We start from the raw sequence: 60,948 nt of genomic DNA on the forward strand, positions 1-60,948 counted from the left end.
CCCATATGCCAAGTGGTCAAAAAGTTTAAAAAATTAAAAATAAAAATAAGTAAATAAATTGGGCCAAGATATTTTTTAAAAAACTATTGAAACAACAACAGCAAAGCACTCCATAGAACTGACTCAGTTAGCACTTATAACCTCCATATGAAGAAAGATCACATCTGAGTTTATGTTACACGGCTTCACAGCGGGGTTGGTCACCAGAAAGACTAAGAGATAATGGTCAGCCCCAATCACCAACCCTTTTAAGAAGTAGTGGGTGGAGCAGGGCTGGGAATTAAGGCCCTGCAAAAACTCTTGAAAGAAGAGATTTGATGAGCTTCCAGGTTGGCAAAATGCAACTCCACAGGGACAGACGCTCCTGAACTCAGGACCCTTTTAGACTTCACCAATGGACCTCTTCATCTGGTCATTCCTCTGTTTCTTTTGTAACAAAATGGTGCATGCATGTGTGCTAAGTTGCTTTAGTCATTTCCAACACTTTGCAACCCTGTGGACTGCAGCCCACCAGGCTAATTCTGTCCATGGGATTCTCCAGGGAAGAATACTAGAGTGAATTGTCATTTCCTTCTGCAGGGGATCTTCCTGACCCAAGGATAAAACCGGTGTCTCTTAAGTCTCCTGCATTGGCAGACTGGTTCTTTTCCACTAGCACCACCTGGAAAACCCAAGTATATGTTTACTGGAGTTTGGTGAGTCATTGTAGCATATAGTTAAGCCTGAGGAGGGGATTATGGAAACCCCGGATTTGTAGCCAAGTCAGACAAAAGTTGTAGGTATGCTGGGGACCCACCAACTGTGACTGGTGTCTGAAATAGAGATGGTCTAGCTGGACTGAGCCCTTAACCTGTGAAGTTTGTGCAAACTCTGGGCAGAGTCATAACTGAGTTAAGTTGTGGGACATCCAGTAGATTTCACCTGAAAATTGAGTTGCATTGCTTTTTAATTTTTTTCAGTATTTATTTTTATTATTTATTTGGCTATGCCAGATCTCAGCTGTGTCATGTGAGAGCTTTAGTTGTAGCATGAGAACTCTTAGCTGTGTCATGTGGAATCTAGTTCCCTGACCAGGGATTGATCCCCAGGCCCCCACATTGGGAGCATGGAGTCTTTGCCCCTCAACACCAGGGAAGTCCCTGAGTTGTTCTGTTATGGGGAGAAAAATCACACACATCCAAAGTGATCTATTTTGACATAAAGAACAGACTTACAGACACAGGGTGGGCAGGGTGGGGGTTGGTGGAGGAAGGAGAGGGTGAGATGTATGGAGAGAATAATATGGAAACTTACATTACCATATGTAAAATAGATAGCCAATGGAAATTTGCTGTGTGACTCAGAGAACTCAAATGGGGAGTCTATAACAACCTAGAGGGGTGAGATGGGGAGGGACATGGGAGGGAGGTTTAAGAGAGAGGGGACATCTGTATCCCTATGGCTGACTCATGCTGATATTTGGTAGAAAACAACAAAATTCTGTAAAGCAATTATCCTTCAATTAAGATAAATAAATAGAATCAGATTAAAAAGTGATCTGAGATGGGAGAGGAACAGTGATTTCCCAGATAGTAGGTACTATTATCTCATGTCCATTATTCAGAAGAGGAAAAGAAGACACAGATCTCACACAACAGGGCCAGGCCCTCCCTGCTAATATGTCCCACAACGGAGGCTTGAATCCAGGCAATGTGGCCGCGTCACTTTCTCTTGTAAACAGGATAACCCTACTGCCTCTCATTAAGCTAATGATCATAGGGATTTATATTGATAGTGACAACCAAAGGTAAGTACTTATAAAGGAGAAGGAAATGGCAACCCACTCCAGTATTCTTGCCTGGAAAATTCCATGGACAGAGGAGCCTGGCGGGCTACAGTCCATGGGGTTGTGAATGGGCACAACTTAGCGACTAAAGCACCACCACAAAGAGCTATAAGAATACTTAACAGAAGGACATGACCTAATCTGGAGTGAATGGACAGGGAGTTAGAAAAGGTTACACTGAAGAGAAATATTTTAAACTGAAACCTGAAAGATGAGTAGGGTTTAGTTCCATGAAAGTCTTTTTTTCCCCTTCTTTTTTGAGAAGAGTGTGTGAGTAGTGGAAAGAACCTTCTAGGAAAAGGGTAAATGAAGAGCACAGTGGTGCCTTTGAGGAAGTCACTGCAGCTGGAACTCAGACAGAGGCCGAGTGTGGTGTGAGCTGAGCGGGGGGCCTGGTAGCCCAGGTCAGCCTGGACATGGGGCCCCACGAAGGGATTTGGACTTGATCCTTCACCTCCACGGGGTCTTAAGCCAGGAGTCACATGAACAATTTGTGGGTTTTAAAAGGGGTGTTGAATACAGCCAAGTAGGCACAATACTAAAATTTCATTAAGAAAGGAAAACTTTTAGTAAAAATTACCCTAAATAATTACCTTTATTAAAATTTTCCTGAGAGGCTACCAATGTATCATCAAGATTTACATTTCACATGGAATCAGAATAACAGAATAAAGAGCACAGCCTTAAAAGAATTCCTATCAGACTTTCATCCCATCTATTCAAATCTCTCACTGCATGATTCAAGGCAAGTTATGCCACTGTTATGGGTCTCAGTTTCCTCATCGGTGAAACGGGAATAGTATTTACATGTAGGCTTTGGTTAATGCCATTTCTCTACCAACAGCAGCCCTCTAAGACTTAAGAAATTTAGTTAAATTTGGTCCAACTCTTCAGCCTGTGACCATTAAAATCCCTTTCTATAACTTCCTGTAGTGTCCCATGGCCATAGTAATCTCTACTTTGATATCTCTACACCCATCAGGCAACTTCAGCATATCAATCTGGAGGGAAGCCCCAGTCCCTTGCAGGTTCACCAAGTTTTCTGACCCAGACATTGCATCAGTTTCACAAATGTATTTGAGATTTAGAGGGAAGGGCTAATAGAGCACACTGAGCCCCAGGGTTTCCCACGTCACTGGTTCCACCTCCTATCTCCCTCTTGTCTTTGTCTCCCTTTTTCTCTGGTTCAACAACAACCTAAAAAACCACCCCTCTACTTGTTCAGAGGAGTTCTGTCCCACCTACATCCTCCCACTGTCTCACCTTGCCAGTCACTTGAGTATTATTCTAGAAAGACAGATTCTTAAGAGAATTTCTGGTAAATGACATTTTTTTCATGAACTACATGAAAAATTTTTAAATGACTAAGTATAGATGGTGGGCTTCCCTGCTGGGTCAGATGGTAAAAAGTCTTCCTGCAATGCAGGAGACCTGGGTTGGAAAGATCCTTTGGAGAAGGGAATGGCTACCCACTCCAGTATCCTTGCCTGGAGAATTCCACTGACAGAGGGTCACAAAGTCAGACACGACTGAGAGCCTTCAAACAAGCTTACTTTACATAGACAGTAGCTGCTGTTATCAATATCTTTATTATGATTATTCATTGGTGCAGATATTCTGTTTCTTAATATACAAAAAAAAAAAAACATGCCTTTAACTCTTTATTTAGGGTCTGGAACCATCAGAGTCTCTCTGATCTAGGATGACTGCATTAGTTAGCTTCTTTGCTTAAACAAGGAACCTCAGGAATTCCCTGGTGGTCCAGTGGTTAGGACTCTGTGCTTCCACTGCAGGGGGCACAGGGTTCGATCCCTGCTTGGGGAACTAAGACTCCACAAGCTGTGCAACTCGACCGAAAAAAAAGAAAGAAACTCAATTGATAATAGCTTTCAAAACAATGGTTTATTTTTTCATTGACATTTCATGGGGACTCCAGGTCCACCGCAGCTGTGTTTTTGGCAGAGGGTAGGCAATGGCCCTGCTCCACGTGTCTTCACATTCGGGAACCCAGATTAAAGAAGCAGCCCCTTACATCAGAAATGCCAGTCTCACAGCAGAAGGGAAAGAAGTTCAGAATAAAACACACAAGGGCTCTCAAGCCTTCTGCTCAAACATGACGTAGAGGATGCCCACTCACATCCTATTGGCTGAAGAATTCCCGTTGCTAAGCTCAATGTCAATGAGATAAAGTGGAGACTGAACACACAAGTGGATAATGGCCAGACCTACGCAATAAAACCCTGACCTCCAGCCTCGGCAGCAACCGGCCCAGGAAGCCAAACCACAACATCTGTAGCAGTCAGCTCCACATGGTCAGCGCTTGGTCAATGACTGCCAGATTTTTTTGCCCCTGCTTCCAACTCAGGATTGACCAGAGAAGCCAAATATCCTCCCAAACTAATCACACAACATTCCCCGTTTCCAGCGAGCTTGCCTCCAGGGTCTCCGTGCCAACAACCTCAATCAGTATACCTGAAGCCTTCCTTTTCTTTCACTGTAAAATAGCTCTCCTGCTCCCTTGCCTGCATTTGACTCTCTGCCAAAGGCAAGTGATGGAGGCTGACTGCCTTGCTATGTAACAGCCTCTGAATAAATAGCCTCTGTTTGTTCTCCTTTGGGTGGTCTTTGCTTGTTTCCACAAAGTACACCCCTCCTATGGTGGCAGGGAGGATGGGGAGGGCTCCTGCAAATCACATGGCAATGAGTGAGGATGAATGAATCATCTTCTTTAAGGAAAAGGGAGAGTAATTAGAGAGGGGACAATGGCACAGGCTACCTTAGTCCACCCTCTGGATCATGGAGAGTTGCTCTCATCCTCCGCACAGGTGCGCAATTCCATCCAATCACACTCAAAAGTCCAGGTTCTCCTAATTGTCTCTATTCCATATCTGGGTAGGTCTAGTCTCTGTTCAGAGGCATGGACTAAACCACAAGTTACAAACACAAGACATAGTAGTATCTCAGAAATATGATAACAGTAAGAAACACCATTCAGAAAGAAAGGGAGATACGTATTGGTCACTTACCGATAACAATGTTAACCTCCGGGGCAAAGTGTTGCAAAGGCCTCCTTCTCAGTGGAGAGTAAGTGCTCCTGGATCCAGCACTAGTTCTACTTCCTACAAGTCCTCTCCATGGCTCTTGCCTCTGCCCTCCCAGAGGACCTTCTTTTGTTATTATCCTCCCTGACCTCGTCTGCAGAGGCCACTGGACAGTATCCCCTCCTTTGTGGCTGAGCTCTGCTAAGGACACTTGCTGAAATGGTGAAGACTTTATTCAGGACCACTTCAACTGTTGCTGAGACTCCTGATGTCGAGACTCCTGAAATAGGGGAGAGAAATTGGGCTCAGTTTGCAGATAGCAAGCACAAGTAGGGATTTACGGTCAATAAGCAGAATGAGGGGGTCAGTGGGTGGAAAATTACTAAGAGGAAGACATCAAGGCGAGAGGTACTTGCGAAAACAAGGTAACGTGGTTCTTGCTGAAGGCAAGCCAGGGTGATCAGATATCAAGGGTGGGAGAGGAGGGACTGTTTGACCCAGATATTGAGGGTGATTCCTCCCAGAAATGGGAGGAATTCTCGCGAGAGTGGAGGTGGGAAGGGGAACTAGTCAAAAAGAGGGCTGCTGAGGGTCTTTGTCAGCATCCTTCTCAGCCTGCTTTCTGCCTGTAGATATTCAGGGACCCAAAGGTTTGCTTTTATGTCTTGAACAGTCTTTTCTTTTTTTCTTCTAATTCAAGCTGGTAGCTCTTCTGACGATCTCTTGATCTCTCTCTCTCTCCCCACTCACATCGCACATACACAAAATACTCTTGGCTTTATACCTATTTGATTCCAGTTAGAGCCCTGTGCCACACCCACGGTTTTTTTTCAAGACACTCCTCCACACCTTCCCTTACAGGTAGTTCAAGATTGTTGGTCTTTTATGAGATAGGCCTGCCCTTCTCTCTTTTCTCTGATCCACTCTGTCCAGTTGAGACAATTTCTTTGCAGGAGGGGGATGCCATAATATATTTAGAGATTTTAACAAGGGATGTGGTCATCATGACCTTTGACCAAGATTAAGTTGTAATTGACTGCTGTTACTCCCAGAACTCAGAGTATTTCTGCTGCTGCTGTTAGGTCACTTCAGTCGTGTCCGACTCTGTGCGACCCCATAGACGGCAGCCTACCAGGCTCCCCCGTCCCTAGGATTCTCCAGGCAAGAACACTGGAGTGGGTTGCCATTTCCTTCTCCAATGCATGAAAGTGAAGTCGCTCAGTCGTGTCCGACTCTTAGCGACCCCCATGGACTGCAGCCTACCAGGCTCCTCTGTCCATGGGATTTTCTAGGCAAGAGTACTGGAGTGGGGTGCCATTGCCTTCTCCGCAAAGCATTTCTAAATTTTATCTTTTACTGGTTGATGGAAGAAATGGTTATATATTTCAACCCTGCAAATCTCAACACTTCTAAATTCTCTTTTCCCTCTCATCCCAGCTTACATAATTCTTTTCTGAGTTCACTACTTTACAGTTACTTGCCTAATCTAATCTATCTAATAGTAATTATGGCACTTCAGGGACATTCTGTTTTACAACATCCTAACCGAAAGTCATGGGTACATTCAGTGTATTTCTGTCTTCAAATGATTGTGGATGGACAATACACCAAATAATCACCATTCCATAACATATTGGGTAGGCCAATAAGTTCGTTCAGGTTTTTCCATATGATGTGACAGAAAAGCCCAAAAGAACATTTTGGCCAATCCAGTAGATTGCCATTCTCCCCCATCTTTAATTAAAGTTTTCTTGCCATACACTGACCAAAAGCCAATGCCACTTCTTGTAAGATTTTCGTTAGGACAGCTTTGCTATAATAACAAATGATCCATCAAATCTCTGTGATGTATCAAATAAAGGCTTTTTTTGGGCACTAGTGTTACACGTAGGCTGCAGGTAGGTCGTGTGTCTGCTCCACAGGACTTCTCATTCTCAGATTCGGGCTAGGGAAGCAGCCCTTATAAAGGATATGTCATCCTCAGTGGCAAAGGGAAGTAAATGGGTGGCATAGGTAAGACTGAGTTGTAAATATAAATGCCAACTATTTATATCTGAGCACATCTGCTCAGATATGATTGGCCAAAGGAAGCCACATGGCCAAACCCAATACCAATGGGACAAGGAAGAATACTTCTTTTTTTTTTAATTAATTAATTTTTTTTTGGCTGCATGGGGCCTTTGTTGCTTTGTGTGGGCTTTCTCTAGCTGCAGACTGGGGGCTACTCTTTGTTGTGGGGCTCCAGCTTCTCATTGCCGTGGCTTCTCTTATTGTGGAGCATGGGCTCTTGGCTCTTGGATTTCAGTAGTTGTGGTTCAGGGGCTTAGTTGCTTCTCCATGTGTGGAATTTTCTGGGACCAGGGATCGAACCCGTATCCCCTGTATTGGCAGGCGGATTCTTACCCACTGTGACACCAGGGAAGCCTGGAAGAATACTTCTTAACCAGTGGGAACTGCAGGGTAAAAATGTACAATCTTCTCATAAGGAAAGGAGACTAAGTAATTGGAGAAATATTAAATAATAAAATTGACCACATTGGTAAAGAATAGAATTTTTGAGAACTGTGCCTTTTCTCAAAGCAAAAGAATTAATGAAAGAGTTATAAAAAAAAATCATCACTAACATTGTGATAAGAAGAATGCTTATGTATTTACTTATTTGGCTACACCAGCTCTTAGTCGCGGCATATGAGATCTAGTTCCCTAACCAGAGATCGAACATGGGCCCTCTGCAGCAGGAGGACAGAACCTCAGCCACTGGGCTACCAGGGAAGTCCTTCCTTTTGCTCTTGATTGCTTTGTTTTCTCTCCTTCTCTAGTCATCCATAAAGTGTAATATGTTGTATGGAATAAAAGAAAAACTGTTCCCCATCAACTCTGCGCAGTTTGCATTCCTAAGACAACCAGACCAGGCAGACACTCAGTGGCAATGGAAAGGTAAGATTATAGAGTCCACATTTCAGGGACATAAGCCTATTCCTTCTTCCTGCAACTGATTAACTTTCATCAGCAGACTAGGCCAGTTCCTGGAAGGGCATGCACAGAGCAAGCCCATGGCCACCCTTCCAAAATAAGAGTTCTCAAAGTACAAACGTAGCCTACCTACACATCAGCAGCCACATGCCCATCGCCCTCTATGTTAGTCTTTTCCTAGGGTCCAATCTGGGGGGCAGACTCAGCTTTCTTGAACAGGGCAGCTGTTCGTTTATATGGGCCTTTGTGCCAAAGAAGGAAGAAAGGTGTCTTCTCAAGGTGGACCAATTAGAAAAAGCGCCATTAAAAAAAAAAAAAGTCCCTCATTCCCATCTGGCGAATTAGTAAAAGATGCCCCTGTGGGAGAGCCCATGGCTTCACTGAAGAAAGTACCTTTGTGGGATGAAAAAAAATGCACCCCTGGCTCCCGGCAAATGCAGCGCTCAGCCAGGGTTCCGGCTTGGCAAGTGCAACGTGGCTTTGACGGCAGCCCCCACTCACCTCCTGGACCAGGCGCCTTTGTTCAAGCGCACAAGAACACAATTATGAGTGACAGCCCTGCATTTGACATTAAGCATGGGATGCAAAACCCTCATGTAAAACTTGTCCAAATGAATATTTTCCCCCAATAAATTTCATTCTCAGCTGCTGCAGACCAGCGTTGAGTGGTTTAATTAAACTCCCCACTGACATGAGCTGGTCACTTGCATCCATTCTCTATTGAGAAAGGAGCCTTAGGTAACTTAGTGGTGTGGGCACAATAAGACCTTTCTCTTCCATGGAGGTAATATGTCATGTTTAGTGCCCTCTAATGGAGTTATTTATGCGCTTCCTTAATGCAGAAACAAGCTGGTGAGCTGGGGAGTTTAGGTTTTCCTTTTTTCCCCTCTCTTTCATTATCGTTTTGCATTTTCTTCCCCTTTCTGGTTCGATCCTCCACATTCAGCTCTTCCCCCTTTTCTTGCCAATTGCCAGGAACAGTATACTTGAAAATGTTCACAGGATTTTCTCCAGACACCTGCTGTCAAGGACCACGTGTAGGCTCGTCCAGTAAACTGCCTCTCATTAGAGAGATTTGCCATATGCTATTATAAAGAAGTCATTCTTCAGCCACTTTGCTTCACACAGCATCATTCTCAGTGCTGCAAATGTACAGATTATTTCATGTTTCACAGCACTCACAAATGGAGTTTTAACAACAAATGATCAACAAACTCAGACTATTTACTTTTGGGAGAAGCCAGTGTCAAAGCATTGCAGCAGCCTGAACTGTAACGTGAGTTCTAATTTTTCACATTTGAACAGTATCCACTCTAGCGATGTGTGTGCTCAAAGTGCAGAAAGAGTGGCTGGTGACTTGTTTTTCTTAAAATATACCTCCGCACAGTAGAAGCAGTCATGAATAATCTAGGGCCACTCATCAGGAGCCACACAGAGTACGTAAAATGGAAAATAAAAGTAAATAAATCAATGTTTTAAAAAGCTGCTTGGTTCTCAGATTTATCAGTGTAATGTGAACATTTTTTTTTTAAATAATATCTTTTGGGGGAAAACTTTGTTAACATTCAAGAAATTCATCTATTCACCAAGCAGATGAGAATCACTGTGCCTGGTTATTTCAGTGTCGCCAAACTGAGTTTCTAAAGCTTTAATAAGATCGTTATGTATTCGTGCTGCACTGTGATCCTCTTGAGGATTCAAAGAGCAAGTTATGTAGAGATGTGTGCTCCCCAGGCCTCGTCCTTCTCAACTTTATTTGGTGTGAAGATAAAAAAAAAAAGAAGGATGTTTTCAATTATTAGTAACAGAGATCTCAAACCAGACTAGGCAGAATACTACAGAATAGAAATTAGTTCACATATTAAAAGGCCCAGAAGTCGGGAGGGTTGTGAGATTGGTTAAGTCAGTGGCTAATGAGATTATCAGTTCACTCCATCTCTCCACTGTTGTTGGCTTTATTCTCAAGCTGGTTGCAAGATGATTTCAGCAGTTTCAGAGCTTGCGTCCTCAAATTACAGATGACAGACTTTTCTGTCCTGTGGATCTCTCCTAGGAGTAAGAAAATGTGTCCAAGAGGCTCCCCTGGGAGCTTCTATATCTCATTTCTGAGTCACCACTGGCCAAAGGAATGGGTTACCCTTCAGTGGACTAGACTCACTGTTGGAGCTGGGGAGGCATCAGTTATCCCCAAACATGTAGCTCCATGGTATCCGGGTAATACTTTCACAAAATTGCACTTTGATAGAAAAGAAGGAAGAACATGGATGCTGAATAAGGAACCGATACAATCCTCTCCGATAGCTAACTCTGCAAATAGCTTAATTAATCTTAGTAAAAGTGCCTCCAACACTACAACTGAAATCTTGATTATAAAAACAAAAAGCTCTATCTTCTCAAGAGATTGTCTAGTTTCTTCATGAGGTTTAATATTAAGAAGAAAAAGAAAAAAGAAAAATCCTATACATTCTTGGGGATGTACTTTTGGAACCCATCAACCTCAAAACTAAGAAATTTCTCACTATCTTTACAGTAGATATTTTGGCTCCTTTTAATTGCTAGGTACTCACCATAGAGAAAACTAAGTGGATTTATGGTCAATATGAAGACACTGAGAGTCTAAAAAATTGTGAATCTTCTCAAAAAATAAGGGAAACATTTCCAGCTTATTATTATACATGATTTTTTCGGACCCTATATTTACAAATCCACAAACTTTTGGATCAATATGCAAGTATTCTACAAGTTTTTAAAATAGTCTGGGGACTTTCCTGGTGGTCCAGTGGTTAAGACTCTGTGCTCCCAATGCAGGGGGCCCGGGTTCAATCCCTGGTCAGGGAATTAGATCCCACATGCTGCAACTAAAGATCCCACATACTGTAACAAACATCAAAGACCCTGAGTGCTACAACTAAGACCCAGCACAGCCAAGTAAATAAATAAATATTTTAAAAAAATAGTCTAACATCTTGCTTCTCAAAATATATCCCTTGGACCAGTAGCATCAGTCATCTGGGAGCCTGTTTGAAATGCAAAAATCTCAGGCCCATCCCCAATCCTACAGAATCCACATTTTAACAAGATTCCCGGGAGATTCGTAAGCACATTAAAGTTTGAGAAGCACTAACCCCGGGCTGGGCCTGGAGTGGAAGTTACAGTATGTCGCTCTACTAGGGTAAAAGGGGTTTTGTTCAGAGAATTTCCTTCAAGGATCTTTTATTCCTAAAGGAGATTAAAGTACTATATGTAGATGGGGGCCCAGATTTGAAGGCTTGAGACAAACCCTCCCTTAGAGGGAAAAATGCAAGAGAGTCCAAAAAGGAGATAGAGGTGTTGAAAAGGGCAGAAGAAAAACAAGAATATTTACGGATATCAAGGGAAGAGAATGCTTCAAGACAGACTGCACTGAAAATTATAGAGAAGTCAAGAAGGGGACATTGAGAACTGATGATGAGATGATTATTTGTGACTATAAGAATGCAATACTGTAGAGTGGCGGGACAGGAATTGGACGTTATGGAGACAAACTAGGAAAAGTAATAGCAATGAAGAGGTAGTTGCTTAGCTCCAGAGTCAGGTTGTCCAGGTTTGAATATGGATTTCAACCTTTAAAAACGGCAACTTTGGGCATATTGTTTAATCCTTCTGTCCATTGCAATAAAATAAGGATGATAGGGACTTCTCTGGTGGGTCCGAGGTTAAGAACCCACCTTCCACTGCAGGGGGTTCCGGTTCGATTTCTGCTCTGGGAACTAAAATCCCACATGCTGTCAAGGGGCAACTGTCTGTGCTACAACTACTGAACCCGGGCTCTGGAGCCCTCATGCCATAGTTAGAGAGAAGCCTGTGTGCTGCAACCAAGATCCTGCATGCACAACTAACACCCAGTACAGCCCAAAATAAAAACAGAGCAAAAATGTTTTTAAATACTTGTGTGTGAAAGTCGCTCTGGCATGTTCGACTCTTTGTGACCCCATGGACTGCAGCACGTCAGGCTTCCCTGTCCTTCACCATCTCCCATAGCTTGCTTAGACTCATGGCCATTGAGTCAGTGATGCCATCCAACCTCCTCACCCTCTGTCGTCCCCTTCTCCTCCTGCCTTCAATCTTTCCCAGCATCAGGGTGCTTGCCAGGCTCCTCCGTCCATGGAATTCTCCAGGCAAGAATACTAGAGTGGGTAGCCGTTCCCTATTCCAGGGGATCTTCCCAACCCAGGGATCGAACCCAGGTCTCCCACACTGCAGACGGATTCTTTACCCTCTGAGTCACCAGAGAAGCCCAAGAATACTGCGCTACCAGGGAGGCCCGTTTAAAAAAAATAAGGATAATGTAAAAATGTCTACATCTTAAGTTGCTATAAAGACAGAGTAAAGACCTTGTCACAGAGTAAGTGTTCAATAAATATTAGCTATTACTAAAATTATGAAAAAAAATAAAGTTTGAGAAGTCCTACTATAAGGTATATACAGCCACTCTCTAGGCTCCTGGTGCCTAGAGGACACAAACACAGAATATGAAATCTAGCAACTACAATGTACTATAATCCACATCATTTCAGCTTTCAACTTGAGGGACCAAGAAATGAATATCATGGACTCAGACAATAAACTCTTGTTCATTCGTAATCTCTGTTTCATTAATCCAAGTATCAAGATTCCATTTAAACTCATGGACTTATAAACAGGCCAGAAAAAATGTCTGATCCTTTCTTCTGATCATATGAAAGTCTAGACATTTGGACATGGGTTTAATGGTATACTGTGGGAAGACTCAAGATCAGAACTGGCTCGGAGTCATTTATATAAACGCTGGCACTATTTCCACCAAAATATGGACTCAGGGCAATATGGAGGCCAACGCATGGCTGGTGCCCAGTAAATAGCCCCCTGTTAATTTTTTAAAATGATAATAAGGCTAAAGTTACAGACTGAAGTTTGTTCCTATGGTTTGATCATTTGGACAAGTACAGTATGTTCAGTTCAGAGGCTTATCTACCCCACAGTTAGCACACTCCCCTTCTTGGCATTTCTCTCATTTCCTCGAAAAGCCTTTTCTAGAGAAACTTTAGATCAGAAGCCAAAGAAAATGCAGCTCAATTTGCCCTGTTCCCCATGGAGCTCCCAATGACTGAAGGCTTTCATTCCCTTCTCTCCCACATTAATCCTGGCTGTGCCTTAGCCACCCGGTGTTGCCCTAGGTTTCACGGTGAGAAAGCAGTGGATTTGCTGGGCTGGTCTAGACGAAGTTAGCAGGCTGTTGCTTCATTTTCATGGGCATTTGTTTTGCTTTTCCTTTATAACATTTTTTAAAAATAATTGTATTTGTGTACTTATTTTGGGGCTGTGCTGGGTCTTCATTGCTGCATGGATTTTCCTCTAATTGCGGAGAGCGGGGGTTACCCTTTAGCTGTGGTGCGCAGGCTTCTCGTTGCCATTGCTTCTTTTGGGGAGCATGGGCTCCAGGGCACAGGGCTCAGTAATTGTGACTCATGAGCTCTAGAGCTCAGGCTCAGTAGTTGTGGCACATGGGCTCAGTTGCTCTGCAGTGCATAGAATCTTCCCCCATCAGGAATTGAACCCATGTCTCCTGCATTGGCAGGTGGATTCTTTACCACTGAGCTACTAGAAAGCCCTGCTTTTCTTTTTTTGATGCTCTAATTGTTTTGTTTTACTGCACCCTCTTGATGAAAAATATAACAAAATGTGCATAAAGATATGGTCAAGTCTACAAATGTAAGGTCCACAAACATATCATCCCCCACATCTCACCCTCTTCCGCCCCTTTGCCCTTCATCTGTTCTTTGTCAATGTTTCCTCCCACATCATGCCATTTTAGAATATTTCACTTCTCTCCTATCTTCAGGCCTATCCCTACTGCAAGTCCTCTGAACATATGACCCTCTCTGCTGCTTCACAGAGACATCTGAGGCTGCTAGGTGAGAATTCTTTGGGTTCTGACCACCCACTCCAATTTCTACACATCCTTATTTCACTTCCTTCCTCCAGTCTCTTTGTATCCTATTTTTGGACTCTTCCTTCTACCTCTATTCTTGACCCTTTCTGTAGTAGGCTGTATGACAGTCACCTAAAAAGAAATTTCATGTCCTACTCTGTGGAAGTGTACATGTTATCTTATTTGAAAAAAAAAGGGGGGTTCTTTAAAGATCTAATTAGGTTAGGGTCTTGAGACAAGGAGATCATTCTGGATGATCCAAGGTGCCCCGAAATTCAATAACAAGTGTCCTTGTAGGATGTGTAACAAACAGAAGAGGAGAAGACACAAACGCATAGAGGAGATAGTGATGTGAAGATGCTGCTGCTGCTGCTGCTAAGTCGTTTCAGTCGTGTCCAACTCTGTGCAACCCCATGGATGGCAGCCCACCAGACTCCCCCGTCCCTGGGATTCTCCAGGCAAGAATACTGGAGTGGGTTGCCATTTCCTTCTCCAATGCATGAAAGTGAAAGTGAAGTCGCTCAGTCATGTCCGACTCTTCACGATCCCATGGACTGCAGCCCACCAGGCTCCTCTGTCCATGGGATTTTCCAGGCAAGAGTGCTGGAGTGGGGTGCCATTGTCTGCTGGTAAAGACTAAAGGGATGAGGCCACAGTCAAGGAGTGCCAAGGAAAGCCAGCCATCTCCAGAAGCTACAAGACGCAAGGTAGGGGGACTTCTCTGGTGCTACAGTGGATAAGAATCCACCTGCCACCGCAGGGGACATGGGTTTGATCCCTGGTTCAGGAAGATCCTTCGATGCTATGGAGCAACTAAGCCCATGTGCCACAACTACTGAGCCTACTCTCTAGAGCTCACAAGCCACAACTATGGAGTCCAGGCACCTACAGTCTGTGTTCTGCAACAAGAAAAAGCCACCAAAACGAGAAGCCCACCCAGGGCACATCCAAAAGGAAGAGACAGGAAGTACGAAAAGGGTAAAGTCAAGAGGGATTGTTATGACGATTCCTTGCAGGTTGGCCTGCTCCTGTATCTTCGGAGTGTCTGTTTAATAAAAAATTTGTCTACTTAAGCTGTAACTTGTCCACTGTTTTAAACCCTTTTAGTCCATTGTTCCAAATTTTTGTTGCACTGAGACAAGAACCAAGGGAGAGAAATAAACTGACCTGACACTTAACCAGGAAAATAATTTCCCCCTCATGGGCCCAGATTGGGCAGCTTTGCTAGCAGTGCCTTTCAGATTGGAGGGTGTTTTCATGCAGAGTTCCTCATCTCTGACAGACTGAGACAGGCCTGAGACCTGGGTGGGACCCTTTCCTGCAGTACTGCAAACCTTGCCCCTAGACACACCACTCTTTGAGATACAAAATTCAAAGAAACCATATGGGACTAAAAATAAATGTGTGCATGCACTGGGGCAGTCCTGTACCAAAAGATACAAAATGACAAAAAATAAAATAAAAAACCATTTCTGCCATTTTTGAAGAGCTAGGAGCAAAAAACTGGGTGTCAGGAGCAAAAGTAGGGTACTGCACATGCCCCCCTGAACTGAACATCACAAAAGAGGTGGGCAAACCACCTAAGCCACCTCTCCAGACCAACCTCTGGTCACACGCCACCCCATATAAGGAATGAGCTCACTGCCCCTACCCTGCTGGAGAGTGAGCAAGGGAACACATTACTTATTTTCACTCTCTCCTGCAGCTGGCACAGGGGCCCCAATAAAACCTTGCTTGAATCATTCATCTGGCCTCTAGTGAATTTCTATGGATTGGGGATGGCCAAGGACCCTAGTCAGTATTAAGACCACTGAATGCTTGGTGCTCACTGGGGGGTTCCATATGGTCCCTAAGACTCGGGGAATACAAGGAGGATGCAAGCATGAAGCTAATTCTCCTGCTGAGCCATGAGTAAAAGCAACCTGGTTTGGTTCATAGTTTCCTTTTCAGCTGCATTTACAGGAGTGTGGCCAGACAGCCTAGCAGTGGCATTAGTCCCTGTCACTTTAGAGATTGCTTGGCCTCATTATAATTATTTGCCTAGACAGGGAAGGAAATGGCCATGATACTGAATTTAAAAAGTTTGGCATTGGGTTAGCAGAGGCTGGAATTAGAAATGTTTGGGCAGAATATCCATCTGAGGGCCTCAGTGGGAGGCTGGCCAAGAGCAGAGGTAGCAGAACTTAGAGATCACCGGGTACTTCAGTCACTGAGGAAGACGCCTATTCTTTGTCTCAAAATGCACACTTCCTGCTGCCCCAGTGGAGGCTCTTGTGATGGAACAAGGTGTACCATTTGTGTTGGCAAAGGCAAACACCCAGGATCGACCAACAGATAAACAAAAATGATCTTCCTCTTGTGTTAAGTTAAGGCACTATTTGCCATCCCCCACCAAAACTCTTGCCTGGAAAATCCCATGGATGGAGGAGCCTGGTGGGCTGCAGTCCATGGGGTCGCTAAGAGTCGGACACGACTGAGTGACTTCACTTTCACTTTTCACTTGCATGCATTGGAGAAGGAAATGGCAACCCAGTCCAGTGTTCTTGCCTGGAGAATCCCAGGGACGGGGGAGCCTGGTGGGCTGCCATCTATGGGGTCGCGCAGAGTCGGACATGACTGAAGCGACTTAGCAGCAGTAGCAGCAGCAGCAACCAAAACTCCAGAATCATTCTAAACTCTTATTTTCTCTCTTCACCTCCCATATCACATTGATGACCCAGTTCTGTTGATTCTAGCTCTGTAACATGTCCCACATATGGCCCTTCCTCTTTTTATTTTTGCCACCTGGCACGTGAGATCTTCCCCTACCAGGGATCGAACCAGTGCCCCCTGTAGTGGAAGCATGGAGCCCTAACCACTGGACCTCCAGGGAGTCTGATATCTTTATCCTCCATTTTATGGCTTTAGTTCAAGCCGTCATGACTTTGTACCAGACTCTTTGTACCATTTCTCTCCTCAAGTCTTGCTTTCTTCCATTCATTATCCGCTTTGCTATGAAACTGATCACATCAGCCCCACACCTAAAACTCTTTGGGGATTCCTATCTGTGAGACAAACCCTGTGCTGAAATATGGCAGATGAATCCCAATACAATCTAGCTTCTGCCTATCTCTCATCTCACGCCTTTCCCCTCCTACTGTACCACCAAGGACTCCAAGATTGAAACATCTCCAAACTCCCAACTGTGTAAACTGTACACAATTCAATCATAGCCTTGATAGACTTTATTATATTTAAGAGTTTCCATGTTTATTCCCCCATTCCCCCAGCACTACATTACTAAATCATTAAAGAAAGAATCTCTCTTCTTTCAGTACCTTGCACAGTGCTGAACACAGAGGAAGCACTCAAAAGAAAAAAAAAAAAAGGAAACCACTTGCTAAATATGTCAATGAATGAATGGATAAAAATGTGAATCCTCTTTACTGTCTTAGAGCCATGCGGGGCATGCTGGAATGAACCTGGCACCTCTTTCTAATGCCCCAAATTTACACAATGGGAAGTCATTTTAAACATTTTACATTAAAGTAAGCAAGGACTTGTTATGAATCATAGTATAAACGTTGCATTAATATTGGAGGTAAAGTATTCAAAGAAAATTTGAATATGATTTGGACCAGTTTGGGCTGGACTTCCTCAGGGCAGATGAATTCAGAGTTCATGGTCGGTACCACTGAGGGAACTTTGGTGTAAAATTTCAGAAGTCATGTTAGAGGATTGTATGCATTGTAAGTAATGAAATGGAACTCATGATATAGATAATACTACCAAGTTCAGAAAGTCAGTGATGACAATTCAGAGAACCAAGTTTGTTTAGGGGGACTCCAGTATTGCCTGCATTCTTGCTTCTAAGCTGTAGATAATCATCATACAAACTAAGGAAAAAGTTGAGCCCTAAAGTTTCTGAAAAGCCTAAGTTGAAACAGATTAAGTAAAATTTTAAAATAGTTGAGCATGTCTGTATGACACAAACTACTTTTAAGAAACTGGGAATCTGTAAAAGAGAAGGGCATCACCTCAGCCAGAAAGACGAAGGTCTGGATTTGTATCCAAAATAGACTCCAATAGACTCCAAGACAGTTCTTACACCAGGCTTCCCTGGTGGCTCAGATGGTAAACAATCTGCCTGCAATGCAGGTGACTTGGGTTTGATCCCTGGGTCAGAAAGATCCCCTAGAGAAGGGAATGGCTACCAACTTCAGTATTCTTGCCTGGAGAATTCATGGACAGAGGAGCCTGGCAGGCTACAGTCCATGGGGGTCTTAAAGAGTCTGACAGACTGAGTGACTAACACTTTCACTTTTCACTTTTTTCATGAATATATATATATATATATACACACACACATACATATAAACATATTCACCATAGAATTCTTTTAACTATAAAATTCTATGGCATTTAATGTATAGCTCAAATTGCAACCATATGATCCCCTAACTTTTCCTAAATACTAACATTTTTATATTCCTGATTTCAGACCAAGTTCAGAACGTCAGTGATGACAATTCAGAGAACCAAGTTTGTTTTCAGGGACTCCATCATTGCCTGCATTCTTGCTTCTAAGCTGTAGATAATCATCATACGAACTAAGGAAAAAGTCGAGCCCTAAAGTTTCTGAAAAGCCTAAGTTGAAACAGATTAAGTAAAATTTTAAAATAGTTGAGCATGTCTGTATGACACAAAATACTTTTAAGAAAAAAAATTGTTAAGGTTCATCTATTGCAGAATCTTTTTTTAAAGTTCTTTTTGCTATAAGAAAAAATTAATCCAAACAAGTTTAGCTCCATGAGATCAATTGTATATTCTCTCCCTGCTAGCTTAGAATCCATTCAGAGATCAATTTATACATGAGTGGATGTGTGTATATATTTTCTGTGTGTGTCAGTATTTATGAATATCTAGCAAGTAACATTGCTGCTTTATGACACTTCTTCAACCATGAGTAAATAACTAAGTGGCCGCAAGAGTTCAAAAACAAAACCAATCCAAAAACAGAGGGTGGAGGCAGCTGAAAAATTTTAAGTTGCTCAGAAGACTATCTTGAGTTGATGCAAGAGGAAAATCTGAGAACATTTTCTTAAAAAGAAAAAAATGAAAGGAAACAGAGCATGCAACTTCAGCACTCAACTTGTGCCTAATCTCTTTGTGTGGGATTTTTTCATTCCAACACGTACCTCCCAGGACAAGCACAACAGCAGTCCCTAAATCGTGTTCATCTTCTGAAGATGATATGTAATAAACACAGCCTTCCTTAAGGAGACATGTGGGTCAGGGCAAAACACAGTCTGTATCTCCCATCTTGCAGATCTGAAATGTTTATACAGATAATATCTAGAGGAAATGGACACTGATGCCCACCTTGCTGAAGAAAAGAAAGGATGCAGATGGAACCAAAGAACACGTGACTTGGGGAATCTGGAAGGAATAAAGGGACCCTCTATCACTGCTGCATGCTGTATAGATTTTATGTGTGGTTTATTCCCCTTTTCACTGGGTAGCAAGCGCCTACTTTGCCCACTGAGAAAATTCTGGTGCCAGGCCCTCACGGCATCAATATATGAGCCCACCAAACGTCAAGTTCCTGTCAGAGCAATGTACAAAACATATTTTGTGGCAAATATGGCATGTGAAGGGCCCCTCAGATTTCTCTTTCTATTCCATTCAACGTGTTGGGTGACACAATCTCGTAGAATCAGGGTACTTTTCCTGGCAATCCAGTGGTTAAGACTCCACACTGCCAATGCAGGGGGCATGGGTTTCATTCCTGGTCAAGGAACTAAGATCCCACATGCCACACAGCGTGGCCAAAAATGAAAATAATTTTAAAAGTGCTGTTGTTGCGACCCCATGGACTGTAGCCCGCCAGGCTCCTTTGTCCATAGGATTCTCCAGGCAAGAATCCTGGAGTGGGTTGCCATTCTCTTCTCCAGGGGATCTTCCCAACCCAGGAGTCAAACCCTAGTCTCCTGCATTGCAGGCAGATTCTTTACCGTCTGAGCCACCAGGGAAACCTTCTTTTTATCTTTGTTAATGCTTTTCCAAGTATTTCAGAGCCAAAAAGAAGGGAACAAAACTTTGACTACTGTGCTTTCCCTTAGAGGAGAGACAAAGCACTGATAGAAACCTCTATTCCCAGCCACTAGGTGTTTAGAGCAGCCCTTCTGTAATCACTGGAAATCCTCTCTATGTGGTCTGAATTTGAAGCTTTAAGGTGTAAGTGCTGGAGAAAACGCAGCTCTTTTCTCAATAAAATGACCTGTTATTCTGTGGAAAGAAAGGAGGTGTTTCTCTGAGACCACCATTACACCTGCTATGCGTTACTGAAATACAAGCCATCCCACCTGCCCCACCCCCACCCCTCCACTACTCACACCTGGGCACTGGCTAGTGAAAGCACATTAGCTTGGGTGTGGGGGAAGGGTTAAAACAAAACCATCTTCGTTCCTGAATAAATACTTCTTGCCAATATCTATGGTTTACTGTGGATAATTGAATTTGGGTCTAATTCTATGCTCAAAGTATCCAAACACTTTCACTTTAATTGACACACACCAAAAACAAAAATTTTTTTTAAGATATTTGGCAAGGCATTTTGTTTTTAACATTAGTGCAATGCAGCCTAACAGTGTTCTTACTGTAGTCCTGCCCGAAAGTGATCACTTCTCTGTACTTTTCCTATGACAAATTTATTTTCCCTATATGCTTTTGTTGGCTAGCAGCTCTGGCATGACTTGACTGACAATGAGCCAGAAGATCTGAGTTTGAGGAAAATGCACAGCTCTCAAGGTTTGGCACATGGTAGATAAGTGCAGAGCAAATGCGCCGCATTCAAGCAGAGCCTGTGCATTGGCCTCATCAGCCCACCAAGGACAACACAGGCATCAGTTAGAAAATAATATAATACTCCTTAACCTTCAGGACAGGAATCCAGTAAAATAAAATTTAAAAAAATTAGCTTTTCAATGTTAAAACAATTGGACAATTGCTAAAGCTTCCATCAGCCTTATTAACTAAGCAACAGGTCATTATGTCACATGTTTTACTGACTTCACATGATTGCTGTCCTATCCGAGAGGTCACAAAGGTACCTTCTGAGGATTTGCCTTCTTTCTGTGAAGTAGGAGGGGATCAGCTCAGAATGAGGATCCAAGTGGCAAGGGATGAAAGAGCATCCTACACCATCAATTATGAAGGTATTTTAATAGCAAATTCATCAAAGAATTTATGTAACAAATGTAATCTGCAGTGGCAATCTGATTAAGCAGAGAATTAGCATTTGAAATTCATCTTTTAATCTAATTATATATCTCTAGTGTTTAATTATAAGCAATGCACAAAAGACTTCAGTACTACACAATCAATGATATCAAAGATATATTACCTAGACAAAAGATCCAAAGATTTTCAGTTCAATTGACAGAAGTGTGCATGGGCATGCACACCTATACTCATGAAATGTTTCTTTTTGTTTTTTGTTTGTTTGTTGTTTTTATTCCCATTCTAATGAAAAGTTGCCTTCATCAGAATCCAAATAGTTTCATGTAATAGGTGAATGTGATTAAGTATATCACTAAATCAGTAAGGAAGGCAATGATTTATAAAACATTTCTGGACCACAGCTGTCTGAGAACTGCTAAATGCTAAAAGTTCTTCCTATAAAAACAAAAATACACACCAAATTTTAACAAAATTTCAGAGCATTCATAGGCCTCCATGTTGCATCAGTTAGCTATTACTGACTGCATAACACACCAACCTAAAAGTAATAGCTTAAGACCACACAATTTACCTGAAACTTCTTTGATGACAGTTTAGGCTGGATTCAGCTGAGTGATTTCTCTAGTCTTACATGGGTTCCCCTCTACCACTCTGGTGAGCCGTAGGTCAATGATGGGTGTCACTTATGCTTCTGGGTGCTGGCTCTTAGAGGCAAGGACACCTCGGCCCCATTTCATACAGTTTATCATCCTCAAGCAAGCTGCTTGGACTTATTCTCATAGTGGAGACAGGTGTCCAAGAGAGTTGAAATAATGAAGGCCTAATTTCATAACTGTTGCTACTGCTTCATTCTTTTGATCAAAGCAAGTCACAAAGCCATCCCAGATTCAGGGGATTGAAGATGTTATAAAATCATATTGCAAAGGGTATCATTACAAAAAGGGATAGAGAATTGAGACCAATTTTTTCATCAATTTATCACACCAATCATGAATATAGGTTAATGATTTTCTTCACCGAAAATGAAATAATAGGGGTTAAAAGAAAAAAGCAAGAGAATATTTTTACTGTGACATACGAGGGCACAAACTAACAACTGACATTCCAAAAAAAGAAGTCCAGAGCCAATAGAAGACCATTTCCCTAGGGACAAGCAAGAAACCAGCAATGCTTTTCCTTCTGAAAGATAATATTTTAGAAAATAAATACACTCCACATGGCTTTAAGTTCTCATTTTGGCATCAAAATAGGATACCATGGATTTTGCATATATTTAGTAGGGTAAAGTTAGCAATATCGATGGACTAGAGGAGGACAGTGATATAGTTCAGTTCAGTCACTTCTGTCGTCCCCTTCTCCTCCTGCCTTCAATCTTTCCCAGCATCAGGGTCTCTTCTCATGACTCAGTCCCTTGCATCAGGTGGCCAAAGTATTGGAGTTTCAGCTTCAACATCAGTCCTTCCAATGAATATTCAGGACTGATCTCCTTTAGGATGGACTGGTTGGATCTCCTTGCAGTCCAGGGACTCTCAAGAGTCTTCTCCAACACCACAGTTCAAAAGCATCCATTCTTCAGCGCTCAGCTTTCTTTATAGTACAACTCTCACATCCATACATGACTACTGGAAAAACCATAGCTTTGACTAGACAGACGTTTGTTGGCAAAATAATGTCTCTGATTTTTAATATGCTGTCTAGGTTGGTCATAACTGTTCTTCCAAGGAGCAAGTGTCTTCTGAATTCATAGCTACAGTCACCCTCTGCAGTGATTTTGGAGCCCAAAACAATAGTTTGTTACTGTTTCCATTGTTTCCCCATCTATTTGCCATGAAGTGATGGGACCAGATGCCATGACCTTATTTTTCTGAATGTTGAGTTTTAAGCCAACTTTTTCACTCTGCTCTTTCACTATCATCAAGAGGCTTTTGTGTTCTTCTTCACTTTCTGCCATAAGGGTGGTGTCATCTGCATATCTGAGGTTATTGATATTTCTCCTGGCAATCTTGATTCCAGCTTGTGCTTCATCCAGCCCAGAGTTTCTCATGATGTACTCTGCATAGAAGTTAAATAAGCAGGGTGACAATACACAGCCTTGACAAACTCCTTTTCCTATTTGGAACCAGTCTGTTGTTCCATGTCCAGTTCTAAATGTTGCTTCTTGACCTGCATATAGATTTCTCAGGAGGCAGGTCAAGTGGTCTGGTATTCTATCTCTTTCAGAATTTTCCACAGTTTACTGTGATCAAGACAGGCAAAGGGTTTGGCATAGTCAATAAAGCAGAAGTAGATGCTTTTCTGGAACTCTCTTGCTTTTTCGATGATCCAACAGATGTGGGCAATGTGATCTCTGGTTCATCGGCCTTTTCTAAATCCAGCTTGAACATCTGGAAGTTCACAGTTCACGTACTCTTGAAGCCTAGTTTGGAGAATTTTGAGCATTACTTTGCTAGCGTGTGAGATGAGTGCAATTGTGCGGTAGTTTGAACATTCTTTGGCATTGCCTTTCTTTGGGATTGGAATGAAAACTGACCTTTTCCAGTCCTGTGGCCACTGCTGAGTTTTCCAAAGTTGCTGGCATATTGAGTGCAGCACTTTCACAGCATCATCTTTCAGGATTTGGAATAGCTCAACTGGAATTCCATCACCTCCACTAGCTTTGTTCGTAGTGATGCTCTTTCTAAGGCCCACTTGACTTCACATTCCAGGATGTCTGGCTGTAGGTGAGTGATCACACCATCGTGATTATCTGGGTTGTGAAGCTCTTTTTTGTACAGTTCTTCTGTGTATTCTTGCCATCTCTTCTTAATATCTTCTGCTTCTGTTAGGTCCACACCATTTCTGTCCTTTATCGAGCCCATCTTTGCATGAAATGTTCCTTTGGTATCTCTGATTTTCTTGAAGAGATCTCTAGTCTTTCCCATTCTGCTGTTTTCCTCTATTTCTTTGCATTGATTGCTGAAGAAGGCTTTCTTATCTCTTTTTGCTATTCTTTGGAACTCTGCATTCAGATGTTTATATCTTTCCTTTTCTCCTTTGCTTTTCACTTCTCTTCTTTTCACAGCTATTTGTAAAGCCTCCCCAGACAGCCATTTTGCTTTTTTGCATTTCTTTTCCATGGGGATGGTCTTGATCCCTGTCTCCTGTACAATGTCATGAGCCTCATTCCATAGTTCATCAGGCACTCTATCTATCAGATCTAGGCCCTTAAATATATTTCTCACTTCCACTGTACTATCATAAGGGATTTGATTTAGGTCATATCTGAATGGTCTAGTGGTTTTCCCTACTTTCTTCAATTTCAGTCTGAATGTGGCAATAAGGACTTCATGGTCTGAGCCACAGTCAGCTCCTGGTCTTGTTTTTGCTGACTGTATAGAGCTTCTCTATGTTTGGCTGCAAAGAATATAATCAATCTGATTTTGGTGTTGACCATCTGGTGATGTCCATGTATAGAGTCTTCTCTTGTGTTGTTGGAAGAGGGTGTTTGCTATGACCAGTGCATTTTCTTGGCAAAACTCTATTAGTCTTTGCCCTGCTTCATTCCATATTCCAAGGCCAAATTTGCCTGTTACTCCAGGTGTTTCTTGACTTCCTACTTTTGCATTCCAGTCCCCTATAATGAAAAGGACATCTTTTTGGGGTGTTAGTTCTAAAAGGTCTTGTAGGTCTTCATAGAACTGTTCAACTTCAGCTTCTTCAGCATTACTGGTTGGGGCATAGACTTGGATTACTGTGATATTGAATGGTTTGCCTTGGAGACAAACAGAGATCATTCTGTCGTTTTTGAGATTGCATCCAAGTACTGCATTTCAGAGTCTTTTGTTGACCATGATGGCTACTCCATTTCTTCTGAGGGATTCCTGCCCACAGTAGTAGATATAATGGTCATCTGAGTTAAATTCACCCATTGCAGTCCATTTCAGTTCGCTGATTCCTAGAATGTTGACATTCACTCTTGCTATCTCTTGTTTGACCACTTCCAATTTGCCTTTTTTTTTATTTTATTTTATTTTTTCGTTTCATACATGATATTTTACATGTTTCAATGCCATTCTCCCAAATCTTCCCACCCTCTCCCTCTCTCACAGAGTCCATAAGACTGTTCTATACATCAGTGTCTCTTTTGCTGTCTCGTACACAGGGTTATTGTTACCATCTTTCTAAATTCCATATATATGCGTTAGTATACTGTATTGGTGTTTTTCTTTCTGGCTTACTTCACTCTGTATAATAGGCTCCAGTTTCATCCACCTCATTAGAACTGATTCAAATGTATTCTTTTTAATGGCTGAATAATACTCCATTGTGTATATGTACCACTGTTTTCTTATCCATTCATCTGCTGATGGACATCTAGGTTGCTTCCATGTCCTGGCTATTATAAACAGTGCTGCGATGAACATTGGGGTACACGTGTCTCTTTCCCTTCTGGTTTCCTCAGTGTGTATGCCCAGCAGTGGGATTGCTGGATCATAAGGCAGGTCTATTTCCAGTTTTTTAAGGAATCTCCACACTGTTCTCCATAGTGGCTGTACTAGTTTGCATTCCCACCAACAGTGTAAGAGGGTTCCCTTTTCTCCACACCCTCTCCAGCATTTATTACTTGTAGACTTTTGGATCACAGCCATTCTGACTGGTGTGAAATGGTACCTCATAGTGGTTTTGATTTGCATTTCTCTGATAATGAGTGATGTTGAGCATCTTTTCATGTCTTTGTTAGCCATCTGTATGTCTTCTTTGGAGAAATGTCTATTTAGTTCTTTGGCCCATTTTTTGATTGGGTCATTTATTTTTCTGGAGTTGAGCTGTAGGAGTTGCTTGTATATTCTCGAGATTAGTTGTTTGTCAGTTGCTTCATTTGCTATTATCTTCTCCCATTCTGAAGGCTGTCTTTTCACCTTGCTAATAGTTTCCTTTGATGTGCAGAAGCTTTTAAGGTTAATTAGGTCCCATTTGTTTATTTTTGCTTTTATTTCCAATATTCTGGGAGGTGGGTCATAGAGGATCCTGCTGTGCTGTATGTCAGAGAGTGTTTTGCCTATGTTCTCCTCTAGGAGTTTTATAGTTTCTAGTCTTACGTTGAGATCTTTAATCCATTTTGAGTTTATTTTTGTGTATGGTGTTAGAAAGTGTTCTAGTTTCATTCTTTTACAAGTGGTTGACCAGATTTCCCAGCACCACTTGTTAAAGAGATTGTCTTTAATCCATTGTATATTCTTGCCTCCTTTGTCAAAGATAAGGTGTCCATATGTGCGTGGATTTATCTCTGGGCTTTCTATTTTGTTCCATTGATCTATATTTCTGTCTTTGTGCCAGTACCATACTGTCTTGATGACTGTGGCTTTGTAGTAGAGCCTGAAGTCAGGGAGGTTGATTCCTCCAGTTCCATTCTTCTTTCTCAAGATTGCTTTGGCTATTTGAGGTTTTTTGTATTTCCATACAAATTGTGAAATTATTTGTTCTAGCTCTGTGAAGAATGCTGTTGGTAGCTTGATAGGGATTGCATTGAATCTATAGATTGCTTTGGGTAGTATACTCATTTTCACTACATTGATTCTTCCAATCCATGAACATGGTATATTTCTCCATCTGTTAGTGTCCTCTTTGATTTCTTTCACCAGTGTTTTATAGTTTTCTATATATAGGTCTTTAGTTTCTTTAGGTAGATATATTCCTAAGTATTTTATTCTTTCCGTTGCAATGGTGAATGGAATTGTTTCCTTAATTTCTCTTTCTGTTTTCTCATTATTAGTGTATAGGAATGCAAGGGATTTCTGTGTGTTGATTTTATATCCTGAAACTTTACTATAGTCATTGATTAGTTCTAGTAGTTTTCTGGTGGAGTCTTTAGGGTTTTCTATGTAGAGGATCATGTCATCTGCAAACAGTGAGAGCTTTACTTCTTCTTTTCCAATTTGGATTCCTTTTATTTCTTTTTCTGTTCTGATTGCTGTGGCCAAAACTTCCAAAACTATGTTGAATAGTAATGGTGAAAGTGGGCACCCTTGTCTTGTTCCTGACTTTAGAGGAAATGCTTTCAATTTTTCACCATTGAGGATAATGTTTGCTGTGGGTTTGTCATATATAGCTTTTATTATGTTGAGGTATGTTCCTTCTATTCCTGCTTTCTGGAGAGTTTTGATCATAAATGGATGTTGAATTTTGTCAAAGGCTTTCTCTGCATCTATTGAGATAATCATATGGTTTTTGTTTTTCAATTTGTTAATGTGGTGTATTACATTGATTGATTTGTGGATATTAAAGAATCCTTGCATCCCTGGGATAAAGCCCACTTGGTCATGGTGTATGATCTTTTTAATGCGTTGTTGGATTCTGATTGCTAGAATTTTGTTAAGGATTTTTGCATCTATGTTCATCAGTGATATTGGCCTGTAGTTTTCTTTTTTTGTGGGATCTTTGTCGGGTTTTGGTATTAGGGTGATGGTGGCCTCATAGAATGAGTTTGGAAGTTTACCATCCTCCGAAATTTTCTGGAAGAGTTTGAGCAGGATAGGTGTTAGCTCTTCTCTAAATTTTTAGTAGAATTCAGCTGTGAAGCCGTCTGGACCTGGGCTTTTGTTTGCTGGAAGATTTTTGATTACAGTTTCAATTTCCGTGCTTGTGATGGGTCTGTTAAGATTTTCTATTTCTTCCTGGTCGAGTTTTGGAAAGTTGTACTTTTCTAAGAATTTGTCCATTTCTTCCTCGTTGTCCATTTTATTGGCATATAATTGTTGATAGTAGTCTCTTATGATCCTTTGTATTTCTGTGTTGTCTGTTGTGATCTCTCCATTTTCATTTCTAATTTTATTGATTTGACTTTTCTCCCTTTGTTTCTTGATGAGTCTGGCTAATGGTTTGTCAATTTTATTTATCCTTTCAAAGAACCAGCTTTTGGTTTTGTTGATTTTTGCTATGGTCTCTTTTGTTTCTTTTGCATTTATTTCTGCTCTAATTTTTAAGATTTCTTTCCTTCTACTAACCCTGGGGTTCTTCATTTCTTCCTTTTCTAATTGCTTTAGATGTAGAATTAGGTTATTTATTTGATTCCAATTTGCCTTGATTCATGGACCTGACATTCCAGGTTCCTATGCAATATTGCTCTTTACAGCATCGGACCTTGCTTTTATCACCAGTCACATCCACAGCTGGGTATTCTTTTTGAACAGTATGAACAGTGATTGCTATAGCATCGTCAAAAAGTCAGTTGTTGGGGCTTCCCTGGTGGCTCTGTGGTAAAGAATCTGCCTGCCAGTGTACAGACATGGGTTTGACCCCTCATCCAGGAAGATCCCACATGCCGCAGAGCAACCAAGCCATGTGCCACAACTACTGAGCCTGCGTTCCAGAATCCAGGTGCTACAGCTACTGAAGCCCATGAGCCTAGAGCCTGCGCTCCACAACAAGCCATCAGGATGAGCAACTTGCACGTTGCAACTAGAGAGTAGCCCCTCTCTCCACAGCTAGAGAAAAGTCCACGCAGCAACAAAGATCCAGGACGGCCATAAATAAGCAAATGTTTTAGAAAATTGGCTGTCGATATGTCGAGTGTAATCTTATTCTTACCCCCTAGAAAGACTAGACAAAAAACAACTGATGATAGGAAATTCAGTATATAATTGAGAATAATTGATTGGATTTAGCAAAATGTGAGTTCTTTATTCAGATGCATTTAGTTTACATCAGACTTTGCCATTACCACAGGCTATTTATGTCTAATTAGAAGACATCTTGTTTGATATTCCAATGCTCTAATTCTTCTTATATAATCTTTTCTTCTAAATCACAGGAAAGTTGGTATTGTGGTAGACTCTACTTGGATGAATTCTCATCCAATCTCAACTCCCTCTCTGTAATTGTATATCAGCTTTCTGTTGGTCTGGTAATCATTAACCATAAACACAGTGGTCTAAAACAACACAAATTTATTATCTCATAGTTCTGGAGGTCAGATGTGTGACATGAGTATCATTGAGTTAAAATAAGGGTGTCAACAGACTGCATCCCTTTCTGGGGGCTCCAAGCAAGACTCTTTCCTTATATTTTTGAGCTTCTCCAGGCTGCCTACGTTCCTTGGCTTCTGGCCTCCTCCCACCTTCAGATCCAGCAAGGGATTGAGACTTTTTCACATCTCTCTACTCTGACTTCTCCTACCTCCCACTTGCACTCTTAAAAGCCCATGGGATTACATCAAACTCACCTATTTTAAAATCAGCTGAGTAGGAATCTTCAATCTGTCTTCTACCTTAATTCCTCTTTGCCCTGTAACATAGTACATTAACAGGTTGTAGAGATTAGGGCATGGACATCTTTGAGGGCCATAACTGCCTTCTATAAAACCAAGGCTATCCCACCTCTTTTTTCCGACTACCTTAGATATTGATGCCTAACAGTGTGAGCCAAACCTTCTCAAGCGAGGCTGTTTAGGACATGCTTATGATATCAAGGAGAGTTTATGACAGCAAATTATATCTTCCCAATGTAAATTCTAGAAATGTCAACTATCACTGAAATAGCAATCATTGTTGAAACGTACAAGAATATATCATGGTTTTTCAACTATAAGAATGGTTATTTGAAAGCACATAGGAATATTGTATATATTATTGAGGGCTTTCCAAGTGGTGCTAGTGGTAAAGAACCCACCTGCCAATGCAGGACAAAAGAGATGTGGGTTCGATATCTGGGTCAGGAAGACCCCCTGGAGGAGGGCATGGCAACCCACTTCAGTATACTTGCCTGGAAAATCCCATGGACAGGGGAGCTTGGTGGTCTATAGTCCAGAGGGTCACAAAGAGTCAGACGTGACTGAAGCAACTTGGCATGCACTCACCAGCAGTGATGACAGTAAATAGGAAAATAGAATAAAACAACAAGAACTTTAATATAGGGAATCAAATTGGGGCAGAAATGAACATCCATTGTAATTGAATGTATTATAACTAAGTATTTTAAAAAATTAAAGAGAAATTCAATTAACAGTTGGATTAAAAAATCATCCAATGACCTCAATTATTCTGTATATTATTGATAAATTACATGCAGAATCAATTCAAAGCATCATGCTTGATATTGATAGATTCTTTGACTTACTACAAACTCTCTGCAGGGCCACTGCTTATTTTACATCTTCCCTTATCTGCAAAGTGTAGGATAGTAATTTTGAGGTAGTTATCCATGTCTTGGTTTAATTTTTTTGAATTACTAAATAAAGATGAGAAAGATTAGTCTCTGCTCTCAACTTATAATAAACTGGTACAAAAATGATTCTGCCCATCTACAAGCAAATATGAGTATTATTTATTATCTATGATCTAAATCTTTATCCCCTTAAAGAACAGCCAGCATAGTCTAGTCTTATATATAACAAGATATGGTAGGATGAAGGCAAGAGTTCTAAAGCCAGAGATAAAGAAAGAATGAATTAGAAAATAAGGAATGAGAAAAGAAAAAAGACGTAGAAAGAAAAGAGGGCATCACTATTGTGAATAAGTGAAAGAGAATGTTTATTTCCTTGGGATTTAAACAGTGGTTATATAGTGTCTACCTTCTTTTTTCACTAGGCATGACAATTAAAAATACTGGCATAAAATAGCATAATGTGGTATTATGGTATTATTCTCATAGAGAAATAGAATAAATTAATGCCAACTTGAAAGTCAGCATCATGTCAAGCAATAGTGTTTTAGCTGATACTCCATTAGAAAAAGCCATCTATGTCTCCATAAAGAAATATCCACTCAAAAATGATGTGACAATTTTTAGATATTCCCATTGCCAGTAGACACTTGGGAGGAAAAAACAAATAGTCATGAGCTGTGGGCACTAACTATATTTATATAAATCACAGGTGGTCTATATTCAGTGTCTCCTCCTCAATTTATTTCTGATGAAAGAGGAGAACTTTCTATCAAGACTGAATCATTTGTGTTTCCCCAATCATGCCTTCTTTCATTCCCCTCCTATAACCTGGAATATCTTTCCCACTTTTTCTCCAGAACAATTCCTAATTCTGAATTTAGACATCACTCTGAGAAGCACTCCCTGGCACCACCTCCCGTGCACATTCCTCTAATGGAATATAAGCGTATATCACCACATCCAGTACATTGTCATACAGATAACTGTTCACTTGTCTCCTTCACATGTTGTTGTGTCTGTGTGCTTAGTCGTGTCCGACTCTTTGTAACCACACGGACTACAGCCCGCCAGTCTCCTCTATCCATGGAATTTTCCAGGCAAGAATACAGGCACGGGTTGCCATGTCCTTCCCCAGGGGACCTTTCTGACCTAAGGATCAAACCCACGTGTCTCTTGCATCTCCTGCATTGGCAGATGGATTCTTTTACCACTAGCACCTCTCTCCTTAAACCTGTCTCTCTGCTATGTGAAACCAAGGTCCCTACTGTTTTTTTCATTGTATTCTTAATGCCTGGCACACAGTGAGTAATCAGTAATTGTTAGTTGACTAAATAGGTCAATGGACAATAAACAAATGAAGGAAGAATGGGAGGGATGGAAGAAGTCTGGGAGAAAAGATGATTGACAATGCCTGAAAAAGTGAGAGTGCTCAGTCATGTCTGATTCTGCGATCCCATGAACTGTAGCTTGCCAGGCTCCTCTGTCAATGGAATTCTCCAGGCAAGATTACTGGACTGGGTTGCCATTCCCTTTTCCAGGGAATCTTCCTGACCCAGGGATTGAACCTGCGTCTCTTATGTCTCCTGCATTGACAGCCGATTCTTTACCACTGCACTGCCTACCATATAGGTTTTCTTGTCTATAAGAGAAGTGCCACTCCTCACCATCTGTGACTTATAAAAATGTGTTTATCACCAGATGTTGACCATCCTCAGTATACCCCATTTTCAAAGAATAGCACAGACTACACAGTGCCCTCCTCTGTAATTCAAGAAAGATTCCACTCACTCACTAGCAAGCAGCCAATGTGACTGTGTGAAAAAGAAACTCTGAGAGACAATTAAATGGAGTAAGTACAGATGTAATCTTTCCTGATTTTGATAGGGCATTCTCACTGTTTCACAAAACAAAGTTAAAGACATTTAGAAAAGTAGGCTTGGGGCCATGTTATATTAAAGAAATGAATGACTGATTTGGGGGTCACATTCAAAGGCCAATTACTGCTGCTGCTAAGTCGCTTCAGTCGTGTCCGACTCTGTGCGACCCTATAGACAGCAGCCCACCAGGCTCCCCCGTCCCTGGGATTCTCCAGGCAAGAACACTGGAGTGGGCTGCCATTTCCTTCTCCAATGCATGCAAGTGAAAAGTGAAAGTGAAGTCACTCAGTCATATCCGACTCTTCGAGACCCCATGTACTGCAGCCTATCAGGCTCCTCTGTCCATGAGATTTTCCAGTCAAGAGTAGTGGAGTGGGGTGCCATTGCCTTCTCCAAGGCCAATTACTAGTGATACATTATCAAGTTGGAGAACACTTCCAAGTTGTGCTTCACAGGGATAATCCCTATATTTCTTATCTTTACTAATGTTCGAAATTTTTAAACATTGAATATATAAAGTTGTTTGTATTCTGTTAAAGATAAGTTTCAAATGACTTTGATGAGCTGGGTAAATTTCTTATACAATGAGGTGAAAATGAAGACAAAATGTGTATGCTTAGAAACTAAAATAAATCATTCATATGCAGAATAAAGCATAGTTGACAGGTTTTTAAGGAAAAAACACCTGGGAGTGAGTCAAGACTAGATTTGATCACGAGCAGAATGAGTTTGCAATACAATGCCCTAAACCAGTTGTTCTCAACAAGAGATGGTTTCATCACACGGACGCATTTGGCAGCTTATCTGGAGACATTTTTGACTGTCGTGATTGACCAGGGTGCTACCGGCATCTAGTGGATAGAAACCAGGGAACTACTACACCTCCTACACACAACAAAAGCTGTCCACAACAGAGAACTCTCTGGTCCAAATTTTCAGTGGAACTGAAATTGAGAAGCAAATAAGTAAAAACATTATGTGATATAAGGATGTATTAAAATGAATGACATTAGGAACTTAAAATTCCCCTCAACAATATTCTGTACCAAATCCTTATCAGAATATTGGGTTCTGTTTAGGATGTTACCATTTAGAAAGTACAGCCTGTGAAGGATTGGAAATAGTATCATGATTGCCCAAGTCTTGAGCTTCTGCTGGTGCAAGGCACATGAGGCTGTTACTCTGTCTCTCACCTATTAGAATATCTGGAAATAATTCATGTCTGTTTTGAAGCTCAGTTCTATGTCTTGGGTTAGAATCAAGAAAATCTAAGATTCTCGGATAAAAAAATGCCCATCAATACATTGTCTGATAAACAGACTGAAAAAGAAAATGGAATAAAATTTAAGTTGAATGTTTTAGAGAATTAAGCCAGTTCTCAACTATGCACTAAAAGAAAATCTCTAAAAGTTAAAACACATAGAAAAAATATCAAATATACTGAAAATATAAATACCACAAAATTCTAAGTGAATGAGCCAAAAGTCTTACATTACCAACATCAAACTATCCCAAAAGCTTAACATGTTTTAATAATATGCATTTTATAGTTAGAAATGTGGTTTAAAAAAAAAATGAAGAATGAGGGATTCCAGAGCAAAAGAAACAAATCACTTTAGAGTAGACAACGGTTAGAAAAGGGATAAGGTGCTGGAAATAAAGTTAAAAGTGATCATTTTAAAAAGTGGGAAACGACAAGCAAGTTTTTGTGGTGAGAAAAGTTTATTTTCTTGAAGCCACATTGAACAAAATGACACAGTGGAACCGTTTTGTGTGGTCCTGTTCATATTTCCATTGGACAGGCACTGTGCTGATTCTACTATATGCTTTGCAGCCAAATATGACAAAATGTGACTTTAAGCAAAAATATGTATAAAATATTGTTTATTGTTTAAATTTCAAAACAAGAATTACATTCAGAATAAGAACTGCATACTAGTTAACATTATAATCCACACCCTAAGAATGTATGTCCATAGCTTCAAGTCTAAACATTTTCTAAATTTTCTTTAAGGGAAAAGTTGAACTTAATATAGTATTTAATTCATTAACCTGGTCAATATCACAAATGCACTAAATTCTAGTTTGATGCTATATCATTCAAAAACTAAAAGGGCATAATTTTTATCATTGTCATTAATATGAGTTGGAAATGAAGAAAAATGTAAGAAGGCTTCAGATAAGTCTTTTTTACCTCATAGCCAGTGGTTTCAACCTCTTCCACAACAAAATCTTTTCCCAGAGATACCAACACAAAATTAAAAATCTTCCTTTGCATTTTCTTACCTAGTCAGTGGGGCAAGTGTCAACTCTTGAATAATTAGGAATTAACCACAGTTGACATTTTCTAAATCAATGCCTTTCTCAATTCTGAAGAAGTCCCTGCTTTATCTGTTCGTATATGGGAATTTCTAGTTCTCTCTATTCCTCCCATGTTTTCTGAAGCTCCTCATGAAGCAAACATCTGATATCATTTTAACTTTTAGGTTAAAACTATATCAATTTTAAATTAAAATTCATCTTTCAACCCCTCTTTCTTACTCTTTTCTTCTTACCTTTTCTCCCGTTTTCCCCTCTGTGCTGCATTATTGTTACCTCCTCAGATCAATCTTTCAGTTCACGAACTCTTTCTTCAGCTGGGTCTAGCATACAGTTTAATGTATCCATTGAATTCTATATTTTGAATATCTATATTTTTCATTGCTAGAAGCTCTGTTATTTTTCAAATCTACCTTTTTTTATTGATAATATCTTTTTTACATTTTATGTTCCTTCTTTTATGCCCTTAATTATTTAATTTTCTTTAAAATATTAGTTGGTGATTCTTTTTTAATTTTCTTACCATTTAAATCATGGGAAAAAAAATTCCAGTCAATTTGTGGATTTTATTGATGTGGGACATTGCCCCCTCACTTCAAATACAAACCTATGCTGAACAAAATAGTACAACTGAACAAAATTAAATAACTGAGTTATAAGTTTTTGAAAGAAAACATGCAGGTGCTAGAAATGAAGAAGGAACTTGAAGAGCGGTGTTATGGGTTGAATTGTGCCTTCCCCAAAACTCATACACTGAAGTCCTAACCCACAGTACCTCAGAATATGATCTGATTTGGAATTAGTTTCTCTGCAAATGCAATTATTTGAGTTAGGATAAGGTCATAATAGGAGTAGGGCAAGCCCCTAATTCAATATGACTGGTATCTTTATAAAACAAAGAAGTTTAGACACAGACACACACATGTAAAAAACATCATGTGAAGATGAAGGCAGAGGCTAGGGTGATGTTCTTACATGCTAGCTAAGCTAAGTCATTTCAGTCGTGTCCGACTCTGCGACCCCATAGACGGCAGCCACCAGGCTCCCCCGTCCCTGGGATTCTCCAGGCAAGAACACTGGAGTGGGTTGCTATTTCCTTCTCCAATGCATGAAAGTGAAAAGTGAAAGTGAAGACGCTCAGTCATGTCCGACTCTTAGCGACCCCATGGACTGCAGCCCACCAGGCTCCTTCATCCATGGGATTCTCCAGGCAAAGTACTGGAGTGGGGTGCCATTGCCTTCTCCGTCTTACACGCTAAAGAACATCAAAGATAGCCAACAAAGCACCAGAAGCTGGGTGAGAAGCATGGAACAGATTTTCTTTCCGGGCCCTTAGAAAGAACTAAGCCTGCTGATACCTTGATCTCAGACTTCTAACCTCTAGAACTACGAGACAATAAATTTTCATTGTTTAAGTCACTCAGTCTGGGGTACTGTGTTACAGCAGACCCATCAAACTAATGAAAATGGTAAGCTGAAGCCAAAAAAAAAAAAATGAGGTTCACTAAGTAATGAGGACCAGTGATAAGCCTTACTATCTAAGAGCTAGAGTGTCAAACCTGGAAAAGAAAAGGAATTCAAGGCTAGACCTTTATCCCGGGAGCTAAAACAGAACTGCATACATAAGTTCAGGGATCCAAGAGTGCTTCTAGTAACTAAAAAAAAAAAAGACTAGACAAAATGTACTAACTGAGCTGTAGAAATAAAGTGTATCTACCTAAAGCTCTGGGCAGAAAAAGAGTCTACATATAAGATCTTATCATCTATGAATGGAGATAATCTTACTTGCTTCTTTCACATGGATGTCTTTTATTTCTTTGTCTTGCCTAATTGCTCTTGATAGGACTTTCAATACTATATTGAATTGTTTTTGCTCAGTTGCTAAGTCATGTCCAACTCTTTGGGACCCAATGGACTGTAGCACTCCAGGCTTCTCTGTCGTTCTTCATCTCCCATAGTTTGCTCAAACTCATGTCCATTGAGTCAATGATGCCATCCAACCATCTCATCCTCTGTCACCCTCTCCTCCTCCTGCCATCAATCTTTTCTAACATCACGGTCTTTTCTAATGAGTTAGCTCTACGCATCAGGTAGCCAAAGTATTGGAGCATCAGTTTCAGCATCAGTCCTTCCAATGAATATTCCGGGTCAATTTCTTTTAGGATTGACTGGTTCTATCTCCTTCCAGTCCAAGGACTCTCAAGAATCTTCTCCAGCACTACAGTTCAAAAGCATCAGTTCTTCAGTGCTCAGCCTTCTTTATGGGCCAACTCTCACATCCGTACATGAGTACTGGAAAAACCATAGCTTTGATTTTTTACTATATGGATCTTTGTCAGCAAAGTGATGTCTCTGCTTTTCAGACACTGAACAGACATAGCAAAAGTAGGAATGCTTACTTTTTTCCTGATCATAGAGGAACAGCATTCAGCCTTTCATGATTGAGAATGATGCTTGCTGTGGGGTTTTTCATATATTTGTATTACTTTTATTATGTTTTTCGGGTAGTCTCCTTTTGTTCCTAGTTTGTTGAACGGTTTCATCATGAAAGGGTGTTGAATTTTGTCAGTTGCTTTTTCGTCATCAATTGAGATGATCATATGGATTTTTTTCCCCTTCATTCTGTTAATGTGGTATATTACATTGATTTTCATATGTTAAATTATTCTTGTACTCCAGAAATAATCCGACTTGGTGACAGTGTATAATCCTTTTAATATGCTATTGAATTCAGTTTCTTAGTATTTTGTTGACAATTTTTGCATCAACATTCATAAGATATTGGTCTACTTTCTTTTTTTTGTAGTTTCTTTTTCTGGCTTTGTTATCAGGGTAATGGTAGCTTCATAGAATGAATTATGAAGTATTTCCTTCTCATCAATTTTTGGAAAAGTTTGAGGATTGACACTAATTCTTATTTAAATGTTTGGTAGAATTCACCTGTGTAGTCACCAACTCCAGGGATTCCCTTGTTAGGAAATTTTTGATTAATGATTAAATTTCATTACTAGTTACAGGTCTATTCAGATTTTCTAATCCTCCATGATTCAGTCTTGGTAGGTTTTGTGTTTCTAAGAATTTGTTCATTTCGTTTAAATTATCTAGTTTGTTGACATACAATCACTTACAACACTCTCTTATAATCCTTTTAATTCTAATAAAGTCATTAGCAATGTTCCCACTTTCGATTCTGATTTTAGTGATTTGACTCTTCTCTCTTATTTTCTTAGTCAGTCTAGCTAACAGTTTGTACATTTTGTTTGATCATTTGATCATTTGTTGATCATTTTTGTTTTGTTTTGTTTTTAATTAGAATATTTATTGAAACATTTTATTTGAATGTATCATACCCATTTTCATATTTTCATACCCATTTCCATACTATAGATAACTTTTTGTTTTGTTGATTTTCTTTATTGCTTTTCTATTCTCAATTTCATTTATCTCTGCTCTACTTTTTATTATTTCCTTCCTTCTTCTAACTTTGGGTTTATTCTCTTTTTCTAGTTTCATAAATTGTGAAATTAAGTTTATTTGATTTACAATTTTTTTGGTTTTTTAATGTAAGTGTTTATAACCATAAACTTCCCCCTTAGCACTATTTTCACAGCATCCCATAAATGGTATGCTGCGCTTTCATTTTGATTTGTCTCTGTCTTAGTGAGCTTGGGATGTTGTAACAGAAAATCATTGACTGGGTGGCTTAAGCAAAAAAAATTTATTTTCTCACAGTTTTGGGGAGTGATCAAGTGCCTGCAGAGCTGGTGTCTGGTAAGAACTGTCCCTTTGGGTTTTATCCTTACTATGTGCTAACATGAACTCTTCTTATGAATGTGGAGAGAGGGAGAGAGAGAGAGACATAGAAAGAGAGACAGGAAGAACTCTCTGATATCTCTTTATAAGGCACTAATCCTATTGGATCATGACACTGCTTTCTTACCTCATTTAACCTTAGTTCTTCCCTAGAGGCCCCATCTCCAAATACAGTCACACCAGGGTTAGGGCTTCAACATATGAATTTTGAGAGGACATAAACCTTAAGTCCATAACATTATGCCCTCAAAATTCATGTCCTCCTCACATGCAAAATACATTTATTCCATTTCAACAGCCCCAAAAGTCTTAACATCAAATTCTAAAGTTTAAAGTCCATCTAAATCACATATGGGTGAACTCCAGGTACAATTTGTACTGAGGCAAAATTCCTGTCCAGCTATTAACCAGACAGGTCATGTTCCTCCAAAATACAACTGGTGGGACAGGCATAGAATAGACATTCTCATTCCAAAAGAGAAACGCTGGAAGGAAGAAAGGGGTGATGGCTCCCAAGCAAGTTCAAAATCTAGCAAGGCAAATTACATTAGATCTTAAGGCCCAGTTGTAACCCTATTTTGTCTGATGCTCTGCCTTATGGACCCACTGTGATGGTTGACCCACCTTCTGGACTCACTGGGGCAGAGGCCCCAACTCCACAGCTCTACTGGGTAAGAGTCATGCCCCTGCAGTTCTCCCAGGCAGGAACTTGTCCCCACAGCTCTGCTGGCAAGAGGCTGTCTGGCTCATTGAAACTGAGGCCCTGACCCTGATGATCTCTGAATTACCTTCCGAACCATGTTTCCCTTTTCTTGAAGGATAGCACATGTTTACAGCCAAATAGCCATACTGTCCTTTCCTGTAAAATCCAAGAATTCCAAAATTAGTTCACCCCTTCCTTCATTTAGTTCACCCCTGTCCCCTTCCATTTAAACTGGTAGTGTTTCTGCTCTTATAATCCCATAATCTTTTCACTGAGTTACAGTCTAACCACACTCTTGGTGTTCTCTTTACAGCATGCTTTCTTGTTTTTTTGCAATATGAAAAGGCTAAGAATTTTCCAAATCTTTAAGTTCTGGTTCTTTTTTGTTTAACAATCCCTTCTTTAATTCATAGCTCTCCTCTTGCATTTTACTGTAAGCAGTCAAGGGGCCCTGGTTTCACTTTCAACATTATGCTTAGAAATCTCCTCAGCTAAATATCCAATTTCATCATTCACAACTTCCATGTTTCACAAAATACTAGAACACAAGTCAGTCAACTTCTTTGCCCTTTTATAACAAGGATCGCCTTTCTTCCAATTTTCAATAACCTGTTTTTCATTTCCATCTAACATCTCCCCTAGAAAGGCCTTTAACATCTATATTTCTATCAACATTCTCTTTATGTTTATTTATGTATTCCCTAAGAAGGTGGAGGCTCTTCTCTTTGCTCTAAGATTCCTCAGCAGAACACCTTTAACATCAATATTTCTACCAACAGCCCCTTCATGGCAATCGAGACTTATTTCTTTTTAGCATGTATCCCCACATCTTCCAGCCTCTACCCTTTACCCAGTTCCAAAGCCACTTCTATATTTTCAGGTATTTTTTTTTTTACAGCAGCAACCTACTTCATGGTACCAAAATCTATCTGCTAGGGCAGCTGTAACAAAATATCACAGATTCTGTGGCTCAAATAACAATAATTTATTTTCTCACAATTCTGGAAGCTGGAAGGATCAAAGTGAGAGCTCTCTTCCTAGTTTACAGATGGTCACCTTCTCAGCGTGCCCTCACATGGCCTTTCTCTGGAGAGTGAAGAAAGAGAGGAAGATAGAACTCTCTAGTGTTTCTTCTTATAAGGATACTAATTCTATCAGCTCAAGGCCCCACACTTACTACATCATTTAACTGTAATTACTTCCTAAGAGTCTCATCTCAAAATACAGATACACTGGCGGTTGAATTTTCAATATATGGATTTGAGGGGGACACAAACATTAAGTCCATAATAGTCTCTAAAAGACAAAAACACACACACAAAATGTGATTCACTCAGTATTATCCAACTCATTGTAACTCCATGGACTGAAGCCCACCAGGGTCCTCTGTTCATGGAATTCTCCAGGCAAGAATACTGGAATGGGGGAGGGGGGTTCAGAATGGGGGACACATGTACACCTGAGGCTTGATTCATGTCGATGTATGGCAAAAACCACCATGATATTGTAAACTAATTATCCTCCAATTAAAATAATTTAAAATAAAAAATTAAAAATATTATAATACTGCATAATATATTATTATCAATACAAATTGTACCAAAATTTATCATCATTAAAAAAAAAGAATACTGGAGTGGGTTGTCATTTGCTTCTCCAGGGGATCTTCTTGTTCCAGTGATCAAACCCAAGTCTCCTGCATTGCAGGTGGATTCTTTACCATCTGAGCTACCAGGGAAACCCACAATAATAGTCTCTAAGCACTTTCTAATTTTCCTTGTGATTATTTTCTTTAATCCATTGGTTGTTTAATTTCCACAAATTTGTGAGTTTTTCAGTTTTTCTTGTTATTGACTTTTAACTTCATTATACTGTGGTCAGAGAAGATACTTTGCGCTGTTGTTGTTGTTCAGTTGCCCAGTCATGTTCAACTCTTTGCGACTCCATGGACTGTAGCACACCAAACGTCCTGTCCTTTATCATCTCCTGGAGTTTGCTCAAACACATGTCCATTGAGTCGATGATGCCATCCAACCATCTCATCCTCTGTCGTGCTCTTCTCCTCCTGCGTTCAATCTTTCCCAGCATCAGGGTCTTTTCTAATGAGTCAGCTCTTCACATCAAGTGGCCAAAGTATTGGAGCTTCAGCTTCAGCCCCAGTCCTTCCAATGAATATTGAGGGTTAGTTTCCTTTAGGATTGACTGGTTTGATCTCTTGCAGTCCAAGGGACTCCCAAGTCTTCTCCAGCATCACAGTTTGAATGCATCAGTTCTTCGGCGCTCAGCCTTTTTTATGGTCCAGCTCTCATGTCCGTACATGACTACTGGAAAAACCGTAGCTTTGACTATGTGGACCTTTGTAGGCAAAATAATGTCTCTGCTTTTTAATATGCTGTCTAGGTTTGCCGTTGCTTTTCTTCCAAGGGAGCAAGTGTTTTTTAATTTCATGGCTGCATTCACTGTCCACAGTGATTTTGGAGCCCAAGAAAATAAAGTCAGCCACTGTTTCCATTGTTTCCCCATCTATTTGCCATGAAGTGATGGGATCAGATTCCAAGATCTTCGTTTTTTGAATGTTGAGCTTTAAGCCAGCTTTTTCACTCTCATCTTTCACCTTCACCAGGAGGCTCTTTAATTCCTCTTTGCACCATAAGGGTGGTGTCATCTGCATATCTGAGGTTATTGATACTTCTCCCCTCAACCTTCATTCCAACTTGTGCTTCATCCAGCCTGGCATTTTGTGTGATGTACTCTGCATATATGTTAAATAAGCAGGGTGACAATATACAGCCTTGTTGTATTCCTTTCCAGTTTTGAACCAGCGCATTGTTCCATGTCTGGTTCTAACTGTTGCTTCTTGATCTGCATACATGTTTCTCAGGAGGCAGGTAAAGTGGTCTTATATTCCCATCTCTTTAAGAATTTTCCACAGTTTGTTGTGATCCACCCAGTCAAAGGCTTTAGTGAAGTCAATGAAGCAGAAGTAAAGGTTTTTCTGGAATTCTCTTGTTTTTCTTTTTGATCCAATGGATGTTGGCAATTTGATCTCTGGTTCCTCTTCCTTTTCTAAATCCAGCTTGTACATGTGGAAGTTCTTGGTTCACATACTATTGAAGCCTAGCTTGAAGGGTTTTGAGCATTACTTTGCTAGCATGTCAAATGAGTGCAAGATAATTGTATGATATCTTTATCTTTAGATCTATTGAGATTTCATTTGTGATGTAATATATGTCTATTCTGGAGAATACTCATCTCAAATTCACTTGACAAAAATGTGCATTTCATTGTTATTAAATAGAATGTCCTGCATTACACCTATTATTATGCTTTACTGCATTGTTCAAGCCCTCTATTTCCTTAGTGTCTGGTTGTTCTATACATTATTGACAGTTAAATATTTTTGGCCACCTGATGGCAATGAGCCAGTTCATTGGAAAAGACCCTGATGATGGGCAAGATTGAAGGCAAAAGGAGAAGGGAGCGGCAGAGGATGAGATGGTTAGATGGCATCACTGACTCAATGGACATGAATTTGAGCAAAATCCAGGAGACAGTGGAGGACAGAGTAGCCTGGCATGCTGCAGTCCATGAGGTTGCAAAGAGTCAGACATGACTTAGCGACTGAAAAAACAACAACATTGGTGTCTCTAACTATTATTGTAGAAAATGTCTCTCTTCAATTCTGTCAATTTTTGCCTCATATATTTTGATGGTCCATTATTAGGTGCATAAGTATTTATAATGGTAATATCTTATTGATGTACTGAATCTTTTATTAATATACAATGTCTTCATTTGTCTTTTGTAACTTTTTGATTTAAAGTCAATTTTGTCTAATATTAATATAGCCACCCCTGCTAAATTTTGATTAGCATTTGCACGGAATAACTTTTTCCATTCTTTCATTTTCAACCTATTTGTGTCTTTGGATCTAAAATGAGTCTCTTGTCGACAGCAGTTAGTTGGCTCTGTTTATTAACACATTCTTCCAATCTCTGTCTTTTGATTGGTGAGTTTAATCAATTTACATTTAAAGTCCTTGTTGATAAGAAGGACTCACTTCTGTCATTTTGCTATTTGTTTTCTATATGCTCTATAGCTTTCTAGTCCCTCATTTCCTGCATTATAGTCTCTTTTGTAAAAATTTAGCTAATTTTCCTATAGTGAAATGCTTTCATTCTTTTATAATTTCCTTTTGTGCATATTCTATAGCTATTTTCCTTATGGTTATCATGATAATTACATTTGACATCCTAAAGTTATAATACTCTAATTTGAATTCATACTGACTTCACTCCAAAAACATTAAAAAACTCTGCTCATTTATAGGTATGTCCTCATTTCTTTCAGTTATTGGTGTCACAAAATTTTATTGTGTGTCCAATATTGTGTATATTGTGTGTCCAAAACTTAAACTACTAATTTGTTTTTTGAATGCATTAGCCTCTTGAAATTATGTAGAAAACAAAATGTGAAGTTACAGACAAAAGTTACAATACTTTTACAGCAAGAAATTTTAAAAATATATTAGCCTCTTAAATCATGAGGAAAACAAAAAAATAAAAAATAAAAGGAATCATAGACTATTGTTCAGTTCAGTTCAGTTGTTCAGTCATGTCTGACTCTTTGCAACCCCATGAACCGCAGCATGCCAGGCCTCCCTGTCCATCACCAACTCCCGGAGTTTACCCAAACTCATGTCCATTGAGTCGGTGATGCCATCTAACCATCTCATTCTCTGTTGTCCCCTTCACCTGCCTTCAATCTTTCCCAACATCAAGGTATTTTCAAATGAGTCAGCTCTTCACATCAGGTGACCAAAATATTGAAGTTTCAGCTTCAACATCAGTCCTTCCAATGAACACCCAGGACTGATTTCCTTTAGGATGGACTAGTTGGATCTCCTTGCAGACTATTGTTACAGTAATACTAACTTTAATAAATATCCATATGCTTACCTTTACTACGATCTCTATTTCCTCATAAAGTTTCAAGCTATTGTCTAGTATCTTTTTGTTTCAACATGCAGGACTCCCTTTTGGATTTCTTGCAAGGCAAGTCTCCTGGCAAAGAAATAGCTCAGATTTTGGGAATGTCTTAATTTCTCCTTCACTTTTCAAGGACAGTTTTGCTGGATATAGGATTCTTGGTTGACAGATTCTTTAACACTTGAAAATATGCACCCATTGCCTTCCTGCCTCCAAATTTTCTGATAATAAAACTACTTAATAATAATCTTATTGAGGACACTTAGTACATTACCATTTGCTTTCCTCTTGTTGCATTTAAGATTCTCTTTGTCTTTGACTTTTAACTGTTTCTTAAAATGTATATATCAGTGTGAACCTCTTTCAATCCATGCTACTTGAATTTCATCAACCTTAGTTGTTTATCTTCTGTCTTTCACCAAATTTTGGAGATTTCTGGCCTTTATTTCTTCAAATAATCTCTCCTTCCCTTTCACTCTTCTCCTTGTTGTACTCTCACAATGTGTAAGTTGTTCCACATGATGATGTCCCACAGGTCCCTTAGGATCTGTTCACTTTTCTTGAACTTTCTTTTTTTTTTTTTTTCCTGTTCCTCAGACTTGATAATTCCCATTTTCCTATTTTCAAGTTTGCTGACTCTTCCTTCTGCCTGTTCAAATATGACTTTGAATTCCTCCAGTGACTTTTTCATTTCAGTTACTGTACTTTTCAACTCTAAAATTTCTTTGGGGCATCTTTTTAAATTTTCTCTTTATTGGCATTTCCATTTTGTTCATACATTGTTCTTATGATCTTGCCCACATATTTCTTTAGTTCTCTGAGTATTTTTACAGCAATTGTTTGAAAATCTTTGTGCAGTATGTCTTTCTTGTCTATCTCAATGATAGTTTCTGTTTATTTCTTTCCTTTGATTGGCCAATACGTCCTGGTTTCTTTATATTTCTTGAGATTTTATTTTGTTGAAAATGGATATTTGAATCTAATAATGTGGTTCTCTCAAAATTAGATTCTCCTCCTTTCTAAAGAGTCTGCTTGTTTCAGTTTTTGTCTTATTTTGATTAAGCTTGCCCTGAAGTATAAACTTACGGTCTTTGCAGGGCTTTTCTGAGCCTGTGCCTTTTCCTAGGCATGTATAATGACTTTCTAATTTCCCCTGGATATGCAGTTCCTTTTGAATGTCCTTTTCTTCTCTGTCTGACTTCAAAAGAGGAAAAAGAGAAAAATGAAGGAGGGTAAAAAAAAGGAAGGTGCCAACTCATTACCTTCCCTGGAATTCACTTGGACCAGAAGCAGAAAGGCTTTCAACATTGGAGGGGGGTGATACAAATAATAGTTGGCCACCTCTGTGTCTGAACTTCCATGATCAGGCAATCAGAAGAAGCAATCAGAACACATCTTCAATATTTAGAGTACAGAGTCCTCAATGCCTATCTTTGCTCTTGCAAACTGCATTCAAGCTGCTCCAAGATCAAGTACACAGCTATCTACCTTGGCTGGTGCTTTGGAGAGGGAGGAGCTGCTACAGTGCTAACAGTTGAAATCAATTAAAATTAATTGCAATTTACTGTCCAAGCCTTTCCCTGGAAGCTGCAAGCTTTCTATAGACTCCAGATTACAAAATAATTGCATCTTCTAGTGCATTTGTTTTCTAGGTGAGAGGACAGATTTCTGGTGCTTTCTACTCTGCCATCTTCCCAGAATCCCCCTCCTCAGTTAAATATTTTTTAAAAATACAGAGTCTGCAAATATCAACATTGCTGTAACTGAGGTGATTTCTTTCTTTTAAAGTAAAAAAAGAAAAAAGAAAACATTAACATGACCACCTGTTTTTACTTGGAAGAAATTCTAGAGTGCAAATGTATTTATATGGAATAGTGCTTCATGACATCATCAAAAAAACCATGATCTGACTTCACGTGATTCCTATAAACATACAAATATTATTCCTAATGATGCCAAGATTCTGTGATTCAAAATGTGGAGTGAAAGCGGAGAGAAATTAGATCTTTATGAGAAACTTACATGCATATGAAATCTGGACTCTGAGAGAGCTGATATTCATGATATATCTTGGAAAACAAATAGAATGTGATTTATTCGTTCACTCCTTTACTCATTCATTCATTCATTCAGGGAATATTTATTGCATGCCATTATGTCCCAAGCACTGTCCTAGACAATAAAAAAATACAACAGGGAACAAAAAGACAAAGTCTGTTTCTCATAAATCTTACATTCTGACAGACACAAAAATAGTAAACACCAACAAATGTTATACACTATTTTCAAAGGCAGGGATCATAAAGCAGGGAAAGGGAATAAGGAGTGTCAAGGTGGGGAAAAGTGCTGCTATTTCTTCTGCAGTGTTGGAAGCCCTCGCGGTAGTAAATAATCTAATACAGTTGAATTATAGTTAATTCAGTCAGTAGTCAAGCCTTCCTTTCAATCAGTTAATATGCAACACCCAAATTAGCCTAACTTTCTCCACCTGGAGATTCTTTTGATCTTTTTTTCCTTATTAAATTAAAGTGTACCAAAATGCTGTGCTTGTTGCTTAGTGGATCAGGCAGTGTGATGTACAAAAACCTGAATAAATACCCCTCCACCCCCACCCAGAGGTGCATGCAATTATTAGAGTGATTCTTTAAAGAACTTGTTAAAATGCCAAAATAGTGCCACAGAAAATACGTCAAATAAAGATTGAAGTTTTCTTTATGAAAAAAAAAGTGTTTAACGAGGGTTTATGGGGTTTTATAAAAACACCTTAACACCTTACAGACCTAAAGGGGAAAAAGCTCTATTTAAGTATCATGCACCAATAGCAGACCACCCAATGCTGATGACTAGAAGCCTCAAACAGACCCATCCTTGGGAGCCTGTGTGGAGACCCTAATTTTATGGTCATTTTAATTGTATTTGGGTTATTACCTCATGCCCCAGCAAACACCTACAGTATTTAATAAAAATGAGCATAGAACACTGTTCTAGTTAAAGTACGTATTAACCAAAATCATAAACTAAGTATGCTTTGCCATAAATTAGCTGGGTGTTTAGTGTTTCTTTGCCTTTAAGTTATATTTGTTTTTTATAACATGGTAGGCTTCACTATGTACCAAATCAATGTTAATTGACTTAGCATTTGACACAATCTCCTATCTCTAGCTTATAAGCCACAAACACACCTGTCCTGCATACTATAAAGTGATAAATACAGTTAATCAACCCTCCATATATTAAAAAGAATGACTATAAAAATCACTGGGAAAAAATTTTAATTCAAAAAAGTTTTAACATAAAAAATAAAAAAATTAATCACTGGGACTGAAAAATCAAACAAATCTTTTTTTTTTAAGAACAGGGTGGGGGAAAACTTCATTTTTCATTTGTCTAGAGTCTAGTTGTAGTGGTACTACTTACATCAAAGTTGATTCTCATTCCGAAAGTTGTGGTCTTCCTCTGCAGAACAAAAGGAAGTACCTTATGTAAAATTTAAAAATAAAATAAAATTTAAAAAAAAAAAACAAAAGGAAGTACCTTGAAAAACTGAATGCCTTCATTTTACATTTATCTAGAGTCTAGAAAGTGGATTCTTATTAATTTTTTGCTTCAGTGGTCTGCAGAAAGTAAATGATCAGATGAAGACAACATATAGAATACAGAACTGATGTTCTATACCACCACAACTGACTATTTCAGCAAAACTCCTTTAAATACTAATTTGTAGATTCTTCTATTCCTTACCTGGTCATTCCATAATCCATTAAATTTAGATCTGTGCATTCCTTCCTCTGAACCATCACACCAAAGGAGTTCTTCAGTTCTGTTCAGTTCATTCCCTCAGTCGTGTCTGACTCTTTGAGACCCCATGAACCACAGCACGCCAGGCCTCCCTGTCCAACACCAACTCTTGGAGTCCACCCAAACCCACATCCATTGAGCCAGTGATGCCATCCAACCATCTCATCCTCTGTCGTCCGCTTCTCTTCCTGCCCTCAATCTTTCCCAACATGAGGATCTTTTCCAATGAGTCAGTTCTTCGCATCAGGTGGCCAAAATATTGGAGTTCCAGCTTCAGCACCAGTCCTTCCAATGAATATTCAGGACTGATTTCCTTTAAAATGGACTGGTTGGATCTCCTTGCAGTCCAAGGGACTCTCAAGAGTCTTCTCCAACACCATAGTTCAAAAGCATCAATTCTTCGGTGCTCAGCCTTCTTTATAGTCCAACTCTCACATCCATACATGACTACTGGAAAAACCATAGCCTTGACTAGACAGACCTTTGTTGACAAAGTAATGTCTCTGCTTTTTAATATGCTGACTAGGTTGGTCATAACTTTCCTTCCAAGGAGTAACCGTCTTTTAATTTCACGGCTGCAATCACCATCTGCAGTGATTTTGGAGCCCAGAAAAATAAAGTCAGCCGCTGTTTCCACTGTTTCCCCATCTATCTGCCATGAAGTAATGGGTCCGGATGTAGTTCTCAAGTATTCCCAAATCTCCTAATTGCCAAAACTGCTTGTCTCTTTTCAGTCAAAAGTGATTTGACTTCTCTGTAACTTCTACCTTATAAGGTAGAGCACTTTTTCCTCCATGAAACCCTTTCCAACTTGGGTTTCCACACAATCACCATCCTGGATCTCATCCTCCAATGTTCTAGATCCTTCTCAGTCTCCTTTGCAGGCTTCTTTTTCTCTGATCATCTTTTAATTACTGATGGGCCTATAACATCCTGGACATTTTTCTCTTTTCATTCTTCAAACACTCCCTGAGTGATTCTGTAAATCTTATACAATTACTTTCAAATTGAATGTATGATGTCTTCCTTCTCCAAGAAAAATCCATTCCTCCCCCAGTGTTCCTCGTCTCAGTAAGAACAGATATCACCTGCCAGGTGCTAGCGCCAGAAATCAAAATGTCAGAATTCTCTCTTTCCTTTACCTTCCGTGTAGAGTTACCCAATTTAGCAATTAAAAATACAGGACACTCAACTGAATTTTAATTTCAATAAACAACGAAGGGACTTCCCTGGTGGTCCAGAGGTTAAGACTTTGCCTTGTCTTGCAAGGGGCGAGGGTCCTATCCCTGGTTGGAGAGCTAAGATCCCACATGCCTCATGGCTAAAACAGCCAAAATATAAAACAGAAGCAATACTATAACAAATTCAATAAAGACTTTAAAAATGATCCACATCAAAAAATATTTTTAAAAAACAAAGAATGAATAATTTTGTTTTGTTGTTGATGTTCAGTCACTCAATCATGTCCAACTCTGCAACCCCATGGAGTGCAGCATGAGAGGCTTCCCTGTACCTCAACATATCCTAAAGTTAAATTTTTGTATTAATATTTCCCAAATAATTAAATGTAACTGTATTTGGCAATCTTATCTCTACATCTGGGTTTCCCAGCTGACACTAGTAGCGAAGAATCCACCTGCCAAAGCAGGAGATGTAAGAGATGCAGGTTCGATCCCTGGGTTGGGAAGATCCCCTGGAGAAGGAAATGGCTACCCACTTCAGTATTCTTGCCTGGAGAATCCCATGCACAGAAGAGCCTGGTGGGCTACAGTCTATGGGGTCACAAAGAGTCAGACACGACTGAGCACAGCACAGCACCTCTAAATCTAACCAAACATTTAGCTCCTAAATATTTCTCAAATCTTTTCATGTCCCTTTATTTCCCATTGCTTTCATCCTAGATTTAGCCACCATTGTCTCTTGATTAGATCTCTAATAGAACCTCTCAAACAGACTCCCTGAATGCTCCATGACCCCGTAAAATCTACTCTCTAAACAGCAGAGAAAATTTCTAAAAGACATGAATTATATCATGATGATATATCCTTATTTCCTCTCAACAAATTCCTTATTATTAACACCTCAGTATTGGCCTCTGTCTACCCCCTCCAGCCTACATTTTAGTTCTTCTATTGAGTTTATTACATTTGGGCCACAATTATTGTATTTCAATGCTTCAGACTCTTTTGGAGTCTTCCTGCCTTCACACAGACAATTTCCACTGCCTCAGCTTTATAGACCACTGATAACATAATTTTTAAAGAAATTTACTGAGGTGAAATTCACATAGGACAAAATTAACCATTTTAAAATGATTAATTCAGTGGCATTTAGTACATTCACACTGTTGTACAAGCGCTACCTCCATATTGTTCTAGAATATTTCCATCATACCATCGTAAAACCCTTTAGGGAAATCCCTGGTAGTCCCGTGGTTAGGGCTCCATGCTTCCACTCTGTGCTTTCAATCTTTGGTTGGGAAACTAAGATCTGCAAGCCATGTGGCATGCTTCACCGCTGAAAAAAAGTCAAAGTAAAGCCCTTTACTCAGTAAGCAGTTTCTCTTCCCTGCTCTCATCTCCCCGCATCCATCAACCTGCTCTCTCTCTGTGTATTTGCATATTTTGGACATTTCATGTAAATATAATAGAACCATACAATATGTGGCCTTTAGGGTCTGGTTTCTCTCATTTAACATAATGTTGTAGAGGTTCATTCATTTTGTGGCAAGTATCAGTTCTTCATTCCTTTTTGTTGCTGAATAATATTCCATTGTACATATATACTACAACTTGTTTATTCATTCATTTATCAATGAACATCCAGGCTACTTCCATATTTTTGATATTGTGAATAATACAGCTTGAATGTGCTTGTACGTGCACTTGTTTGAACATGTTTTTTGCTACTTTGGGGTATATATCTAAGCATGGAATTTCAAGTCATACGGTAACTGTAGCTTAACTACTAACTTTTTGAAGAACCACTAAATGGTTTTCCACAGCAGCTGAACTATTTTACATTCCTATCAGCAATGAATGAGGGTTCCAATTTCTTCATATCCTCATCATCTCTTTTTTAAAAAATTTTTTATTGAAGGGTACTTGCTTTACAGAATTTTGTTGTTTTCTGTCAAACCTCAACCTGAATCAGCCATCAGTATATATATATCCCCTCTCTTTTGAACTTCCCTCCCATCTCCCTCCCCACCCCGCCCCTCGAAGTTGATACAGAGCCCATTTGAGTTTCTTAGCCATACAGCAAATTCCCATTGGCTATCTATTTTAATGGTATGTTAATGGTAATGTTAAGTTTCCATCTTACTCTTTCCATACATCTCACCCTATCCTCCCCTCTCCCCATGTCCATAAGTCTCTTCTATATGTCTGTTTCTCCATTGCTGCCCTGTAAATAAATTCTTCAGTACCATTTTTCTAGATTCCATATATATGCATTAGAATACTATATCCATCTTTCTCTTTCTGACTTACTTCACTCTGTATAATAGGTTCTAGTTTCATCCCTCTCATTAGAACTGACTTAAATGCCATAAATTCCTTTTTATGGCTGAGTAATATTCCATTGTGTATATGTACCACAGCTTCATTATCCATTCATCTGTTGATGGACATGTAGGTTGCTTCCATGTTCTAGCTATTGTAAATAGTGCTGTAATGAACAATGGGATATATGTGTCTCTTTCAATTTTGGTTTCCTCAGGGTATATGCCTAGGGGTGGGATTGCTGGGTCATATGGTGATTTTATTGCTAGTTTTTTAAGGAATCTCCATACCATCTTCCTTAGTGGCTCTATCAATTTACATTCCCACCAACAGTGCAAGAGTGTTCCCTTTTCTCCACACCCTCTCCAGCATTTATTGTTTGTAGACTTTTTGCTCATCAATTCTTGTTATTATCTAATATTTTGATTATATCTAATATTTTGATTATACCCTTTGCATATGCTAGTTGGCCATTTGTATATCTGTTTTTCAGATATTTTTTTAAACTGGGCTGTTTGTCTTTCTGTTGTTGAGTTATAAGAGTTCTTTATATATTCTGGATACTAAACCTTTATGAGATAAATATTTTGCAAATACTTTCTCCCATTCTGTAGGTTGTCTTTTCACTTTCTTGGTAATGCCCTTTGATGTACAGAAGTTTTTAATTTTCATGAAGTCTGCTTATTTTTTTTTCTTTTGTTGCTTGTGCTTTTGGTGTCATATCTAAGAATCAATTGTCAAATCCCTGGCCATGAAGATTTATTCCTACATTTTCTTCAAAGAAAGGAACATTTTCTTCACCTAGAACCAGACATCCTGGAATGTGAAGTAAACTGGGTCTTAAAGAAGCATCACTACGAACAAAGCTAGTGGAGGTGATGGAATTCCAGTTGAGCTATTTCAAATCCTAAAAGATGATGCTGTGAAAGTGCTGCACTCAATTTGCCAACAAATTTGGAAAACTCAGCAGTGGCCACAGGACTGGAAAAGGTCGGTTTTCATTCTAATCGCAAAGAAAGGCAATGCCAAAAAATGCTCAAACTACCTCATACGCTAGCACAGTAATGCTCAAAATTTTCCAAACTAGGCTTCAACCATATGTGAACTGTGAACTTCCAGATGTTCAAGCTGGATTTAGAAAACGCAGAAGAACCAGAGATCAAATTGCCAACATCCATTGGATTATCTAAAAAGCAAGAGAGTTCCAGAAAAATTCCAGAAAAACTTCTGCTTTATTGACTATGCCAAAGCCTTTGATTGTGTGGATCACAACAAACTGTGGAAAATTCTTCAAGAGATGGGAACATAAGACCACCTGACCTGCCTCCTGAGAAATCTGCATGCAGGTCAAGAAGCAACAGTTAGAACTGAACATGGAATAATAGACTGGTTCCAAATCAGGAAAGGAGTACGTCAAGGCTGTATATTGTCACCCTGCTTATTTAACTTATATGCAGAGTACATCATGAGAAATGCTGGACTGGATGAAGCATAAGCTGGAATCAAGATTGCCAGGAGAAATATCAATAACTTTAGATATGCAGATGATACCACCCTTATGGCAGAAAGTGAAGAAGAACTAAAGAGCCTCTTGAAAATGAAAGAGGAGAGTGAAAAAGCTGGCTTAAAGCTCAACATTCAGAAAACTAAGATCATGGCATCCGGTCCCATCACTTCATGGCAAATAGATGGGGAAATAATGGAAACAGTGACAGACTTTATTTTGTTGGGCTCCAAAATCACTGCAGATGGTGACTGCAGCTATTAAATTAAAAGACGCTTACTCCTTGGAAGAAAAGTTATGACCAACCTAGACAGCATATTAAAAAGCAGAGACATTACTTTGTCAACAAAGGTCTGTCTAGTCAAAGCTATGGTTTTTCCAGTAGTCATGTATGGATGTGAGAGTTGGACTATAAAGAAAGCTGAGCACAGAAGAATTGATGGTTTTGAACTGTGGTGTTGGAGAAGACTCTTGAATGTCCCTTGGACTGCAAGGAGATCCAACCAGTCCATTTTAAAGGAAATCAGTCCTGAATATTCATTGGAAGGACTGGTGCTGAAGCTGGAACTCCAATATTTTGGCCGCCTGAGGTGAAGAAGTGACTCACTGGAAAAGACCCTGATGCTGAGAAAGGTTGAAGGCGGGAGGAGAAGGGGACAACAGAGGATGAGATGGTTGGATGGTATCACCAACTTGATGTACATGAATTTGAGCAAGCTCCAGGAGCTGGTGATGGACAGGGAATCCTAGCATGCTGCAGTTCATGGGGTCACAAAGAGTCACACATGACTGAGCAACTGAACTGAACTGAACTTTCTTCAAAGAGTTTTATAGCATTTAACTCATATTCATGTCATTGGTCCATTTTGAGTTAATTTTTATATATGGTGTGAGGTAAAGGTCCAGTTTGATTCTTTTGCATGTGAATATTCAGTTGTCCCAGAACTGTAACAGAACTTTTTTCTATCTTTTCCCCCATCTCTTTTTACCTCTCCTGTCCAGCCCCTCTATGTGTATCTTTTAAGGCTCAGCTTACCTTCCTTGGATACCTGCTCCCTCCCTCTCAGAGTAAGTAAGGTCCCGTATTAAATGCCCACATTGCACTGTGTCTTTAACTTCTGCCCTCTCTGCTACATTGTAAGTTTCAGAAGATAAGGGCTTATGTCAGTCTGATTCACCAAATGTCAAATGTCACCTCTTCTATAAAGACTTACAGGATTCTGTAGCTACTTATTCACTCTTTGATAACATCCTGAAGCTAGTTCCATAACAGGACTCAGCATAATGCATTACAGTTTATTGTTACAGGTCTGGTCCTACAAATAGGCTATAAAGTCTTCAATGACAGGGAACAACCATCTTCTTTTTTCTTTAGTGCCTCAGACAGCACCAGATACAGAGTAGAAACCCAACAAGTATTTGTTAAATAAATCAATGAATGAATATGTAGGCAGTGAAAAAAACATGAATGAAATTAATAATTATTTTTTTGTATTCCCATAAGTGTAAGGACCTGCAAGTTGCCTTAGAAGGATGTAGTAGCTGTTCAGGTCTCCATCATATTCTCCAGGCCACCTGTGGATCTGCCCTTCACATTTCTGTTTAAGTATATAGAAATTAAATTCCTGGGTCAATGAGCCAGTGAGACAAGCCAATTAACAGACTTCTTTTTAAATTTTCTAGATGCAAGGCACTGTGCTGGGTATTATACGACAAAGAAAATAAACATAGGGCATGATCTCTGTCCTTACAATCTAGGTTCGTGGATAAGAAACTAAAATGAAAGAATGAATTATATAACAATCAGTAGATAATATAAAAATAGTCTATAACTAAGTAATAATCATCTAACACTTTAAAGCTATACATGGAATGGAATTCAAAAATAAATAAGCTTTATTTATCTAAGAAATCTTTATTGCATACCTATCATTGTAATAGGGTCTGTTGTAGATACTGGGAATCTAGACATGAAGAAGACATCCCTGTCTTAATCGAAAACTCTTTTGAGTATCTGAATAAAATTATGCTCCTCTCTCTAGGAAAGTGCTCATACACATTCACGATGATACTGTGAACAATATCATGAGACCAGGAGTCAAGAATGTCTCACCTAGAGGATTTCTCTAGGGAACAGAAAACGATTGAAACCTAAAATAAATTATGCTTATCAGTTACTATTTTTTTACATACTTCCTTATATCCATGTGTTTAAAAGTAAAAGTTTAGAAAACACGCCTCTTAGTGTGTATCTCAGAAAAAATTTAATGAACTCAGATTGCTACATCTTCCCAGAGCAGAAAAGCACTAAAACCATTAACTAGAGATGTTTGTTACTTCTGAGTAGCAGTAATCTCTTCCTGAGATACATGCCTGACTGCATTGCAATGTGGGAAACCTGGGTTCAATCCCTGGGTCAGGAAGACCCCCTGGAAAAGGGGATAAATAGCTACCCACTCCAGTATTCTTGCCTGGAGAATCCCATGGACGAGGAACCTGGCGGGCTACAGTCCATGTGGTCGCAAAGAGTCCAACATGACTGAGCCATTACACTTTCACTTACTTATGCCTGACTGCATGTATTCCCTAGCCGAAAATCATCTAGAAGCTGGCTTTCCCTCTAAGTCTTAGGTGGTTAGTCTAAAACTAAGTGGTTTCCTCAGAGCTATTGAGAGACTGTCTCTTTGGCTACTGTCCACAAAAAGACCCTAAATAAAACTTAAGCTCCCAACTCTCACGTCGCGCATTTTTCTTTAAACTGACATAGACATTTAGTCAGGAGCACAGTTTAACAGCCTGTACTTGGGATTGGCATCTGAAGTGAGGGGCAGTGTTGTATGCCAGAGCGCTTGATCTGTGGGGTCTCTGCTAACTTCAGGTAGTTAGCGTTATAACTGAATTATAGAACACCCAGTTGGGTGTCCAGACAGATACAGAATTGCTTGGTGTGGGAAACCCACAGATTTGGTGTCAGAGCGTCTGTGTGAATAGAAAAAAACAGTTTTTCCTTTAATGGGTTAACGGTTATACTAACGTATTATTCTTTATGTCAACACTATGCTATTCATTTCTTTTTTTAAGGAATGGACTATTTTTTAAAATTTTTATATATTTATTTGTCTGTGCCTGGTCTAAGTTGTGGCATGTGGAGTTTGTTGTTGTTTTTTTCAGTTGCAGCATGCAGAACTTTCAGTTGCAGTCTGCAAACTCTTATTTGCAGCATGTGGGATCTAGTTCCCTTACCAGGGATTGAACCCGGGCCCCCTACATTGGGAGTGTGGAGTCTTAGCCACTGGACCACCGGAGAAGTCCCTCATTTGTAATAGAGTTGTCTACTCTATTGGATGTTAATTAAATAGATTAATAGATTTAATAGATTAGCATCTATTAAATGTTTCATAGAACATTTCTAGAAAAATTGTCTTTTCAAATAATTTTTAAGTACATCCCTGACAATGGGGATCTTTGAGTGACTAATGTTATCTTGTGGTGATGACCTCAGACCTATATATAAAATGCCCTGAAATAACATTAAATATTTTCTGAAGTAGGCCATAGATGATATAAGTGAAGTCTAAGAAAAATCTACTGGTGAGACAGAAAGATTGGAAAGGAGGAGGGTCATGGTTAGGTAATGAGAAAGGATAAGGATTTGCATTCTGGTTGGCAGCAAGGATGCAAGGGAGATATTAAAGACATTCACATTTTAAAGTTCAGGATTTGGCATTTGAAAAATAAGGAAGGAGGCACAGATGCTAGTTATCATGGAAAACAGTCACATCTTGATAAAAATAAAGAAATTGGGAAGGACATATGATGAACTCAGTTTTGGCCCTGTTGAACTTTAAGTAGTGACAGAACATTTGGAGATAGGAGGCTGGAACTCAGAAAAGAGATTCAAGCTGGAGGCACATTTGGGTGTCATCAGCAAAATGTTAATTGCTGAAATCAGTAGGATGTATGCTCTCGTTGATGGTAAAATTGCAACAATGAAAGTCAGAGAAACAGGGGCTGCAGAGGTAGAAAGACTAGAAATACTTTTATGCCCAATTATTTATGGAAAATGTGACCAATATGGTTTAAAAATTACAGCAGGCAACTTTTGTAATGATACCCATCTCTGAACCATCTCCCATCTCTGGGAATGTATCACAGTTATAGCAGTGAGGTCCAGTGGCCATGCTGCAACATGACCCTGCACCTTTACTGATCAAGAGAACATAAAACCTAACCTAAACAAACATTCTCCTTCTCTCCCTCTCTCTCTCTCTCTTTCCCTCATCGCCCCCTTACTCTCACATGCGCACATTTAAAATTTACATAGTCAGTGCTAGTCGCTCAGTTGTGTCCGATTCTTTGTGACCCCATAGCCCACCAGGCTCCTCTGTCCATGAAATTCTCCAGGCAAGAATACTGTTGTGGGTAGCCTTTCTCTTCTCCAGGGGATCTTCCTGACCCAGGGATTGAACCCAGGTCTCCTGCACTGCAGGCGGATTCTTTACCGTCTGAGCCACCAGGAAAGCCCAAAACTTATGTAAAGACACTGAAACTGGGCATCAGGCTTATGGGAGAGCTCCCCAACAGGGTCAACCAAGTTCCACTTCTAATGTCCTTTAGAAGCTTTATCTCTAAGGTTTGGTTTTCGGTACACCTGTCTCTTTCTAACAAATACTATCATACCTGTTTCTGCTTTAAGGTAGTTGAAGTCAGTTTTGCTATTAACAAAAGACTCAAGTAATACCATTGTCTTAATCTGTTCAGGATGCTATGACAAAATACCAGATATCAACAACATAAGTGTATCTCTCACCGATCTGGAGGCTGGATAGTCTAAGATCAAGGTACATGGAGATTTGGTATTTGGTGAAGACCCACTTCCTGATTCACAGATGGAGGGCTCAACCCTGATGACTTAATCATCTCCCAAAGACCCTCCTCCAAGCCCCATCACACTGGGGTTTAGGTCTCAACGTGTGAAGTTGGTGGGGTCACAGACACCATAGCAACCACAGATATTTAATGATCATTCCTCCTGTGCTACTCAAGCTTTAGCGTGGATATGAATCACCCAGGCATCTGGTTAGAGGTAGGTTCTGATTCATAAGGCCTGGGGTGGAGCCCAGGAATCTGCATTTCCAACCAGCTCCCGGATGATGCCATTAAGGCTGGCAGACACACTTAAAGTAGCAAGGCATCACATAACACTATCTCTGGCAAAGCAGACAAGCCATACACACATGAAATAAATAATTCAGGGTATCACTATACAGCAGAAAGTACCCTGGAGTGTCTTTAGCCTTGTTTCTGTTTAAACCTGCTGTGTTTAAACTTGCAAATCACTCAATCAAATTGGACCTCGGTCTCTGTATCTGTAGGAAAGTGACAGGATGACTATCACATGCCCCTCAACTCTTAAATTCTCTCCATGATTAGGGTTAAAATTAATTATACAAACAGGGAGAAGATCAATTTAGACAACTGTCCATTATATTTGTGTAATAAGAAAAGTTATTTCCAATAAAAAATAGACATTCAATAATTTCAAAAATGTGTACAAAATATTGGCTGGAAAAACAATAATACTACATACAATATTATCTTCATTTGTTATATATGTGTGCATACACACATACGTAGAAAAGCCTGAAAGTGTTTGAATTCATTGTTCATTCTAAATCTTCCTCTTTTTTTTTTCCTGTAATTTCTCCTATAAACAAGTATATTTTTTATATAAGAAACCCCAAGTCTATGACAGATCATGCTCATCCTTACCAATCTCTGAGTGTCCCAACACCACCCAGCTGCTCCCCATCTCAGCTGGGAATGGCTCAGTTGGTCCCCATGTCAGAAGCTTCCATCTCATGAGTGAGCAGAATCTGGAAGCAGTTTATCCAATGCTCCTGGAGGTGAATTGAGACTCCTGGGAATGAGCTACCATTTGATCTCACTGGCCTTCTGCCCAGCTTCTGGTTTTCACCCTAGCTCCCTGCTGGGATAGAAGCCCAGCCTTGAACTTCAGCCAGAAAAGCTGTAGCCCTCACTCCGCAGAATTCTTGCCAGCCCAGGAGGCAGGCAGTGCGAGGGGTACCACCACCACTACCATCCCAGTCTCCCCAGACACTGGATTGTCCGCTTAGCCCAGGGAGACCTCCCAAGACTGCAGCTCAGATAACAGCTCAGATAACAGTAAATTCTCCCCCAGGCCTGCCAAAAGCCTTTTACAAATGACTCCTTTACATTCAGAAGTAGGCTGGAAACACAGCAACCCACTTTGCAGGTTAATTCACTGTATGGAAGAAATAGCAGCTCTAGTTTAAGAGTTGAAATGTACATGCCATTCAATCATCTTGCAATCACCCATTATAACTTTTATCTATGCTTGCTTACATTATGGATGAATTGTGATCCTATAACATTTGGGGGACTTGGTTTCCTTATCTGTAAAGTGACTGGACAATCCTTCAATTAAAATTGTAGATAAATTTCTTTACCAAACAATCATATTCACTTTTCAGATCCATTTTGTTTCTCCCATGGCATTCATACTGCTAAGTATTTTATGATTAGTGGTGCACATGTGTTTTTCTTCTGCGAGCTCCTTGAAGGCAGAGATTTTGTTTTACTTGGTCTTGTACCCTGAGCTTCTTGCAGAGTTATTAGCTCACAGTGGGCCTCAGTAAGCATTGACTGGACTACAATTATTACTGTATAATAAGAACTAAGTCACAATACCCCAAATACTCTGCTCTTGAGCAAAATAAGTTTTCCTTATAGTTCTTAACAGTTCCTTACACCGGGAAAATGTCATCTTAAGATATGATTTGTAATTTTCAACTTTATCAGGGAAACTTTCAGCTCTTTTGACTCTTTAAGAGTTGGGAAATGGAGGTGGGGAGGGGAAGCCATTATGGATTAATATAATCCACCTTCTTCAAAAAAGCTTTAGGGCAGTTTGCAACATACCCAAATAGGCAGGAATTGGCAAGCTTTGCCTTATGGATGCTTAGAAGCTCTGATGCTACTTCTCCATGGAGAGAACAAGCCTGCAAGAGTCTGGGTGATGAGGAAAGGAAATAGGTACCAGAGAGAGCACCTGAATGTCTAGATAAACGATAAAAGTGTCAGGCTAGTGGTAGGACTTGAGCTAGGCTGGAGTACAAATTTGCTTCAGAGATTCCTTGGGTCACTTGAACATTTTATAAAATATGTAACTATTAGTGTCCCTTCTTACCTCTAGTCGAGAAACAGGGGTAAGAGTCTAGAGACTAAACGATAATTTTCAGAAAAAGGTAAATGCAAGACTCCCATAGAGGTATAAAAATAAACATGTGTTAAAGATTTTTTAACAAATTATATGATATGAGAGAACCAGACAGATGTTATAACCATTCAAAGGAAAAATCTAAACACAAATTTATAAGGAGTAAACTAGTCCTGAGTTTAGAGGGCCAAAACTAGCTTTTCCATGTGTGAGAGGAAATAAAATCACTAGTAGAATAGACATAACACACATCTATCAGTTACCTAAAACTTACAGGGACTCTTAAAATAGCTCCATGACAACAAACCAGGCTAGAAACAGACTATTTGGAAAGGTAGGCTACAGGTGAGACACAATTTTCCATTAAAACAGACTTTTTTTTCTACAGTGTTTACTTGATCTTTCTAACCTAACAGATATTTCAGCCATGCGTTGGCAATCGAATTGTTGGAATTTCGTAACTGAATTCTCTCCTGGTATCTGCTGCTGCTGCTGCTGCTAAGTCGCTTCAGTCGTGTCCGACTCTGTGCGACCCCATAGACGGAAGCCCACCAGGCTCCCCCGTCCCTGGGATTCTCCAGGCAAGAACACTGGAGTGGGTTGCCATTTCCTTCTCCAATGCATGAAAGTGAAAAGTGAAAGGGAATCTGAGACACCGCTAATCTACGGTGCTCACTAAAAAAGAGCCCATTTTTATATCAGAGATCCCTGTGTGATAGAACTGACCTTACGTTTTCAAAGTTTTTGAAAACCTGATATTCCGTATTAGACATTCTGCATTCTGGTGCAGAAATGGGACATGGGTGTTCCTTATAAACAAGGCCAAATTATTTTCTTCAAAAAGTAATGATGGGGACTTCCCTGGCAGTCCAGTGGCTGAGACTCTGCCTTCCAGGCAGGGGATGCAGGTCTGATCCCTGGTCAGGGAATAAGAATCCTGCATGCTGGGGGGTGGTGAGGGGCAGGGCATGGGGATGGTGGTTAGCCCATGCATGGCAACTAAGACCCGAGGCAGCGAAATAAACAAATAT

General features: G+C 39.8%; 1 long non-coding RNA gene and 2 other non-coding genes across 4 annotated transcripts; 2 read left to right on the plus strand and 1 right to left on the minus strand.

Annotated features, from left to right (window-relative positions):
- Window positions 1-3,503: 3,503 nt before the first annotated feature.
- On the minus strand, window positions 3,504-60,380 carry LOC123329996. Of its 2 annotated transcripts, XR_006545667.2 has the most exons (4): window positions 58,429-60,380; window positions 47,269-47,307; window positions 45,874-46,023; window positions 37,805-39,019 (listed from the first exon to the last, which is right to left on the minus strand). It is a non-coding gene; the product is annotated as an uncharacterized LOC123329996 (long non-coding RNA). The 2 variants fall into 2 exon arrangements; XR_006545666.2 differs by lacking the exons at window positions 37,805-39,019; window positions 45,874-46,023 and adding an exon at window positions 3,504-5,146.
- On the plus strand, window positions 3,576-3,649 carry TRNAG-UCC. Its single transcript has one exon. It is a non-coding gene; the product is annotated as a tRNA-Gly (tRNA).
- On the plus strand, window positions 10,605-10,677 carry TRNAG-CCC. Its single transcript has one exon. It is a non-coding gene; the product is annotated as a tRNA-Gly (tRNA).
- Window positions 60,381-60,948: the final 568 nt, after the last annotated feature.

The sequence above is a fragment of the Bubalus bubalis genome, chromosome 17 (assembly GCF_019923935.1).
Source record: "Bubalus bubalis isolate 160015118507 breed Murrah chromosome 17, NDDB_SH_1, whole genome shotgun sequence".
In the NCBI taxonomy this organism is placed as follows: Eukaryota; Metazoa; Chordata; class Mammalia; order Artiodactyla; family Bovidae; genus Bubalus; species Bubalus bubalis.